This window comes from Ovis canadensis, chromosome X, assembly GCF_042477335.2.
Source record: "Ovis canadensis isolate MfBH-ARS-UI-01 breed Bighorn chromosome X, ARS-UI_OviCan_v2, whole genome shotgun sequence".
Lineage (NCBI taxonomy): Eukaryota > Metazoa > Chordata > Mammalia > Artiodactyla > Bovidae > Ovis > Ovis canadensis.
Window position 1 is genome coordinate 119,788,275 of NC_091727.1, and position 72,089 is coordinate 119,860,363.

At 40.7% G+C, this 72,089-nt stretch overlaps 1 pseudogene; it reads left to right on the forward strand.

The window, feature by feature from the left end:
- The first annotated feature begins 29,690 nt into the window (after positions 1 to 29,690).
- Positions 29,691 to 36,133, forward strand: LOC138930845 (putative RNA-binding protein 15B; annotated as a pseudogene).
- The last annotated feature ends 35,956 nt before the right edge of the window (positions 36,134 to 72,089 follow it).

Consider the following 72,089-nt stretch of genomic DNA (forward strand, 5'->3'; position numbering starts at 1 on the left):
ATAAAAGGTAGCCATGACCCAGGGCCCATCTTTATCAGAGGCTGTTTCATGCACCCAGAGAGACAGTTTTCCAGACAAATAACCCAAATCAATTTCGCCACTTTCCCTTCAAAAGACAAAAGAGAAATTTCTTTGGTGTTTCAAACCAAGCTGAAAGCTGTCACAAGTCCAATTGAGAGGCAAACCTAGTACAAATTGTGTTCACCCTAGCCATCAATTTCAAAAATCCACTCCCCCTTCTTTTGTTCCACTACTCTTAGGTGAATGCATTTGCATTAATAGCAATATTTTCAGTAATGTTGCACAGATAAATTTCTGAAAGCTTTTAGTTTGTGGCTGTGCATCCCAGTTGAAGGGTTTCCCCAGTGGCTCAGCAGTAAAGAATCTGCCTGCAATATGGGAGACCTGGGTTCGATTCCTAGGTCGGGAAGATCCCCTGGAGGAGGGCATGGCAACCCACTCCAGTAATTCTTGCCTGGAGAATCTCCATGGACAGAGGAGCCTTGCAGGATATAGTCCATAGAGTCACAAAGAGCCAGACATAACTGAAGCAGCTTACCACGTACATCCCACTTGGAAGAAAAGACCTCAGCTGAAGAGGCTAACAAAGTTTACTTTGGGGAGCAGTGGTAGTCTGGTGAGACACAGATGGCTCAAAGGGCCCAAGCAGGAAGAGCTCAGACTCAATGTTGAGATTCCTGACACCTCCCAGCTAAGAATCTGTTTTCTCAATAGGCCAATCAAGTAGGAATATGCTTATTCAAGAAACAGGGCTAGAGACTGTCGGAAATGAAGTGAAAGTTGCTCAGCTGTGTCCAACTCTTTGCAACCCCATGGACTATACTGTCCATGGAGTTCTCCAGGCCAGAATACTGGAGTGGATAGCCTCTCCCTTCTCCAGGGGAGCTTCCCAACCCAGGGATTGAACCCAGGTCTCTTGCATTACAGGCAGATTCTTTACAAGCTAACCCACAGGGAAGCTCAGAGAGTGTCAGAGAGCCAGGCAAATGTGTCAGAGTCAAGACATTCATCTGATTCATCACTGCTGCAGATAAAAGCACAGACACTCACCCTGTTTCATTCTGCCCAGGAGACTCCTGTGTACAGGAGTATACAATGTATACAATGTACAAGGAATAAGAAGTGGGGGAGGATGAAAACATCACTGAATATTACAAGGCCCTTCATACTTTTTTGGGGGGGCTATTTTTAAAATTATTTTTTATTGGAGTATAGTTAATTTATAATGTTAGTTTCTGCTGTGCACTAAAGTGAATCAGCCATGTATATACATACACATACGTACATGTATGTATGTATATACATGTATGTATATGGATATATACATAATATACATTTATATATATATATATATATATATATATATATATATATATATACACACAGACTCGTTTTCAAATTCTATTCCTATATAGGTCATTACAAAGTACTGAGTAGAGTTCCCTGTGCCATATAGTAGGTTTTTATAAATTTTCTATTTCATATATAGTAGTGTGTACGAGAAGGCAATGGCACCCCACTCCAGTACTCTTGCCTGGAAAATCCCATGGAGGGCAGAGCCTAGAAGACTGCAGTCCATGGGGTCGCTGAGGGTCGGACACGACTGAGCGACTTCACTTTCACTTTTCACTTTCATGCACTGGAGAAGGAAATGGCAACCCACTCCAGTGTTCTTGCCTGGAGAATCCCAGGGATGGGAGAGCCTCGTGAGCTGCCGTCTCTGGGGTCGCACAGAGTCAGACACGACTGAAGCGACTTAGCAGCAGCAGCAGCAGCAGTGTGTATATGTCAGTCCCAATCTCTCAATTCATCCCTCTCACCTTCTCCTTTGGTAACTGTAGGTTTGTCTTCTGCAGCTATGACTATTTCTGTTTTGTAAATAGTTTCATTTGTACCATTTTTTTAAAGATCCCACATATAAGAGATACCATATGATATTGGTCTTTCTCTTTCTGACTTACTTTGCTCAGTATGACAATCTCTAGGTTCATCCATGTCGCTGCAAATGACATTATTTTGTTCCATTCCGTACATGTACCACATTCTCTTTATCTATTCCTCTGTTGATGAATATTTAGCATGCTTCCCTTTTATACTTTTTAACTGTTCTTTCAACAATAATTTCAGTCTTACCATAGCCCCATGTAGAAAAGCCATTCCAAGCTCCATTTTGAGAGATGAGTAAAGTGAGACTTCAAAAGGTTAGTGTAAGCAGCTCTTTGCAGGAAACCACCCTCAGCAGGAAGCCCTTTTCTTTGTAACTTAAGCAAAGCTATACTGTAATTAATTTTTAACCAGACTCCCCCATGTTCTACTCATCTCAAGCCCAAGCACAGCTTTCAAATCTTTTAATCATATAATACTTTGCCTAACTTTGTCAGTTCTTCCCATAGATCAAAGAAGTAGAAATAAAGAATAAGTAATTAACAGATAACCATATCTCTTCTCTAGCTTCCACTTCAGTAATCTGGTGAACAAACTGTGTGAACAAACTGTATGAACAAGATAACATCTAGAGGAATATTGAGAGGAGTCCATAAGCCTGCACACACAGTGGTGGATGGCAATGACTCAGACTCTCTATCTCAGTCATACACTGAGATTACTTCCCTATTTCCCTTTAAAACTTTCGTGACTGAGCGGAATCTTGCAGGTATTTTGTACGGGATGCTGAGTACACCATCTCCCCAGATTGCCAGCATTCTGGTTAAAGACAACTTTCCCCTCTACCAACACTTAGGAGTTTGCTTTTGTAAGCAATGAGCAGCAGAGTCTGCTTCAATCAGTAACATTGAATGACTTGTACTCTGCATGTAATACCATCATAATCCTCCCTCCCCCAAAGACTCGGAGCACATTGAGGGCAGAGACTCATTTTTGCTTCACTGCTCTGCCCCCAAAGTGCCTTTCACAGTGTAGACATTTCCTTTGTTATGTAAATGAGTACTATTCACAATCACCCAGAAAACAGATATTCACCAGAGATGCAGTAACAATGCCTTTACATCAGAATTTTTCAGTGCACTCTTCAAATTCATGGATTTGCTCTATTCTATTCAGTTGAGAAGTTGTGTCTTGACCAGTGGGGACAGATAGAGAAGTGCCATCTCTGCCATCAAAGCTAGAGACGTGCTTAAGTCAAATACTCCTTTCTTCCATGGTAACCTCAGTCAGAGTAGAACCAATTTCATAGAGCTGAGACCTAAATAAATGAATGAATGATCAAATTTATGTTGATTTCCCAACAGTCCATACTTTGCCAGTGCTACGCTGTTTGTTCATCCTGCCCCTCAGTCTCTTTTTATTATTGAACTTTTACTCATCTTTCTAGCTCCATTTGAATACTTCCACACCACCCCACCTCCATCACCCACAAGTCTGTGCAACCTTTCTGTTTAAATAGCATAGTCCTGTGCTTCTATCTAAGACCTCCTATGTTTGGCCTTTCATCAGTTATGAGTATTTATACCTAAATGCTAGACTGAAAATTATTTGATGCCAAGAACTGGGTTCTTGCTCATCTTTGTATCCTCACAAAATCTATTGAGCACATAATAGGTGCCAAAATGATAATTGTTGAATTTTGTGACTGGTTGCAATATTAAACTAAGCCATTAACCCTTATTTAATCTAACCCTAAGTTCCTTTACTCTAGATTTGCCAGATCTTTATTGTTTTCCAGCCTTTCCCTGTCACTGTATCATCCCTTCTTGCCAGCTAAGAAGAGAGAGAAAAAAAATTATAAACATGATCCAACATTTGCAGTTTCTGTCACTGTTTTTTCCCTCATCAAGAGATTTTCTTTTCTACATAATTAATTTCTCCTCTCTGACCCTTTGAAGCCCAGAGTTTTTCTAAAAGCTGCCTTGCATCTGTTTACTTAAGAGAATACATGAACCACCTTAGCAACATTGTTTACACTATCTAAAGTCACGTGTGCATGTGTGTTTCTGTGCATAAATACATATTCCTCTTATCAATTCCTGCCTTCTATGGACAGTGATCAGATTCACTTTCACAAATACCCATGGGGAAATGAGATTTCTGGGACACTGCTGAGCTCAAGGAAGAAATATTTCTCAGGCGCACCTTGGTACTCACTGACTCTGCTTTTTCACTCCAGTGACACATAGCCTCACTATGCTGAGTTCAACTGAAGAAGCAGGAGAACTTGATGTTTATTAATATCCCCTTAAACAGAAGTGTAAAAGTTATTTAATTCTTCCTTGACAGTAATATAAGCCACACATACAGAAAGGATACAATGTAGCACAAAATCAGATTTCTTGCACCCAGAAAGACCCTGCCTTAATTAAGCAGTATTACCTGCCTCTGTGTGCCTCACATTAGAGACAGGAATTAATGTTACAGGAATAATGCTGTTTTGCTCCTGCTCTGATAGACGCCTCACCTCTGATAAATTACTTTATCCTTGGCTAAAAAAAAAATCAAGATTGTGTGTTTGTGTGTGTGTGTGTATGTGTGTGCAGAGGGGAGGGTGAGTGTTCTTCCAACCAATCCATACCACACCTGAAAAAAATGAAATATCTCATCTTTTCTATTTGACTATGTGCATGTGTACTAAGTCACTTCAGTCATTTCTGATACTTTGTGACCCTACATTTCATAGCCCACCAGGTTCCTCAGTCCATGGGATTCTCCAGGCAAGAATACTGGAGTGGGTTGCCATGCCCTTCTCCAGGAGATCTTCCTGACCTAGGAATCAAACCTGAGTCTCTTCTGTTTCCTCCATTGGCAGGTGGGTTCTTTACCACTAGTGCTATCTAGGAAGTCCCTATTAGATTGCAAGTTCCTAAAAATCAAGGTCTTTACATTTCATCTTTGTATCCCTCATATGATCTGGACAATTGTTTGTACTAGTTACTGTACCATAAGTTACTGAACAGATAAAGTGAAGTCTCACCATACAGCCCCTATATTAGTTTCTTAATGTTGCTGTAAAAAGTTACCACTAATTTAGTGGTGTAAAAACAACATAAATTTATTATCTTACAGTTTAGGAAGTCAGATGTCTGACACAGATCTCCTTGGATTAAAATTAAGGTGTTAGCAGGGCAGCATTCTTTTCTGGAGGTCCCAGGGAAGAATCCATTTCCTTGCCTGTTTCAATTTCTAGAGGCAGCATGCATTCCTTGGTACCTGGTCCCTTCCTCCATCTTCAAAGCCAAAAATTCCTGGTCAAAACTGTCACATTTAATCACTCTGATACTCTTCTTCCTTCCTCCTCCACTTATAAGTACCCTTGTGATGACACTGGGCCCACCTAGGTAATTCAGGATACTCTCATTTCAAGGTCAGCTGATTAGCAACCTTAATAACATCCACAACCTTAATTCACCTTTTCTAAAGGTTGGACTGGCCAAAAAGTTCATTTGGGTTTTCCCTATGATGTAACAAACTCAAATGAATGTTTTGGTCAACTCAATATTATAACATATTGCAGCCTTGTGGCAAGGACCTGGTTCTTCCTCAATGTATATTCATAACAGTATCTTTGAGTTCTTATGCAGAAGTAAAATGCCTAACAAGTGGAAGACGTTAACAATTTGATGAAGCAGTCTTCATTTCAGAGAGAAGGTCACAATTTGATAACCTCGAGAACCGTAAGAACTCATCAAGATACCATCTGAGGCCAGATTAGATGAATATTAGCCTTGCACACAACCTGATCCTTAGCAGCAGGTCTACCCTTGAACCATTGCTATCAAACTCCTTATCAAATCCCCCTAGGTTGGGGCACACAATTTTCGGGGACACAAGCCCACTGTGGCCCCCGCTGCCTGGCAAAGCAATAAAGCTACTCTTTTCTATGTGTGTGTGATTTGTCGCTCAGTCATGTCTGACTCTTTGTGACCCTAGGGACTATAGCTCACGTCCTTGCTCATGGAATTCTCCAGGCCAGAATACTGGAGTAGGTAGCCATTCCCTTCTCCAGAGGAACTTTCTAACCCAGGGATCAAACCTGAGTCTCCTGCATTGCAGGTGGATTCTTTACTGTGCTTCATCTAAAATTCTTGTCTCCAAGATTTAATTCGGCACTGGTGCAAAGAGGCCAAGTTTCTGGAATTACTTTCATAATGTATCACTGCTATATAGCCAAGAATTTCCAAGCAAGTCTCCAACTTGAGCAAAACCCTTAAGACAAGACAGATTACAAGAACTCCAAACTTTACTTTTCATGTATCTTTTCTCAGGTTGCATATGTGTTATCAAAGTCAGGGAGTAAACTGAGAAAAATAATAGGATCTAGGAAGTAGGTGATCCAACAAAGAATGATCAAAGCAGGTTATAAGAGAACTGTGCCCCAGGCCTAGAAAGCAGAAGCAGCCATTCTAGATTGAAATAGAAGGATACAGGATGGTGAAAAAGAGGCTTAGAAAGAAAAATGGAAATGGTAGAGTTTCTGCAATTTTTTTCTAAGCATTTGAGAGCTTATAATAATATTGATAGGTATTTAACAATTCTGGAGGGACATTTGAGGGAAAAGTTAACATTAGGTAAGCAGTAAAGAAGGCAAATGAAAACCAAAAAATTTTAAAAAACAAAGGGAAAAAATTATATGAGAAAAGAAATGGAATCTTGATAGAACACTTAGTTCAACAGTGAATATTATTTAGTGATACTTTATTTTTATTTTTTAATTTATTTTTACTGAAGTATACTTGTATTACAATGTTATATAATTTTTACTGGTATTTTAAATAATAATAGAAGTTAATGTGTGTCAGAGGAAGGCAGAGAGCTTAACTTTTTCAACTGCAATTATAAGAAGTTAATAGACAGTCAACTTTTACAAAGTCAAAAAGTCAAAAAATTGTAACATAACCATATCACTTAGAAATATGGAGGGACATACTAGAAGAAATAGTTGAAAGTTTCAAGTGGGCCTCAGGAGTGAAGAAATATGAATAAAAGGGTTGCTTTTTTCAATCTAAACTTTAAAAAAAATTATACATATATTGCCTTGGTAACATTAAAAATTAAATAAGAAGAAAAGAAAGTAATGAAGTATGTGAAAAGTCTGGGTGTGTCTGAAAGGAAGGTCTTCATGATTAATCAGCCTATTTTGCCATGAAGCCAACCTTCAAAAATGCTCCGTCATGCCTGCTTCCCACTATTCTCTGGGGCTTATTAGGGGCTTTAAACCAGGATGGATGCTAAGAATTATCTATATTCTAAAATAGATGTTTCTGCATGAAAGAAGTATTTTCATTGCTAACAATGTGTTATCCTTCATTGAGAAAGAAGGAATGCCCTTTGGATTGGTTTTCTATTGTTATGTACATTTAGGCCTTTTACCTGGCTTTTGGTTTTTCTCCCTTGGGGCCAACAGTGTTCATTAGCCAAAGATCTAGCTAAGGTTAGAGGGTACAGAGCCTTTTGACAACTAGTCTCACCCCCAGGAAATAAATTCCACTCCTTTGCTGTTGTACTAAGTGTTGTTCACTCCCAAGTTATTTGATTTTCAAGCTAGCTGCTTCAATCAACCATTTTCCTTACATTATTTATGAGTTTTTTCTGGTGGAGTTAACTAAAAATTCAAGACCTTGTCTCATGTCTATGTGTTTCTCATTTACTAATAATTCTAATAAGGCTACTCTCTCTCTAACCAGGTTAGGGAAATACTACATAGAAAACTCCCTTTCACTATAACCACATTATGTATTTCTAATTCAATTCTCACACACAAAATTCCACCCTACTCGTTGAATGGCTACTTAAGGGTCTTTCATACTCTAATTTATGGCTCTCAAGATACTTCCCGGTTTCTTCTTTTCTGATGGGAAAACAAGACTTACATTTTTTCATATGGTTATTACATTGAAATTACCACCAGAAAATTAATGTATTTAATAACTGTCAAAAGGAGTGAAAAATGTGTCTTGAAACATGAAGACAACTATATTTATGAATCCCTTCAACCTCTTAGAGTCATCGGATTAACAGGATAAATATCATTATGATTTTGATCCAAGACACTCTATCACTTAAAATTTAGGTGAAAAAAAATTTTTTATTCAGCAAGAGCTGAGAACATCCTACTGAAGAAAGGTCATTCACTTTATGTTACTTTTCATTCCTTCAGGGTTGAATATCTTTGCATTTTAAGCACTGACAAAAAAATGCACTTCTTATTGGGGGTATAAAAAATGTGGTGCTATGAAGGGATCAAATAATCAGATCTTAAAATCTAGAAAGAGTTTTTCTGTGTAGTAAGATCAACTAGTTATTGATAAAGGTCTAAGCTCTTGCCTTTGTTCTCCCATCCTATATTTTATAGGGAGCAGAGTTTCTATTCCCATCATCCATTTGTTGCTACTGGAAATAGAAAGGATCCACTCATTCTTTTCATTACCTTCAGCAAAATCATAAGGTCAGAGAAGTCTGTCTCCTGTTCCACACAATATCCACTCAAGACTTTTTGAGGGAGTACTTGACAACAGTAGGCATAGGAGAAGAGAGATTCTGCCAGCTCCTTTTGCTCTGGGTACTTGGTGTAACTTTTCTTTCTCCCTTACCCTGAAAAACCCCTTGAACATCTCCCCACTAAAGAGCTACTCTCAACAGTGTAGCATGCTGGTGAACCCTGGGTTCACCTTCTGTGGGTCAGGGCTATAGAAAATGTTTCAGTACCCAGCTCATACTAGTATTTGAACTGCCTGTAGAACTGTATCATTGGCCTAAATTGCTGTTGGCTTTGGGATATAGGCTATTTAAGAATAATAACAGTCAGGGTGTGTGTGTGTGAGCACACACATTTTATTCTACTTCCCCAGCATGCTAAATGTCTACTTCTTTTCAATAACTGCCTCATGGTTCTTCTTTGCACTTTACAAATCTGACTTTGACAACAACAGAACTGAAAAAGAGCTCTTAGAAGATCCAGTAGAGTTTCTGGCTTATCTACAAGGTCCCTCACTGTTTTCTTTATAGAGAAGCAAACTCTGCCACCCCTAATTGTATCTCTTACACATGAGAATTAATTTAGGCTGATTATTCTTAAGGCCCCCCAAATTCAGGAAGAACTTTTGACATTTCTCCTAATGTAACTGAGCAGGACCTCATGGGGCTTTCCAGAAACAGACTCCTCTCCTAAATCTTCTGCTTTCGTAACTCTCTGTTAGTAATAGGAATACTATTGGATATTACTATTAGTAACAGTAATACCATTAGATAATATTAATAGTTTCTGTTGCACATTTCCTGAGTAGTTTTCCAGATGCTAAAACTCCCACCAAATGGAAGGCATTAACTACTTGATGACCATGAGCGCTTACATAGTCCCCAGACCTAATGGAGCCTAAGGACAGATAACATTAACCCCTGTGACATGGCCCTGTTACCTCGCCATCAATCAATCAGAATTGTGCTTGAACTGATCGCACATCCTGCAACTTCCCTCCCTCACCTTGCCCTTAAAAACTTCCCTGAAACCTGGGAATTTGTGTGTTTTGAGCATTAGCTGCCTTTGGACTCCTTGTCTGATGCCTTGCAATAAATGCTGCACCTTTCTTTACAACAACCTGGTGTCAGTAGATTGGTTTACTGCACGCAGGACTGAATCTTGGTTGGTAACACTGCCTAACTAAAAGAATTTAGATAGACAACTTGTTCCAGGAAGGATTATCACCTTAGATAACTAGTATGAACTAAGAGTGTTGACAGGGAGGAAACCAGCAGTCTGCTTGTTAAAATTCTTCTGTGTCCTATTGTCTCCACATGGCCCAGCAAAACATTTGTTTATCAAACAATTGTTTTTCTATCTCCACGTGAATTGTCCTCCTCCCCTGTGAAGTCCCAAACCCTTAACCCAAACATCCTCTTTTGTCTTTAGGTGAAGATGGTATTTAAGGTGAGGGCTTCAGGCTTTTTCATAAATTATTCAGTTTTCCTGGATCTTTCTCATGTATATATGTTATTACACTTTGATTTTCTCCTGTTAATCTATTTCAGGTCAATTTAATTCTTAAACCAGCCAGAGGAACCTAAAATGGTACAGGAAAAATTCTTCCTCCCTGACAGTTCTGTATAGCCGTCTGTACTCTCTTTTCTTTTTGCCTACACCCAGGTTTGTCCTGCTCTGCACACCACCCCTGCTATTCCCCGGAACCAGATTACAAAGGCTGTACCAGTGCCTTTTGGGACATAGATCTTTGCCAAATCAGAGCCCCTGCTTCTACACAAACACCCAAGGGGAAGAAAAGGATCACTATTCCAAATTTCTGTTAAAATAATTTTTTCTGCTTCTCTGAGTTCCAATTTAAACCCAATCATTTCTTTCTTTAATTCTTATATTGACACTGACTCAACTTCTTGATACATCTTTTCTTAATTTTCAAGACTGTGGTTGGAAAAGTTCACAAGTATCCAGTATAGAATTTCTCTTTTTATGTGGTACTTAAATTCTTCTTAATTTAGATTCACAAACTTCACTTTTCATCTATAGTTACCATTGTTTCCATTTTTCCTTTCTTTTTCATCATACAGAGGCCAAGAAGCTGTATATCTTGGATGATCTTTCCAGACTATCCTGTATGACATTCCTCTTACTGTCTGGTACAAACTTTCTCTCTTTCTCTTTCTCTCTCCCCCTCCTTCTCTCCCTTCCCCTCTCCCTCTCTTCATTTCTCTCTTTCTCTCATAAGACCAAAAATGCCTAACTTTCTGCATCCCCATAGCCTATCTCTACTTTATCTTACTAGTTTAGCCATTAGAGTCATCAACAAAATAAGACAGAGCCTGTTCTTTCTATCCTTATTACACTTATGCAGCATCCCTGTAAATACTGAATGTTTATCCTAAATGATCAGATTAGACATAAAGAATTTATTTGGGGTTACATGTAACAGTTGTAGGGAGATGGAGAGAGAGGAAAAAGAGAGAGAGAGAATTGCTGAGCTTTGACTTTATTTGGAACAGAAATTCCTTCCTCATATTCTTTGCTAAATGGGGCCAAGACCTCTGGACCAGAAATAAGTAAACAAAGTCAACTATAACTGAGTTTACCATGGGAACATATTGCTCTGAGGGTAGTTTGGAAGATCCATAAGAATGAGCTCAGACAATACCAAGTCCAAAATCAAATCCCCTCTTGGAGAAATCTTATCTTAAGAAACTCAGCTTTCCATGTCAAAGAAACGAGCCTTTCCATGAGAAAAGTCAGCCTGTGCTTGAAAATGAATCCCCCTAAATTTGAGTCTCTCTGCTGAGTTTATTCTTGTCCGATACCTGTTCCCCTCAAGATTGAGGAGAATCAAAGAAAATGGGGGATTGAAACTGAGCAGGTCATTATGGGGCCTTTCAGAGTATTAAAGCCTTTCCATGTCCTGCATTTCTTGTTTGTAAAAAAAAGGCTTTCAGCCTCCTAGACCTTCCCTGAGTTCCAAAGGGCAGTATCAAAAAGTGAGGGACAGTGAGGAAATGCAGAAAGAAGTAATGGTACACTGAAAAAGCAGAGTCTTAATTCCTCCTGAAGCACTATAAATAACAATCTGATCTGTATTTCTGAGTTCTATGGGAACTAAGTGCCCCCCCTCATCAAAACACATTTCAAGTGGAGGATGGCAAACTTCAGGTTGAGCACAAACACATGGACCCCAAACTAGTCAGGAGCAGAAGACTGACGATTGAGATTCCTGAAACACCATTCTGTTCAGTTCAGTCACTCAGTCCTGCCTGACTTTTTGCCACCCAATGGTCTACAGCACACCAGGCTTCCCTGTCAATCACCAACTCCCGGAGCTTACTCAAACTCGCGTCCATCTATCTAGTCAGTGATGCCATCTGACCATCTCAACCTCTGTCATCCCCTTCTCCTCCTGCCTTCAATCTTTCTCAGCATAATGGTCTTTTCCAATGAGTCAGTTCTTCACATCAGGGGGCCAAAGTATTGGGGTTTCAGTTTCAACATCAGACCTTTCAATGAATATTCAGGACTGATTTCTTTAGCATTGACTGGTTTGATCTCCTTGCTATCCAAGGGACTCTCAAGAGTCTTCTCCAACACTACAGTTCAAAAGCATCAATTCTTTGGTGCTCAGCTTTCTTTATAGTCCAACTCTCACATCCATACATGACTACTGGGAAAACCAAAGCTTTGACTAGATGGACCTTTGTTGGCAAAGTGATGTCTCTGCTTTTTAATGTGCTGTCTAACTTGGTCATAGCTTTTCTTCCAAGGAACAAGTGCCTTTTAATTTCATGGCTGCAGTCACCATTTGCAGTGATTTTGGAGGCCCCCAAAACAAAGTCTCTCACTGTTTCCATTGTTTCCTCATCTATTTACCATTAAGTGATGAGACTGGATGCCAGGATCTTAGTTTTCTGAATGTTGAATTGTAGTTTTTTTTTTTTCCTTCTCTTTCTTTTTTTTTTAATTTTTGCACTATTATTTTCTGTTTATTTATTTCACTTTATAATATTGTATTGGTTTTGCCATACATTGACTTGAATCCACCATGGGGTGTACATGCATTCCGCATGCTGAATTCCCATCTCCCTCCTCATACCATCCCTCTGGGTCATCCCAGTGCACCAGCCCCGAGCATCCTGTATCATGCATTGAACCTGGACTGACAATCCGTTTCACACATGATAATTTACATGTTTCAATGCCCTTCTCCCATATCATCCCACCCTTGCCCACTCCCACAGAGTCCAAAAGACTGTTCAATACATCTGTGTCTCTTTTACTGTCTCACATACAGGGTTATCATTATCATATTTCTAAATTCCATCTGTATGCATTAGTATACTGTATTGGTGTTTTTCTTTCTGGCTTACTTCACTCTGTATAATAGGCTCCAGTTTTATTCGCCTCATTAGAACTGATTCAAATGTAATCTTTTTTATGGCTGAGTAATATTCCATTGTTTATATGTACCACAGCTTTCTTATCCATTCATCTGCTGATGGACATCTAGGATCCTTCCATGTCTTGGCTATTATAAACAATGCTGCGGATGAACACTGGGGCACACATGTCTTTCTATTTTGGTTTCCTCGGTGTGGATGCCCTGCAGTGGGATTGCTGGGTCGTATGGCAGTTCTATTTCCAGTTTCTTAAGGAATCTCCATATTGTTCTCCCTAGTGGCTGTGTTAGTTTGCATTCCCACCAACAGTATAAGAGGGTTCCCTTTTCTCCACACCCTCTCCAGCATTTATTGCTTGTAGACTTTGGACAGCAGCCATTCTGACTAGTGTGAAACGGTACCTCATTGTGGTTTAGATTTGCATTTCTCTGATAATGAGTGATGTTGAGCATCTTTTCATGTGTTTGTTAGCCATCTGTATGTCTTCTTTGGAGACATGTCTGTTTAGTTCTTTGGCCCATTTTTTGATTGGGTCGTTTATTTTTCTGGAGTTGAGCTGCAAGAGTTGCTTGTATATTTTTGAGATTAGTTGTTTGTCTGTTGCTTCATTTGCTATTATTTTCTCCCATTTTGAAGGCTGTCTTTTCACCTTGCTTATAGTTTCCTTTGTTGTGCAGAAGCTTTTAATTTTAATTAGGTCCCATTTGTTTATTTTTGCTTTTATTTCCAATATTCTGGGAGGTAGGTCATAGAGGATCCTGCTGTGGTTTATGTTGGAGAGAGTTTTGCCTATGTTTTCCTCTAGGAGTTTAATAGTTTCTGGTCTTCAGTTTAGATCTTTAATCCATTTTGAGTTTATTTTTGTGTATGGTGTTAGAAAGTGTTCTAGTTTCATCCTTTTACAAGTGGTTGACCAGTTTTCCCAGCACCACTTGTTAAAGAGATTGTCTTTTCTCCATTGTATATTCTTGCCTCCTTTGTCAAAGATAAGGTGTCCATAGGTGTGTGGATTTATCTCTGGGCTTTCTAATTTGTTCCATTGATCTAAATTTCTGTCTTTGTGCCAGTACCATACTGTCTTGATGACTGTGGCTTTGTAGTAGAGCCTGAAGTCAGGCAGGTTGATTCCTCCAGTTCCATTCTTCTTTCTCAAGATTGCTTTGGCTATTCGAGGTTTTTTGTATTTCCATACAAATTGTGAAATTATTTGTTCTAGTTCTCTGCAAAATACTGTTGATATCTTGAGAGGGATTGCATTGAATCTATAGATTGCTTTGGGTAGTATACTCATTTTCATTATATTGATTCTTCTGATTTATGAACATGGTATATTTCTCCATCTTTTTGTGTCCTCTTTGATTTCTTTCACCAGTGCTTTACAGTTTTCTATATATAGGTCTTTAGTTTATTTAGGTAGATATATTCCTAAGTATTTTATTCTTTTCATTGTATTGGTGAATGGAATTGTTTCCTTAATTTCTCTTTCTGTTTTCTCATTGTTAGTGTATAGGAATGCAAGGGATTTCTGTGTGTTGATTTTATATCCTGCAACTTTACTATATTCATTGATTAGCTCTAGTAATTTTCTGATGGAGTCATTAGGGTTTTCTATGTAGAAGATCATGTCATCTAGAAACAGTGAGAGTTTTACTTCTTCTTTTCAAATCTGGATTTTTTTTTAAATTTCTTTTTCTGCTCTGATTGCTGTGGGCAAAACTTCCAAAATTATGTTGAATAGTAGTGGTGAGAATGGGCAGCCTTGTCTTGTTCCTGACTGTAGGGGAAATGCTTTCAATTTTTCACCATTGAGGATAATGTTTGCTGAGGGTTTGTCACATACAGCTTTTATTATGTTGAGGTAACAGTGTCAGATTTTATCTTTTTGGGCTCCAAAATCACTGCAGATGGTGACTGCAGCCATGAAATTAAAAGATGCTTACTCCGTGGAAGGAAAGTTATGACCAACCTAGATAGCATATTCAAAAGCAGAGACATTACTTTGCTAGCAAATGTCCGTCTAGTCAAGGCTATGGTTTTTCCAGTAGTCATGTATGGATGTGAGAGTTGGACTGTGAAGAAAACTGAGTGCTGAAGAATTGATGCTTTTGAACTGTGGTGTTGGAGAAGACTCTTGAGAGTCCCTTGAACTGCAAGGAGATCCACCCAGTCCATTCTAGAGGAGATCAGCCCTGGGTGTACTTTGGAAGGAATGATGCTAAAACTGAAACTCCAGTACTTTGGCTACCTCATGTGAAGAGTTGACTCATTGGAAAAGACTCTGATGCTGGGAGGGATTGAGGGCAGGAGGAGAAGGGGACGACAGAGGATGAGATGGCTGCATGGCATCACCTACTTGGTGGACGTGAGTTTTAGTGAACTCATTCAACTTCAGCATTACTGCTTGGGGACATAGACTTGGATTACTGTGATATTGAAGGGTTTGCCTTGGAAATGAACAAAGATCATTTTGTTATTTTTGAGATTGCATCCAAGTACTACATTTTGGACTTTTTTTGTTGACTATGAGGGCTACTCCATTTCTTCTAACGGATTCTTTCCCACAGTAGTTCTATATAATGGTCATCTGAGTTAAATTCACCCATTCCAGTCCATTTTAGTTCACTGATTCCTAAAATGTCAGTATTCCCTCTTGCTTTCTCCTGTTTGACCACTTCCAATTTACCTTGATTCATGGACCTAACATTTCTAACTACTGTGGGCAAGAATCCATTAGAAGAAATGGAGTAGACCTCATAGTCAACAAAAAAAGTAGAATCTAGAAAGACAGTACTGATGATCCTAACTGCAGGGCAGCAAAGGAGACATAGACATAAAGAACACATTTTTGGACACAGTGGGGGAAGGAGACAGTGGGATGATATGAGAGAATAGCATTGAAACATATACATTACCATATATGAAGTGGATAGCCAGTGTGAGTTTGCTGCATGATGCAGGGAACCCAAAGCTAGTATTCTGTGACAACCTAGAGGGGTACGATGGGATGGGAGGGAGGTTGAAGAGGGAGGAGACATATGTATACCTATGGCCAATTCACATTGATGTATGGCAGAAACCATCACAATATTATAAAGTAATTATCTTCTAATCAAACAAACAAACAAAAAGCACAAGCAAACCCATGGCATCCCAATGAGGAGTCTTTATAAAAGAGAAACCTGGAAAAAATGGGCACCCATTTCCATGTCAACCCATCTCTTCAAGAAACTGAAGAGCATTTTCACAGAGTTCCCACTAATGTTAAGGCTCTTTAGTCTCACAACACTCTTGTTATAGGTACTGTCCATATTCACTCCTCTCTCCATTCACTCCAACAAAAATGGACTGTTCTCTTATAACTATAGCTACTTCCCTTTGAAGCAGTAAATGGCCCAGAAGAATACAAAGTACAGATATAACTTGGATTCTCAACTCTACATAAGGATGGCTAAATACCTAGGAGACGTGGAAGAATATAGATCAAATCCTATATCTGAGAATTGACCACTCATTGCTATGCTCCACCCTGTATCCTTTGATCTATGCCACTAAAATTATGCTCTTCTCAACTCACTTTGGTAGGATTCTTAGAGTTCTTCAAAGCTAAGATCAAGCAATTTTGGTACAACTAGTCAGTAATGTAACACCTCAATAGTGGCCCTTTCTTGCCAATCATCTTCCTTGGTTACTCAACTTGGTCCACTGATGTAACTGAGCAGGATATTTTGGGACCTTCCTGGGACAGATCCATCCCTCCATCTCTTCTGCCTGCCTCTGTGTGAAAAAGCTGTAGTCTCCCAGACCTCATAAGAACCTGGCTCAAGAATTAATAATTGAAAGGATGTGAACATGTAGCAACAAAAATAGCAATCGGTCCAGGATAACTGGTAAGAATTTTAACAGTAGATCAGTCACATGACAGTCACAGAATCTTCAGTTCCTCCCTGAAGTATCTAGATACCAGTATCTGATGCATATTTCCTGAGTTGCTTTGCAAATGCCAAAACTCCCACCAAATAGAAGACATTAATTACTTGATGACCATGAGCACTTATGTAGTCCCTAGACCCAGTGGAGCTAAAGACTGATAAATTTAATCCCTGTGATATCACCCTGTTACCTCACCATCAACCAATCAGAATTGTGCATAAATTGTTCATACACCCTGTGACTCCCCTCCCTCATGTGTGCTAAGTGCACCAGTCATGTCTGACTCTATATGACCCCATGGAATATAGCCTGCCAGGTTCTTCTGTCCATGGGATTTCCCAGGCAAGAATACTGGAGTGGGTTGCCATTTCCACCTCCAGGGGATCTTCCTGACCCAAGGATGGAACCCGCATCTCCTGCATTGACAGGTGGGTTCTTTACCACTAGTGCCACCTGGTGACTCCCCTCCATCACCTTGCCCTTAAAAAAATTCCCTGAAACCCACTGGGGAGTTGGGGTGTATTGAGCATTAGCTGCCCTTGCACATCTCAAAATAAACATTGCACTTACCTCCACCACCACCAGGTGTCAGAAGATTGGCATTATTGCACGAAGGTGAGTGGACCAAAGTTTGGTGCCATAATGCTGGCAGTCTATTTGGTGGAGGGGAGTCACCAGGTGGTGCTAGTGGTAAAGAATCACCTGCCAATGCCGCAGACTTAAATCCAGGTTTGATCCCTGGGTCATGAGGTCCCCTGGAAGAGGAAATGGCGACTCATTCCAGTATTCTTGCCTGGGAAATCCCATGTACAGAGGAACCTGATAGGCTATATAGTCCATGGAGTCACAAGGAAACATGACTGGAGTGACTTAGCATGCAAGACAGAGGGGAGTCACAAGGTGTGGAGAAGGGAACAGCTACCCACTCCAGTTTTTTGGACTGCATAGTTAACAGGGTCACAAAGAGTCGGGCATGACTGAGTGAGTTTCACTTTCACTTTAGGTTTTTGTATTCCTGACCCTGAGCAGATTGACTGAGCCCTCTCATTTTTTGCCTGTTTTCTGTTCTAGCTCCTGTGTTGCTTGATCCAATTACCTTTTTTCTTTCTCCTACATACTGGGAGCTCAGACAGTAAAGAATCTGCCTGCAATGCCGGGGACCTGGGTTCGACCTCTGGGTTTGGAAGGTCCCTTGGAGGAGGGCATGGCAACCCACTCCAGTATTCTTGCCTGGAGAATCCCCATGGATAGAGGAGCCTGGCGGGATACAGTCCTTGGGGTCATGAAGAGTCAGACAAGACTGAGCAACTGAACTAAACTGCTCTTCATGTTCTTGTCTCTCCTCTGTCAATGCTTAGAATTTCCCAGGGCACTTTGAACCATCTCCCTCTCCAGTGATTATGCTGCAGGAAGGGGGACCCCTTCCAGGGCCTGAAACTGGGCTTTTGTCTAATATTCAGAAATAAATTGTCCGAGGGGACACGTGTTGACAAAGCAAGAGATTTTATTGGGAAAGGGCACCCAGGTGGAGAGCAGTAGGGTAAGGGAACCCAGGAGAACAGCTCTGCCACGTGGTTCCCAGTCTCAGGTTTTATGGTGATGGGATTAGTTTCCGGGTTGTCTTTAGCCAGTCATGTGGTGCACACCTTGTTCAGCCAAGATGGATGCCAGAGAAAAGGATTCTGGGAGGTGGTCGGATACATGGTGTCTCCTTTTGACCTTTCTTGAACTCTTCCAGTTGGTGATGGTTTATTAGTTCCACGTTTCTTACGAGGACCTCCTGTCTTAAAACAACTCGTGCAAATGGTTACTATGGTGCCTGGCCAGGGTGGGCAGGTTTCAGTCAGTGTGCTTCCCCTAACAATCACACCTGCCTTAGTCCATCCCATTTTTGGCTGAAAACAAACAAAAGTTGATATCCATGTCTGCTTTGTGGTCATCTGGAGGGATGAAGACATACCACCTTTAATAAAAATTTTAAAGCAAAACATGGTGTTGCAGATAATTTTTTCAAATGGTAATTCAGATTGCCTGTTCTCTTGATCCTGTAAACATACACCAATAAAACCTTCGAAGACAGGAAGAAAAAAAAAACATAATATAGTTAACAATTCAAATAAATCCCCTCTGTGCCTAGGGCTTTTCAAACATATGTTATTTTACTGTGGGCTTGCTCAGCCAGGTGCCTCTACTCTCTGCTTCCTGTTAACTGCATTTCACTTTTTTGAAAATTTCCCAAATTCCTTTCCTGGCCTTCTTTCTAAAAGCCTGATTATCATTTAAATTACACCTAAAAGCAACCAATTGTGTTTCCTCTGAAGCATAGCTGACAAAAGGGAGTGGGCAGGTCCTGGGGCCAGTCCCACTGGGAGCTCCCTGCCTTTCTCCTCCTTAGGTACATTTATACAAATGAAATCACAATTAAGGTAAACATCAAAGACATTCCTGAGGGGCGGAGCAGACAAAAATATGCAGCCTAATGGGCTTGGGTAAAAATTGGAAAGGAAAAATGCTTCGGGTGGCAGATGGTGGTCTAGGGGAGGAGGTCTTAGGTATAGATGGTCTGTATGTAACCCTCAGCTAAGGAGTTCTCATTAGTTTCCTCATCATCTCTCAGTCCACTGCCCTGCCCACTTTGCAGAAAAGGAACTGGGGAACTTTGGTGAAATAAGAGCCCCAATAAATTATGGGCTGATATTTAAATATTTCCAGATAATATTGTAAAAATGAAAAGGGGAAAAGTTTACACCTGTATCTATATCATGATACAATTTATGCTTTAAAACCCTCAAGATTATAAACAGCATGTAAATGTGAAGACATTCAAAAGAAGTGAAGGCCAGCAGGGTATTTATAACTCTGTTGGCTTCCTTTGGGAAGGGAAATTGACAGATGTTGATGGGGACTTTTGCCTCTCATTTTTATATATTGGTTGACCAAAAAGTTTCTTCAGGGTTTTCACATCTTACAGAAAACCCGGAAATGAATCCCCCCTTCTCCATGTGTGATCAGTTCATGCACAATTGTCTGATTGATTGATGGTGAGGTAACAGGGCAGTGTCACAAGGCTTGTCATTATCAATCCCCAGGAGGCCTGGGGCTACATGCCCACGGTCATTAAGTCATCAAGGAGTTAACATCTTCCATTTGCTGGGGGTTTTAGCATCTGCAAAATAGCTCAGGAAATGTGCATCAGATACTGTTATCTAGGTACTTCAGAGAGGAGCTACAGCAGAAGACATGGGGGAGGGGCCTGTCCCAGGAAGGCCTCATAGGTTCCTGCTCAGTTATGCTATGAGAGAAGAGTTAACACTTCTAAGGTGAGTTTCTCTAAAATGCCTGGTCTCAACAAATCCACATCAATCTCCCTGAGAACCTCAACTTCTGCCATCACAGCACTTACCATTCAGCATTGTTATCATCTGCTGATCTGTATTCCTTACTAAAAAGCAAATGTTATGGGACTATAAGGGACGACTTTCTCTACTACAACTCAGAACTAGCACAATTGATGCAAAATACTTGTCTGCTATAACAAAATACCATAAACTGTGTGGTTTAAACAACATTTATTTTTCACAGTTTTGGAGACTGGAAGTTCAAGATCAGGGCACCACTGGAGCCACGTTCTAGGTGAGCACCCTCTTCGCAGAGACAGAAGACTGACTTCCATGGTGGAAAGGAAGTGAGCCAGCCCTCTAGTCTCTTCTCATAAGGACACCATGTAACTTATAAGGGCTCTACTCTCATGACCTAATTACCTCTCAAAGGCCCCATTTCCCAATGCCATCATGCTAGGTTTAATGTTTCAACATATGAATTTGGTGGGGACACATTCAGTTTGTCAGGTGAGTGTATGCTTCTCGGTTCTTGTCTCGTCACAACAATGATTTGGAGTGAAGGACATTAAAGCCCTCGGCATGTCACAGCTCTCAGGTCTTGAACAGACCGTGTCACAGCTCTAAGACAAATCAGTGTTACACCTCTATTTTATTTAGAAGATAGCAGGAGAATCTATCCTCGAAGAAGAGAAGAGAGTGGAGGAGTGCGCCAGCGCACACCTGGTGGGCTGTGGGGAGAGAGAGAGAAAGAGAGAGAGAGAGAGAGAGAGAGAGAGACAGAGAGAGAGAGAGAGACAGAGTATACACGTGGGAGAGAGAGAGCGAGAGAGCACTTGGTTCCTCCTTTTATATGTTTTCTTTCCCCTGGGCCTGCCCTATGCAAATTGAGCTCAGCCAGGAGTGGTGTTCTACCTGAAGTCCTCACTCAGGTCTTCAGACCTTCCTTTATTCTCTTTAAGTGGGCTTTTCCCTTCCTTGTCTTTTAGCCACTACCATTTTGGACTCCTTTTCCCTATTCTAACTACCCAACCTTCCCTCCTCAAGAGATGGGAAGCCCAATTCTTTGGAAATAGGGACGTTGAGGTCTTTCTGGCTACTTCCTGTTGAACTGGGACTGTAAGGGGTATTGGGCCTCCTCCTCTTGTTAGTCTCCAGCCTCAGAGTCCTCATAGCGGTGTCCATCTAAGGGTGGGTGACATTTTCCATGGTTGGCTGTAGTTTTATATCTTTGTTGAACTGGCACTGCATATTATAGCTTGTTGACCTGGTCAGAGACAAAACAGGTTAGACAATTGATAATACATGTAGCAATCATAAGTAGCATCAATATGGCATAACAAGGACTAGTAGGGGCATTAGCCAATTCTAAATTCACATCACCAGGATGACTGAAGTCCCCTCTTGTTCAGAGATCAGAAAATCTATCTCCTGTCTGTCTGGGAGTACAATCTCTGTCAAGCTGTGTTGGCTCTTTAGAGCTATCCTGAGAAATCTTATCTCCAGAAACCAGATTTTGGGAGTGTTCATTAGAAAGGCATTCATTTGTAGTCCTGAATAGGTATCTGAGATCTCCCAGGGGCTCGCAGGTGTATTGAGTGTCTTCTTATGTTTTCTTCCATGGCTTGACTCGCTGGTAGTGAATCCAGGAGTCATGTCCTGGTACCTTGACTGCTGTGGTGGTAGAAAGTATTACAGGGTAGGGGCCCTTCCATGTGGGCTGGAGTTGAGCCTTTGGGGACCCATCTTTCCAGACTTTAATTAGGATTTGAGTCCCTGGAGCATATAGTGGTGACTCCTTAGAATCTTTTGGGTCCTGGTTCATACCCCACAAGCGTATACCCTTTTGGAATTGCCCAATGGCCATGGTATAAGACTGGAGGGTCTGAACCTCTGAATCTAGGAAGAGGTCATTGACATAAACAAAAGGTCTCCCATAGAGCATCTCATAAGGACTAAGACCAACCTGTTCCTTAGGGGCAATACGGGTGCAGAGGAGAGCTATTGGTAAAGCCTCCTTCCATCTCAGGGAAGTCTCCTGGGTTATCTTTTTTTATCACTGATTTTTAAGAATTGATTGGCTCTTTCTATTTTTCCTGAGGATTGAGGCCTCCAGGCACAATGGAGATAATAAGTAATGCCCAATGCTTTAGAGACCCCTTGGGTGATCTTAGAAGTAAATGATGTCCCATTGTCACTTTGTAATGATCTGGGCAGACCAAATCTTAGAATGATTTCATGGAGCAGTATTTTTTATCACCTCCTCAGCCTTCTCCAGGTGGGAAAGCCTTCAATCCATCCTGTGAATGTATCTATCATGACTAATAGGTATTTACACCCTTGAGAAACTGGCATCTGGGTGAAGTCCATCTGCCAGTCCTCTCCTGGATAGGTCCCACATCATTGGATGGGTTGGGCCAGCTGGGGTCTTCAAGCTCTTTGGGGGTTGTTTAATTGGCAAGTGGGACAAGAGGAGATCGCTTGCCTTATAGTTGTTTGGTGGCTTGTTTTCTGAAGGATCTTTTTAGTAATTTTTGGAGGGCCTTTTTCCCTAAATGAGTGGTGGCATGTAAAGAGTTAACCAACTTCCATTGGAGGTTCCCAGGCAGAAAAATGAGTCCCTCCTTTTGGAACTACCCCATATGATCTTCTTGAAAGCTCTCACTCTTAGCTTTAAGAGTCTCACCTTCAGTATATGAAGGAGTTTCTGGCAAATTAGTCTGTGGAACTAAGGTGGCAATCCCTATTAGGTCATGGTTCTGTAATGTTGCTCTCTTAGCTGCCTGATCAGCTGTTTGGTTCCCTCTTGCCACTTCTGTGCTCCTTTTTTTGTGTGCTTTACAGTGGGAGACTGAAACCTCAGTGGGCAGATGGACTGTCTCCAGGAACCTAAGAATTTGATCACCATATTTGATTGGGGACCTTCGGGTTGGTCAAGTGGCCTCTTTCTTTCCAGATAGCCACATGGGCATGTAGCACCAGAAAGGCATACGTGGAGTCAGTGTAAATGGCTATTCTTTTTATTTTTCCCAGCTCTACTCAAATCAAGGCTATGAGCTCAGCTAATTGGACTGAAGTACCTGGTGGCAGAGGCTTAGCCTCTATGGTCTCAAAATTGGAGACTACTGCATACCTGGCTCTTCTTTTTTCATCTAAGACAAAGCTGCTTCCATCAGTGTACCAGATTTCCTCAGGATTGGTCAGAGGATCTTCTGACAATCTCTCTCTGGGTTTTGTCCAGTAGTCCAAGGTGTCTAGACAAGAGTGAAAGGGGAGAGAACCCTTGGGGGTAGGCAGGAGAGTGGCTGGGTTAAGAACCTCACAAGGGGATATAGTGAGGCCTGGATTTTCCATCAGCATTACTTGATATCTGAGGATTCTTTGATCAGATATCCATAAATGGCCTCTCCCATTTAGGAGTTGTTTTACTTGGTGGCTGGTAAAAATAGTTAGTTTGCCTCCAAAGGAGAGTTTTAAAGCATCTTCTATCATGATTGCAATAGCTGCAAGATTTCGAAGGCGGGGGGCCAGCCTCAGGCGGTTGGATCGACTCTTGGATAAGTAAGAGGCAGACTGAGGCTCAGATCCCAACCTTTGAGTTAACACTCCCAAGGCTATTCCCTCTCTTTCATGGACATAAAGTTGGAATGGTTTCTCTGGGTCTGGCAACCTCAAGGCAGGTGCCTGAGTTAAGCCTTGTTTTAATGTAGCCTCTGCCTTCTTTTGAGGAGTTCCCCACATCAGTGGGATTGAATCATCTTGTCCCTTTAAGCTTTCATATAAGGGCTGGGCAATTAGACCATAGTTGGGTATCCAGATTTTACAATATCCAGTTAGCCCCAAGAAAGCTTGCAATTGTTTTCGAGTCGTGGGGGAGGGCAACAGGAGGATTCCTTGTACTCGATCAGAGGACAGCCTCCTAGACACATGTGTAATCTGATCTCCCAGGTAAGTGACCTTTGTCTTGACCATCTGTGTCTTAGCATGGGAGACTTTATATCCCCTCTCTGCCAAAAAGTTTAAAACCTGAATTGCATGTTGTTGGGCATTTTCCTCATCTGGAGAGCAGATTAGTAAATCATCTACATATTGTAAAATTTCCCCATTAGGTCCCAGGTCCAGATCTAGGAGATCCTAGCTAAGGGCCTGTCCAAACAAGTGGGGGCTGTCTCTGAACCCCTGAGGTAATACTGTCCAAGTCATCTGTTGGTATGTTTTTCCTGGAGCCTCCCACTCAAAGGCAAAAAGATACTGGGATTCTTTAGCCAATGGTATGCAAAAAATGCATCTTTGAGATCCAAGACTATAAACCACTTGGCACTGGGTGGGATTTCTCCCAAGATTGCATAGGGATTGGGTACTGTGGGATGGAGGGAGACTAAAGCTTCATTTATGATCCAGAGATCTTGAACCATTCACCAGGTTCCATCCTTTTTCTTTACTGAGAGGATTGGGGTGTTACATGGCGAATTGGTGGGGACCAATAGCCCACAAGCAAGGCATTTATTTATTAAAGGCTGTAGTCCTTCTGAAGCCTCTCTTTTGAGGGGATATTGTTTCCAGTTAGGAAACCGAGTGGGATCTTAGAGGACAATGATGACTGGTTCAGTCTGGTGGGCTCGTCAAGGAATTCCCTGGTCCCACACCTGGGGGTTAATTTTGTCTTCCCATAGTTTTTGGTTCCTCTCTATTGGAGAAGGTGTAATGGGTTCTTAAATAGTAGCCAGGAGCTGTAGAGCTCTAGGGGCTGAAAAACTTCCCATCAGAAGGGTGGTCTCCAATTTAGTGAGTATATCTCTTCCCAATAAGGGAGTAGTACACTCAGGGACCACCAGAAACTGGTGGGAAAATATTTGTCCATCTCAGCAACAAAGAAGTGCTTGGATGAATCTTTTAGTAGTTTCTTTTCTTGTAGCACCCAAAATGGTACAGGTTTGGGAGGTGAAGGCTCCAGAGTAAGAGATTAAGACAGAGTAGGTAGCCCCTGTGTCAACCAAGAAATTTTCGGACCTACCTGCCACATCCAGTTGCACCCTTGGCTCCAGCCCTGTGATGGTTATCTGTGACAGGCAGGCTGGCTGGAGCGGGCCACTTCAGTCCTCTTGAACCATCATGAGGGAAGGCTTGGTGCTTGACCTTGAGGCTCTTGGGTCCCAAGGGCAGAGTGCCGCCCAATGGCCCAGTTGATGGCATTTGTGGCAAGCTGTTTTAGGAGACTTGTCATGGTTTGGACACTCTTTGGCCCAATGCCCTGCCTGTCTACAGATTAGGCATTTTCCTCATGCCTTGTCCTTCAAGGACTCAGGGTTTGCCATAGGGCTTCTCTGGAGGGTGGCCAGCATCTGGGCATGCCTTGTCTCTTTCCTTCTATCCCTCTCCTGGGCCTTGGCCTCGTTCTCCTGTCCTCTATTATAAAAGGTATTGGTGGCTGTCTGGGTCATCTCTTCTAAAGAGGCAGCGGGGTCCTGCTTCTGTAGCTGTTGTAACTTAATTCTGATATCTGATGCACGTTGGGACAGGAATCTGTCCTTTAAAATCACCTGTCCCTCATAAGAGTCTAAGTCCATATTGGTAAACTTTTGGAGGGCCTCTTTTAGCCTTTCTAGAAAGGCAATGGGGTTCTCCTTGGGGTCCTGAGTTATTGCTGAGACCTGGGCATAGCTGATTACTTTTGCTGGGCTGCTTTTAGTCCTGCCTTCACACAGATTAGAAAATGATCTCTTTCCCATATGTGCTCAGGGTCATTATAATTCCAATTAGCATCAGACGAGGGGACTGCAGTTTTTCCTACTGGGTATCTATCACTCAATATGTGAAGTCCCATTGCATACGTTTGGGCTTCCTTTAAGACCCTAGTATGTTCAGGGTCAGATACAGTTTGACTAAATATGACCATGATGTCTTTCCATGTCAAGTCAAAGGCCAAGGTAATATGTTGGAATGTATCTATATATTTGCCTGGGTCATCTGTATAGCTTCCAAGGTCTTGTTTGATCTGTCTTAGTTCTAAGAGGGAGAAGGGCTTATGGACATGGGTTGGTCTGAATTCTCTTCCAGTTTCAACTAAGGGACATACTCGAGCTGGATTTTGTGGAGGGGGTGCTCCCAGATCTGGGGGCACATTTGGTTACAAGGAAAAAGCACCAGACAATTCAAGAGCTATGGGAGGCTCCAGTCTCTTTAGGAGCATGGGAGGTGAACCTTTATGGGGGGTTCCTTCTCTTGGTTGCCTGTGCCTAGCACCATTTGCCTAGTAAGCTCACTTTTAGGGTGTACAACAATCCCATACTTAAGACAGAGTTTCTTCATATCTCTTAGTTGGAAGAAAATTTGGACATAGGGGATCTCTGTCCATTTCTCTTGGCTTTTGCTGAATAATTCTAGATGCAGGATGGTATTGTAATTCAAACTCCCATTCTCAGGCCAGTGTTCTTCATCCCCCAGTGGATATTGTGGCCACACAGTGGCACAAAAGAATTTTAAGTGACTCCTCCTCAGAGTTAGAGGATCGAACAGTTTCCAGTTATCAAGGATGTATCTCAAGGGCGTCTGCCAGGAAGTGGATTGGTTATTTCCCATCTGAAAGACAGTCATGACAGGGAGGAAAAGAAAAGAAGAAAACTAATAGGCCTCCTTCAATTTTCATGGGTGGACTTCCCTAGGGGTGAGTCTTTTTGAAGCTTATCTTACCCAGAACTGTTGCAACCTAAGAGCCAGGCTTCCCTGGATCAGGGTGCAGATCCCCAGGCAAGCTGAGGCATGACAGCCTCCCAGAGATTGAATCCCCAAGCAGGGTGAGGCGTGACAACCTGTTGAGGACCAGATCCTTAGGCAGGTCAAGGCATGATGACGTCCTGGGACCCCTAGACTGGAGTTGGGCACCCCCAAGGTCTTCAGCCTGACCAGTGCTTGGTAGAATTAACGGGTTGGATATTTTATACCGTATTTCCCTCCCAAGGCCAGCTATTTTCTGGTTGTCCCTCCAGAAGATTGTAGAGGCAACATTGTGGGCCCAGATGGGGCTGAGGAAAGGAGCATGAAAGAGGAGGGAAGGAGGCAGATCACAACCTTTGAAAGAATGACATAGCACAAGGGCATAACATAAACCAGTTAAAATCAATTGAGTCCAAGATGACAAGTCAAATTGAAGTAAACCTTAATTCCCAATCTATAAGCCAACAGATACACCCAGAGGTGGCAGGACAGCTCCAAGCCACTATCAAAAGATGGAGGAGTGGGTGGTTCCCCAATGGCTGGGATGATCCTCCCACTCATTAGCATATGAATTAACCCCGCTTACAAAACCTAACCAGACCACATTCCATGACCTTGTCCTCAGCAATGTCCTCGGCAATGGCCCACACAGCAAAGCACGGCTTCTCTCTGAATCCTAACAAATCCCCCTTTTACTTTTTGTCCAGGCTTGAGTCCCAGGATAGAACTGAAGAACAGGAGGAAAAAGCAGTGGGAAAAACGTGCCAAGGAATCCCCTTCATAGCCTGCCGGAAAATCTGCTAAATTCCTTACCTGTGCTCACAGTTTTCATTGGCCTGACTCTTGGTACAGAGAAGAGTAGGGACAGAAGAACGCCCACCGGCTTGGATAACAGCTACTGGGGCCCAGCAGATAGTGCCTTTGGGACATACCAAAGAGTAGCCTCTCCAGAATCCCTCAGTTGCACCCACAGCCACCTGCCTGTGTGCAGGGGGTTTGAGGAAACAAGAAATGAGAGATTGTAAAGTAATTCAGATTTCGATAGGCATATGTCCCTCCAGCCATCGGAGCGAGGACCTCCTACCTTAACCGGAGGTCTTCTGGAATCTGAGACTGAGCCGTGTGAGCTTTCTTCTGAGTTCGTTTTTTGCTGTCCTGGTTTCCAGCATGATGGGCCTTCCCCTGTGCTGGGTTTTCTTCCTGTTCAGCTTCCACTGCAGGAGGTTCACTGAGTTGGGCTCCTGCTGTGCTTGTCCTCTTCCACACAGAGGTTATTTCAGCCAGGTTAAATCCGAGTCACAGCATCATAGATGTCAGGTGAGTGTATGCTTCTCGGTTCTTGTCTCATCACAACAGTGATTTGGAACAACGGACATTAAAGCCCTCAGCGCATCACAGCTCTCAGGTCTTGAACAAACCATGCCATAGCTCTAAGACAAATCAGTGTTATACCTCTATTTTATTTAGAAGATAGCAGGAGAATCCATCCTCAAAGAAGAGAAGAGAGTCGGGGAGCACAAGAGTGCACGTGGGGGGGGGTGGAGTTGAGAGAGAGCATTTGCATGTGGGAGAGAGAGAGCAAGAGAGCACTTGGCTCCTCCTTTTATATGTTTTCTTCCCCCTGGGCCTGCCCTATGCAAACTGGGCTCAGCCAGGAGTGCTGTTCTACCTGAAGTCCTCACTCAGGTCCTCAGACCTTCCTTTGTTCTATTTTCACAGGCTTTTCCCTCCCTTGTCTTTTAGCCACTGCCATTTTGGACTCCTTTTCCCTATTCTAACTACCTAACAAGTTCATAGCAATTTTTATACATGGGGCAAATGTTACTAAAAAGAAGTATTTGTAAATAGAAAAAAATCTGTATCCTTTACTGTAGGAACTGTAGATTCTCGTAATCATAGGACTGACAGAACCAAAAAAGAACAAAGTGGGAACCAAACACAGTTTTTAGTGGGAAAAAGTGTAAGCGGCCTTTCCCTGATTAGATGATTCCCTTGACCTAAGACAAGGTTTCTTAGCCTTAACATTACAGACATCTTGAGCTGAGTAATTCTATGTTGCAGGGGACTGTCATATGTATTGTGGGATGTTTAGCCACATCCCTGCCTTCTGCTCACTTGATGCCAGTAACAAGACTCATGAAGTTGTACCGACCGTAAGTGAAAGTGTTAGTCACTAAGTTGTGTCCAACTCTTTGCAACCCCATGGACTGTAGCCCACCAGGCTCCTTTGTCCATGATATTCTCCAGGCAAGAATACTGGAGTGGGAAGGGAGATAGGAGGGAGGTTCTAAAGGGAGGGGATATACGTATACCTATGGCTGATTCACATTGAGGTGTGACAGAAAACAACAAAATTCTGTAAAACAATTATCCTTCAAAAAAAGAAATAACAATACTGGAGTGGATTGCCATTCCCTTCTCCAGGGGATCTTCTAGACCCAGGGATCAAACTCCAGTCTCCTGCATTGCAGGCAGACTCTTTACCTTCTGAGCCACCCAGGAAGCCCTGAACCAGCCAAAGTCTTACCATATTTTGCCTGGGAGGCAAAACTCACTGGCATAGAGTTTTCACAGATGTAATAGAGTAGTGCCATGTTAAAATAAATTTTAAAAAAGGCAACACTTTCATGCTCATATAAGTGATCTGGTTCCATGCTTGGCCCCTTTTTGACATGATTTGAGTGTTACAAGCAGAAGGGCCCCTAATAAGTAATTATGATTAGTGGGTAGGTAAGGGCATGGGCCAATAGTCTTACCTTAAGTGACAAAAGGGTTAATGTATACTCAACCTTGACCAAGTATTCATAGCCTTGAAACTCAGTTCTAATTATTCTCAAGTGATTCTGAAGGTTCATGACACACAGTCATTTGTCAGTGTTCTGGGGCGTGAAATTGGGCCATGTCCTCTCTGTAGCTGGTTATGTGGAGGTGAGTTACTTAGCTAGTAAGTGAAACTATCTGACTGGCCACCACAGACTTCATTTTCTTTTTCTTTAAGTGCCTGCTTTTTAACATAGCTTTGTTCTCTATTGGAAATGGATGACATAGCAACGTTTAGGAATAGGGTGGGACTAAGTAACTTTCTTGTATGAAGACTGTACAGAGAATGCCAATTTCCAAGTAATGGTGCTGAAAGTGAAATGATCTAAGAGCACAGTGACTTAATAATATTGGTAGAATTTAAGAGCTTTATGAATTATTTTAGACTGTATTTATAAGACTGTTAAAGACCCAAAGGGTTCCCTTAAAATTTTCAGTCATACTTCACTACATTTTATGGGGACATTATATGCTAGAGTGGTATTCATGGATTTGAAAATCTGCAAAGATCTTAAGAAATAACTCTCAAGAATTCCAAGGAGCTCCTAAAATTTAGAGGTCTCGGATGTGTCTTTTCCTCTCTAGACCCCAAATCAAATCATGATCAGCTGAATGAATGCTTGTCTCCTTAATGCCATTGTTGGGGGAGGAGAGATTTCACTGCTTTCCCCTCTTAGATCTTTTGGCTGGCAATTAAAATGACATGAGGGAGACTAATAGGAGAAAATCAAATTTATTACATGTGAACAGGGAATTCACATAAGTATGAAGAATTTCAAAGACATCAAGACAAGGTGACATATACTTATTCTGGATTAAGGAGGAGGAGGTAGGGGTCTGAGGCATCAAGGAGAAGTAAGGTAATGCACAAGAAGATAAAGAGTTAACGTTTGGGAAACAAATACTTCTTTGGCGTTCCAAATGCAATGGCACACAGAAACAACTGATCAAATGGGCTTTGCCAAGTTCCTCTCTTTCTACCATACTTACTATTTCACTATAATTATCTATGGTCATAACTTCTTCCTGGAACAGGCCCTCTAAAATTCTTTTAGGCAGTTGGGGGAAGCTCAAAGGCTTTTCTTTAGTCTTTTGGGGCTTGGTTGTTTGTTTTCAGCTCAAAATAATCTTCATACCAGAGTGGCACATCTTGGGGCAAGCCTGCCCTTGGCCCTAACACCACCACGAAAGCAAGTCTATTCCCTATTTGATATTCAGATTATGTGACTCCCCTATTCTCAAGCCTGTAGTGTAATCAACTCTATAGCAAGTCAACTTGGAGGCTATGCACTCAAAGTCTCCACTCCATGATTTCCTATTCCTTATTTTCTGCACATTCTCATTTGGTTCTTCACTGTGATTTCCATTTCCTAAACCGAGGTTCTTTTCCGCTACCTTCACATGGTTCATTGGACCAGGAGAGGCCAAAAGAGCCCTCTTTAATTCATCTCTGCCATACCATATTGCCTTACACAATACTAAAGGCTCACTACTATGAAAACGCCATCTAGTATAAACAAAAAGAGCATAGCTTGTAGAGTCAGACAGACCTAGGTTTCAATCCATTTCTGCTATTTAGCATGTGTGTGAGACCAAGCAATTACTTCATTTGCTTCCACAATCCTCACAACATTGTAAGAATTATGAGGATTATCTGATCCATGACCCCCAACATACATTTTTGTCACCTCAACTGGCTTAGCTTTTCAATTTCCCCGCTATTCTTATTTCAGCCAATGGCATCCAATATCTCATTTCAGTATCCTATCACAAAATCTGATCAAGTCTACCACCTATTATTTCTTATATATACTTCCATCTCTCCATCCACACTATCACTATTCTTCCTTTATATTTTGCCTAGACCACTACATGTGTTTCATAAGTGATCTTGTTTCTTTCATCCTCCATTTCCCCCTTCTCACAGCTTCCAAGGTGACCTTTTTTTTTTTTTTTTTTTGGCTGCACCATGCAGCATGTGGGATCTTAGTTCCCCAACCAGGGATCAAACCCACGTCCCCTGCAGTGGAAGCACGGAGTCCTAACTACTAGACTGCCAGGGAAGTCCCATACAATTAACCTTTATATATATGTGTGTGTGTGTGTGTGTGTGTGTGTGTGTGTGTGTGTGTGTGTGTGTATAATATTTATTTAATTTGGTTGTGCTGGTCTTAGTTGTGGCACATGGGCAGGATCTTTCTTCTTCCTTCCCACATGTGGGATCTTTGAGCTTCCCAGATGGCATAGTGGTAAAAAATCTGCCTGCCAATGCAGGACAGGCAAGAGACGTGGATTTGATCACTAAGTTGGGAAGATCCTGGGGATGGTGGTGTAGTGGGGGAGGGAGGGCAGGAGGAAATGGCCACCTGTGGCATGTGGGATTACTTTCCCTAATCAGAGACTGAACCCAGGCCCCTACATTGCAAACTCAGAGTCTTGACCACTGGGCTACCAGGGAAGTTTCACACTTTATTTAGGTCACAATCCTCTGAAGGGCTTGTTAAGACACAGATAGCTGGACTTTATCCCCAAATTTTCTCATTAGGTAGGTCTAAGATGGGACATCATTATTTGCATATCTATAAGTTCTCAGATGATGCTGCTGGTTTAGGGACCACTACAATAGCATTCTTTCTTGTTTCAGAGCCCCTCAGTTCAGTTCAGTCGCTCAGTCGTGTCCGACTCTTTGCGACCCCATGAATCGCAGCACGCCAGGCCTCCCTGTCCATTACCAACTCCCGGAGTTCACTCAGATTCATGTCTATCGAGTCAGTGATGCCATCCAGCCATCTCATCCTCTGTCGTCCCCTTCTCCTCCTGCTCCCAATCCCTCCCAGCATCAAAGTCTTTTCCAATGAGTCAACTCTTCGCATGAGGTGGCCAAAGTACTGGAGCTTCAGCTTTAGCATCATTCCTTCCAAAGAAATCCCCGGGCTGATCTCCTTGCAGTCCAAGGGACTCTCAAGAGTCTTCTCCAACACCATAGTTCAAAAGCATCAGAGCCCCTAGACACATAGAAACCTTTACCTGGGTCATACATCAAGTGTAAACTTTAAACAACCCTTATGAAAGGCTTCCCTTGAGCTTCCAGACTAAACAGTCTTGAGATATTTTTCATAGCATGCACAATATTTGTGATTAGTTATTTGTGTAATTATTTTTTTTTTACTTAAAGAAACATACATCAAACTGTCTCATGAAGGCAAGGACCCTGTCTTCAAGTCTTTAGAGCTTGGCACACTGATTGGCTCATAACATGCACTCAACAAATTTTGTTGAATAAGATTTTAATAAACAATTGTATTCTATATTTTAAAACTGTTAAAGTTCGTTCACTGACACTGTTTCCCATCACAAATTTTCAACATTCTTTCCTTCTGAGACTAACACAACTTGCTCATAGTTTTTCCATTCACTAACTTTTGCCCCTACCTGTACTCTAAACAAATACAGGGCTTTCAATTCAAATTATATATTGAATTCACCTGAAGAGTTTTCCAAGGTACAAGGTCCCACCTCTGGCCAACTGAACCAGAATTTCTACACTTAAAAAATAGAATTTCCAAATATTTTTTTAAAAAAATTCCACAGGCAATTTTGATGCACAATAAGAGTTGATGAGCACTTCATGACTGGGTCTATCACTAGAGGTAAAACTACTTGTGTATACACTGATGGTTATGCAACAATATAAGACATGTGGTTGGCAATCATCTTATACACTGTGGAAAAGACATTTCTTTCGCTGCTTTCAGTATATTTTAAGTTCCTAGATCACTACAGTTCAGTTGTTCAGTCGGGTCAACTTTGCGACCCCTTGGACTACAGCATGCCAGGCCGCCTTGTCCATCACCAACTCCTGGAGTTTACTCAAACTCATGTCAATTGAGTCAGTAATACCATCCAACCATCTCATACTCTGACATCCCCTTCTCCTCCCACCTTCAATCTTTCCCCACTACATCAGGGTCTTTTCCAATGAGTCAGTTCTTTGCATCAGGTAGCCAAAGTATTGGGAGCTTCAGCTTCAGCATCAGTCTTTCCAATGAGTATTCAGGACTGATTTCCTTTAGGATGGACTGGTTGGATCTCCTTCCAGTCCAAGGGACTCTCAAGAGTCTTCTCCAACACCACAGTTCAAAAGCATCATTTCTTCGGCACTCAGCTTTCTTTATAGTCCAACTCTCACATCCGTACATGACTACTGCAAACACCAAAGCCTTGACTAGATGGACCTTTGTTGGCAAAGTAATGTCTCTGCTTTTTAATATGCTGTCTAGGTTGGTTGTAGCTTTTCTTCCAATGAACAAGCCTCTATTAATTTCATGGCAGCAGCCACCATCTGCAGTGATTTTGGAGCCCCCCAAAATAAAGTCTGTCACTGTTTCCCCATCTATTTGCCATGACGTGATGGGACCAGATGCCATGATCTTAAGTTTTCTGAATGTTGAGTTTTAAGCCAACTTTTTCACTCTCCTCTTTCACTTTCATCAAGAGGCTCTTTAGTAGTTCTTTGCTTTCTGCTATAAGGGTGGTGTCATCTGCATATCTGAGCTTCTTGATCTTTCTCCCAGCTATCTTGATTCCAGCTTGTGCTTCATCCAGCCCAGGATTTCTCATGATGTACTCTGCATATAAGTTAAATAAGCAGGGTGACAATATACAGCCTTGATGTACTCCTTTTCCTATTTGGAAACAGTCTGTTGTTCCATGTCCAATTCTAACTGTTGCTTCCTGACTTGCATACCGATTTATAAAAAGGCTGGTCAGGTGGTCCAGTATTCCCATCTCTAAGAATTTTCCACAGTTTGTTGTGTTCCACACAGTCAAAGGCTTTGGCATAGTCAATAAAGCAGAAGTAGATGTTTTTCTGGAACTCTCTTGCTTTTTCCAGCAGTTGTTTGCAATTTGATCTCTGGTTTCTCTGCCTTTTCTAAATCCATCTTGAAAATCTGAAGTTCACGAATCATGTACTGTTGAAGCCTGGCTTGGAGAATTTTGAGCATTACTTTACTAGCGTGTGTAGGTAAGTGAGTAAGTGTTAGTCACTCAGTAGTTCCCCAATCTTTGCGACCCCATGGACTGCAGCTCACCAGGTTCCTCTGTCCATGAGATTTTCCAGGCAAAGATACTGGAGTGGGCTGCCATTTCCCTCTCCAGGGGATCTTCCTAACCCAGGGATTGAACCTGGGCCTCCTGCACTGCAGGCAGATTCTTTAATGACTGAGCTACAAGGGAAGGCTGCTAGCGTGTGAGATGAGTGCAATTGTGTGATACTTTGCCCATTCTTTGGCATTGCCTTTCTTTGGGACTGGAATGAAAACTGACCTATCCCACCTCCCTATGCCCTGTGAGCTACTCCAAGACAGGGGTATACCTGGCACTGGAACCTGGATACCAACTTGCAGGTGCAGGACCGGACCAAGAGGACCTTTTTGGAAGGGGACTGGGCCAGCCCCAGTAAACGCTCTGACTGCCCAGTCTCTAGGGCTGTAGCTGCTCAATGCGCAGCTGGAGTGGTAAGTGCTGGGGAGGAGATGGGGTACAGGAGATTTGTCCTGCCCAAGGCCTCGGAGGACAGGTGGAAGTGCCGGAGCCTCTCTGGTGATCACAGAAGGACAACCCACTCCTTTTAGGAGGAACGGAGCAGGACCAAGGTTGGTGGGCACCCTGCGGACCGAGGCTCCGACCGCAACCCCCAAGCACAGCCACAAGGAAGATCATTCCAGTGAAGGGGCAAAGGAGTCCGGCAGCAACTCCTTCAGCAACAGCAGACATGGGACAGAAGAGCAGAGCCACCACACCTACCACGAGGTTCCCAACTCTTCCCACAGGAAAGAAGATCCGAGAGAGTAAGCATAGTCTTCAGACCACTGAGTCTGAGCCCAAGCCTCTGGAAGAGCCAAAACATGAGACCAAAAAGCTCAAGAATCTTTCAGAGGATGCCCAGTCGCTACAGCTGGGTTGGAATGGGCTTCTGCTGTTGAAAAACAGCTGCTTCCCGACATCTATGCACATCCTAGATGGGGATCAGGGGTGATCAGCAGTCCTCAAAAGATCACACTTCCAGGAGTAAGCTGATCCAGTTGAAGATTGCCCAGCGCCTTCTCCTGGACCAGCTCAAGCTTGAAGAAGTCACACGATGCATCACGCAGGGGGAGCACCAATGGCTACTCAGTGCTCCTGGCCATGCAGGTGAACCCCAGTGGGCCTGGCACTGAGCGGATGCCCACGATGGATCCCAGCCTACAGAGGCGGCTTCTCAGGAACCTGGTCTCCTACTTGAAACAGAAGCAGGCTGCAGGGGTGATCAACCTGCTAGTGGGTGGGTCCAAGGGCAGAGACAGCATGGGCATGCTCTACTACACCTTCCCAACTGTGACTTTTCACAGCAGTACCTCCCATTAGCGCTGAGGACACTGGGCGACCTAGAGGAAGAACACATAGTGAGTGGTATAGTAAGAGAGGCAGCCTAGCCCAAACCTGTCCTTTCCAGCCCATTTGTCACTAAAGCAGTTATTTTAAAATCTGACCACTGCTGCCCTGCACCCCCAGCCCCACCCCATCTTACACCCGAGATTTGTATTCTCCGCTGGGTTATACTGGTTCATCTGGTAGGGGACCAAAGTCATGTTCCCCCACCAAAACTAAGTTCTTCAGTTCAGTTCAGTTGCTCAGTCGTGTCTGACTCTTTGCAATCCCATGGACTGCATCACGCCAGGCCTCCCTGTCCATCACCAACTCCCATAGCTTACTCAAACTCATGTCCAAGGAGTCAGTGATGCCATCCAACCATCTCATAAACTGTCATCTCCTTCTCTTCCCACCTTCAATCTTTCCCCACATCAGGGTCTTTTACAATGAGTCACTTCACATCAGGTAGCCAAAGTATTGGGAGTTTCCAGCTTCAGCATCAGTCCTTCCAATGAGTATTCAGGACTGATTTCCTTTAGGATGGACTGGTTGGATCTCCTTGCAGTCCAAGGGACTCTCGAGAGTCTTCTCCAACACCACAGTTCAAAAGTATCAGTTCTTCGGCACTCAGCTTTCTTTATAGTCCAACTTTCACATCCATACATGGCTACTGGAAAAACAATACCCTTGACTAGATGGACCTTTACTGGCAAAGTAATGTCTCTGCTTTTTAATATGCTGTCTAGGTTGGTCATAACTTTTGTTCCAAAGAGTGCCTTTTAATTTCATGGCTGCAGTTATAATCTGCACTGATTTTTAGCCCCCCAAAATAAAGTCAGTCATTATTTTCACTGTTTCCCCATCTGTTTGCCATGAAGTGATGGGACCAGATACCATGATCTTAGTTTTCTGAATGTTGAGCTTTAAGCCAACTTTTTCACTCTTCTCTTTCACTTTCATCAAGACGCTCTTTAGTAGTGCTTCATTTCTGCCATAAGGGTGGTGTGATCTGCAAATCTGAGCTTCTTGATCTTTCTCCCAACTATCTTGATTCCAGCTTGTGCTTCATCCAGTGCAGCATTTCTCATGATGTACTCTGCATATACGTTAAATAAGCAGGGTGACAATATACAGCCTTGACGTACTCCTTTCCCAATTTCGAACCAGTGCATTGTTCCATGTCCGGTTCTAACTATCGCTTCTTGGCCTGCATACAGATTTCACAGGAGACAGGTAAAGTGGTCTGGAATTCCCACCTGTTTTAGAATTATCTAGTTTATTGTGATTCCCACAGTCAAAGGCTTTTCCATAATCAACAAAGTGGAAACATGTTTTTTCTGGAACTCTCTTGCAGTTTTGATGATCCAGCAGTTGTTCACAATTTTATCTCTGGTTCCTCTGCCTTTTCTAAAACCAGCTTGAACATCTGGAAGTTCGTCGTTCATGTACTGTTGAAGCCTGACTTGGAGAATATTGAGCATTACTTTACTAGCCTGTGAGATGAGTGAACTGTGCGATAGTTTGAGCATTCTTTGGCATTGCCTTTCTTTGGAATTGGAGTGAAAGCTGACCTTTTCCAGTCCTGTGGCCACTGCTGAGTTGTCAAAATTTGCTGTCATATTGAGTGCAGCACTTTAACAACATCATCTTTTAGGACTTCACATATCTCAGCTGGAATTCCATCACCTCCACTAGCTTTGTTCATAGTGATTGTTCCTAAGGCCCTCTTGACTTCACATTCCAGGATATCTGGCTTAGGTGAGTGATCACACCATCGTCACTCTCTGGGAAGTGACCATTATTTTGTACTGTTCTCCTGTATATTCTTGCCACCTCCTCTTAATATCTTCTGCTTCTGTTAGGTTCATACCATTTCTGTCCTTTATCGAGCCCAGCTTTGCATGAGATATTCCCCTGGTATCTCTAATTTTCTTGAAGAGATCTCTAGTCTTTCCCATTCTATTGTTTCCTTCTATTTCTTTGTATTGATCACTGAGGAAGGCTTTCTTATCTCTTCTTGTTTTTCTTTGGAATTCTTCATTCAAATAGGCATATCTTTCCTTTTCTCCTTCGCTTCTTTTCTTTTCACAGCTATTTGTAAGGCCTCTTCAGACAGCCATTCTGTTTTTTTGCATTTCTTTTTCTTGGGGATGGTCTTGATCCCTGTCTCCTGGCAATGTCATGAACCTCTGTCCATAGTACATCAGGCACTCATATCTATCAGATATAGTCCCTTAAATCTATTCCTCACTTCCACTGTATAATCAATCATAAAGGATTTGATTTAGGTTATACATGAATGGTCTAGTGGTTTTCCCTACTTTCTACAATTAAAGTCTGAATGTGGCAATAAGGAGTTCATGTTTTGAGCCACAGTCAGCTCCTGGTCTTGTTTTTGCTGACTCTATAGAGCTTCTCCATCTTTGGCTACAAAGAATATAACCAATCTGATTTCAGTGTTGACCATCTCGTGATGTCCATGTTAGAGTCTTTTCTTGTGTTGTTGCTAGTGGGTGTTTGCTATGACCAGTGCATTCTCTTGGCAGAAATCTATTAACCTTTGTCCTACTTCATTCTGTACTCCAAGGCCAAATTTGCTGGTTACTCCAGGTGTTTCTTGACTTCTATTTTTGTATTTCAGTCCCCTATAATGAAAAGGACATTTTTTGGGGGTGCTAATTCTAGAAGGTCTTGTAGGTTTTCATAGAACTCTTCAACTTCAGCTTCTTCAGCATTACTTGTCAGGGCATTACTGTGATATTGAATGGTTTGCCTTTGGAAACAAACAGACTTCATTCTGTCGTTTTTGAGATTGCATCCAAGTACTACATTTTGGACTCTTGTTGACTATGATGGCTAAGCCATTTCTTCTAAGGGATTCTTGCCCACAGTAGTAGATATAATGTTCATCTGAGTTAAATTCTGTACCAATGACTATATAACAACAATGTATCCTGGTTGAGAACATGTTTCTCCTTCTTGAGAACCTTCTGACTAATCCTGTCATCTTCTTAAAATTTTTTATTATTATTTTATTTTTAATATAAGTTTATTTATTTTAATTGGAGGCTAATTACAATATTGTACTGGTTTTGCCATGCATTGACATGAATCTGCCACAGGTGTATATGTGTTCCCCATCCTGAACCCCCCTCGCACTTCCCTCCACATCCCATCCCACTGGATCATCACAGTGCACCAGCCCCAAGCATCCAGTATCATGCATTGAACCTGGACTGGTGATTCGTTTCACATATTATAATATACACGTTTCAATGCCATTCTCCCAAATCATCACACCCTCGCCCTCTCCCACAGAGTCCAAAAGACTGTTCTATACATATGTGTCACTTTTGCTGTCTGGCATACAGGGTTATCATTACCATTTTTCTAAATTCCATATATATGCAGTAGTATACTGTATTGGTATTTTTCTTTCTGGCTTACTTCATTCTGTATAATAGGCTCCAGTTTCATTCACCTCAGAAGAACTGATTCAAATGCATTATTTTTAATGGCTGAGTAATACTCCATTGTGTATATGTACCACAGCTTTCTTATTCATTGTCTGCTGGTGGACATCTAGGTTGCTTCCATGTCCTGGCTATTAGAAACAGTGCTGCGATGAACACTGGGGTACACGTGTCTCTTTCAGTTCTGGTTTCCTCAGTGTGTATGCCAAGCAGTGGGATTGTTGGGTCATAAGGCAGTTCTATTTCCAGTTTCTTAAGGAATCTCTGCAGTATTCTCCATAGTGGCTGTACTAGTTTGCATTCCCACCAACAGTGTAAGAGGGTTCCCTTTTCTCCACACCCTCTCCAGCAATTATTGCTTGTAGACTTTTGGATCACACCCATTCTGACTGGTGTGAAATGGTACCACATTGTGGTTTTAATTTGCATTTCTCTGGTAATGAATGATGCTGAGCATCTATTCATGTGTTTGTTAGCCATCTGTATGTCTTTTTGGAGAAATGTCTGTTTATTTTGGCCCATTTTTAGATTGGGTTGTTTATTTTATTGGAATTGAGCTGCAGGAGTTGCTTATATATTTTTGAGATTAATTCTTTGTCCATTGTTTCATTTGCTATTATTTCCTCCCATTCTGAAGGCTGTCTTTTCACCTTGCTTATAGTTTCCTTTGTTGTGCAAAAGATTTTAATTTTAATTAGATCCCATTTGTTTATTTTTGCTTTTATTTCCAATATTCTGGCACATTGGTCATAGAGGATCCTGCTGTGATCAATGTTGGAGAGGTTTTCCCTATGTTTTCGTCTAGGAGTTTTATAGTTTTTGGTCTTATGTTTAGATCTTTAATCCATTTTGACTTTATTTTTGTGTATGGTGTTAGAAAGTGATCTAGTTTCATTCTTTTACAAGTGGTTGACCAGTTTTCCCAGCACCACTTGTTAAAGAGATTGTCTTTTCTCCATTGTATATTCTTGCCTCCTTTGTCAAAGATAAGGTGTCCATAGGTGTGTGGATTTATCTCTGGGCTTTCTAATTTGTTCCATTGATCTAAATTTCTGTCTTTGTGCCAGTACCATACTGTCTTGATGACTGTGGCTTTGTAGTAGAGCCTGAAGTCAGGCAGGTTGATTCCTCCAGTTCCATTCTTCTTTCTCAAGATTGCTTTGGCTATTCGAGGTTTTTTGTATTTCCAAACAAATTGTGAAATTATTCTAGTTCTCTGAAAAATATCGTTTGTAGCTTGATAGGGATTGCTTTGAATCTATAGATTGCTTTGGGTAGTATACTCATTTTCACTATTCTGATTTTTCTGACCCATGAACACGGTATATTTCTCTATCTATTTGTGTCCTCTTTGATTACTTTCACCAGTGTTTTATAATTTTCTATTTATAGGTCTTTAGTTTCTTTAGGTAGATATATTCCTAAGTATTTTATTTTTTTCATTGCAATGGTAAATGGAATTGTTTCCTTAATTTCTCTTTCTGTTTTCTCATTGTTAGTGTATAGGAATGCAAGGGATTTCTGTGTGTTGATTTTATATCCTGCCACTTTACTATATTCATTGATTAGCTCTAGTAATTTTCTGGAGTCCTTAGGGTTTTCTATGTAGAGGATAATGTCATTGGCAAACAGTGAGAGTTTACTTCTTTTCCAACTTGGATTCCTTTTATTTCTTTTTCTGCTCTGATTGCTGTGGCCAAAACTTCCAAAACTATGTTGAATAGTAGTGGTGAAAGTGGGCACCTTTGTCTTGTTCCCGTCTTTAGGGGAAATGCTTTTAATTTTTCACCATTGAGGATAATGTTTGCTGTGGGTTTACCATATATAGCTTTTATTATGTTGAGGTGTGTTCCTTCTATGCCTGCTTTCTGGAGGGTTTTTTTTTTTTATCATCAATGGATGTTGAATTTTGTCAAAGGCTTTCTCTGCATCTATTGAGATAATCATATGGTTTTTATTTTTCAATTTGTTAATGTGGTATATTACACTGATTGATTTGAGGGTATTGAAGAATCCTTGCATCCCTGGGATAAAGCCCCCTTGGTCATGATGTATGATCTTTTTAATATGTTGTTGGATTCTGTTTGCTAGAAATTTGTTAAGGATTTTTGCATCTATGTTCATCAGTGATATAGGCCTATAGTTTTCATTTTTTGTGGCATCTTTGTCAGGTTTTGGTATTAGGGTGATGGTGGCTTCATAGAATGAGTTTGGAAGTTTACCTTCCTCTGCAATTTTCTGGAAGAGTTTGAGTAGGATAGGTGTTAGCTCTTCTCTAAATTTTTCATAGAATTCAGCTGTGAAGCCGTCTGGTCTTGGGCTTTTGTTTGCTGGAAGATTTCTGATTACAGTTTCGATTTCCATGCTTGTGATGGGTCTGTTAAGATTTTCGATTTCTTCCTGGTTCAGTTTTGGAAAATTGTACTTTTCTAAGAATTTGTCCATTTCTTCCACGTTGTCCATTTTATTGGCATACAACTGCTGATAGTAGTCTCTTATGATCCTTTGTATTTCTGTGTTGTCTGTTGTGATCTTTCTAGTTTCATTACTAATTTTGTTGATTTGATTTTTCTCCCTTTGTTTCTTGATGAGTCTGGCTAATGGTTTGTCAATTTTATTTATCTTCTCAAAGAACCAGCTTTTGGCTTTGTTGATTTTTGCTATCGTCTCTTTTGTTTCTTTTGCATTATTTTTTCTGCCCTAATTTTTAAGATTGCTTTCTTTCTACTAACCCTGGGGTTCATCATTTCTTCCTTTTCTCATTGCTTTAGGTGTAGAGTTAGGCTCTTTGTTTGTCTTTTTTCTTGTTTCCTTGAGGTAAGCCTGTATTGCTATGAACCTTCCCCTTAGTACTGTTTTTACAGTGTCCCATAGGTTTTGGGTTGTTATGTTTGCATTTTCATTCGTTTCTATGCATATTTTGATTTCTTTTGTGATTTGTTGCTTATTCAGCAGCGTGTTGTTCAGCCTCCATATGATGGAATTTTTAACTGTTTTTCTCCAGTAATTGACATCTAATCTTACCGCATTGTGGTCAGAAAAGATGTTTGGAATGATTTCAATTCTTTTGAATTTACCAAGGCTACATTTATGGCCCAGGATGTGATCTATCCTGGAGAAGGTTCCATGTGTGCTTGAGAAAAAGGTGAAATTCATTGTTCTAGGGTGAAATGTCTTCTAGATATCAATTAGGTCTAACTGGTCTATTGTATCATTTAAAGTTGTGTTTCCTTGTTAATTTTCTGTTTAGTTGATCTATCCATAGGTGCGAGTGGGGTATTAAAGTCTCCCACTATATTGTGTTATTGTTAATTCCCCTTTCATACTTGTTAGTATTTTTCTTACATACTGTGGTGGTCCTATGTTGGGTGCATATATATTTATAATTATTATATCTTCTTCTTGGATTGATCCTTTGATCATTATGTAGTGTCCTTCTTTGTCTCTTTTCACAGCCTTTGTTTTAAAGTCTACTTTATCTGATGAGTATTGCTACTCCTGCTTTCTTTTGGTCTCTGTTTGCATGGAATATCTTTTTCCAGCCCTTCACTTTCAGTCTGTATGTGTCCCTTGTTTCAAGGTGGGTCTCTTGTAGACAACATATATAGGGGTCTTGTTTTTGTATCCATTCAGCCAGTCTTTGTCTTTTGATTGGGGCATTCAACCCATTTACATTTAAAGTAATTATTGATAAGTATGATCCCATTGCCATTTACTTTGTTGTTTTCGGTTTGAGTTTATATACCCTTCCTGTGTTTCCAGTCTAGAGAAGATCCTTTACCATTTGTTGGAGAGCTGGGATGATGGTGCTGTTTTCTCAGCTTTTGCTTGTCTGTAAAGCTTTTGATTTCTCCTTCATATTTGAATGAGATCCTTGCTGGGTCCAGTAATCTGGATTGTAGGTTATTTTCTTTCATCACTTTAAGTATGTCCTGCCATTCCCTCCTGGCCTGAAGAGTTTCTATGGAAAGATAAGCTGTTATCCTTATGGGAATCCCCTTGTGTGTTATTTGTTGTTTTTCCCTTGCTGCTTTTAATATTTGTTTGTTGTGTTTGATCTTTGTTGATTAATATGTGTCTTGGGGTGTTTTGTCTTGGGTTTATCCTGTTTGGGACTCTGGTTTCTTGGACGTGGGTGACTATTTCCTTCCCCATTTTAGGGAAGTTTTCAACTATTATCTTCTCAAGTATTTTCTCATGGCCTTTCTTTTTGTCTTCTTGGACTCCTATGATTCGAATGTTGGGGCATTTAACATTGTCCCAGAGGTCTCTGAGCTTGTCCTCGTTCAGTTCTTTTTTCCTCTCTGATTCATTTATTTCTACCATTCTATCTTCTACCTCAGTTATACTATCTTCTGCCTCCGTTATTATACTCTTGGTTCCCTCCATAGTGTTTTTGAAATCATTTATTACATTATTCATTATACATTGACTCTTTTATTTCTTCTAGGTCCTTGTTAAACCTTTCTTGCATCTTCTCGATCCTTATCTCCAGGCTATTTATCTGCAACTCCATTTTGTTTTCAAGATTTTGAATCATTTTTATTATCATTATTCTGAATTCTTTTTCAGGTAGACTCCCTATCTTCTCCTCTTCTGTTTGGTTTGGTGGGCTTTTATCATGTTCCTTTACATGCTGAACATTTCTCTGCATTTTCATCTTGTTTAGGTTGCTGTGTTTGGGGTGGCCTTTCTGTATGCTGGAAATTTGTGGTTCCTCTTTATTGTGGAGGTTCCTCCCTGTGGGTGGGGTTGGATGGGTGGCTTGTCAAGGTTTCCTGGTTAGGGAAGCTTGTGTCAGTGTTCTGGTGGATGGAGCTGGATTTCTTTTCTCTGAAGTGCAATGAGGTATCCAGTAATGAGTTTTGAGATGTCAGTGGGTTTGGTGTGACTTTGGGCAGCCTGTATATTGAAGTTCAGGGCTATGTTCCTGTGTGGCTGGAGAATTTGTGTGGTATGTCTTGCTCTGGATCTTGTTAGCCCTTGGGTGGTGCTTGATTTCAGTGTAGGTATGGAGGCATTTGATCAGCACCTATCGATTTATGTTCCTTGCAGTCAGGAGTTCTCTGGTATTCTCAGGATTTGGACTTAAGTCTCCTGCCTCTGGTTTTCAGTGTTATTCTTACAGTAGCTTCAAGACTTCTCCATGTATACAGCACTGATGGTAAGACATCTAGGTAAATGATGAAAAGTTTCTCCACAGTGAGGGACACCTGGAGAGGTATATAGAGTTACATGGAGAAGAGACGAGAGAGGAAGGAGATAGAGGTGACCCAGAGGAGAAGAGGGGGAATCAAAAGGGGAGAGAGCAAGCTAGCCAGTAATCACTTCCCTATGTGCTCTCCATTGTCTGGATCCTTCAGAGATGTTCACAGAGATACACAGAGAAAAGAGGAAGGAGACAAAGGTGGCCAGGAGGATAAAAGGGGGAATCAAAAGGAGAGAGACAGATCTAGCCAGTAATCAGTTCCCTAAGTGTTCTTCACAGCCCAGAACACACAAAGAGATTCACAGAGTTGGGTAGAGAAGAGAAGAGGGAGGGAGGAGATAGAGGCAACCTGGCAGAGAAAAAGAAGAGTCCAAAGTGGGAGAGAGCAATCAAGCTAGTAATCTCACTCCCAAGTAAATATGGGTCCTGAAGATTGGGTTCTTAAAGGTACAAAATTTATAACAAATACCAAAAAGCAGAGATTAAAAATCTAGAGTAGAGGTTAGATTCTCAAAAATACAATATTAAAGAAAAAAAAGTCACAAAAATGATTATATATATATATATATATATGTGAAGTTTGCTTTAAAAATAGGGTCTTTTTTTGCTAAGTAATAGTATGTTATAATAATGAAAATTAAAGGAGTAATAGAGGACTTAAAAATTTTAAAAAATTAAAAAAATGATAATAGTAAAAATATATCTAGGACTTTCACTGGTGGTGTTGTGGACAGTGTGGGGTCAGTTCATTTTCAGATAGTTCCTTGGTCCGGCTTATACTTCTCAAGATCTATAGGCCCCTTCCTATGTAGTTGGTGCTAACTGCAGGGTTTTAATCTATTGCACCTGTCACTTCCAAAGTGGTTCCCTCTGTTTATTTTAGCTTCTTCTGTTTGCTGGTCTCTTCAGTGTCTAATTTCTGCCCTGATACAAGGGGGCAGTGGTGGTCACCTTTTTAGGCTTACTTGTTCAGTCCTGCTGTGGGGAGGGAGGAACACTGCAAACAAATATCACTGGTGTGTGGGGGTAGTGCTCACAGTGTCTTGGCAACACTGGGTTTGCCCCTGCTCACGGCGTGTGTGCTTTCCCAGTCTATACTATTCAGGCTCTAGGTTGCTCTGCCGGGAACTGTCTGAGGTGGGCCCTGGTTTGCATGCCCTTCTCAGGTCTAAGCTGCTTCAGTTCAGGTTCTCGGGTTCTCTACAAAGGCTCAGACTTTGTTGGGCCTGTGATTTGTGCCCTTCCCAGGTCCGAGCAGTGCAGGTGACCAGGTGCTTGGCAAGCGTTGTAGCACCCAGTTGGCTGTGGCTTATCACCTCCTCTGTCCCAGCAGCTTGGTTTTCTGGGTGTGTGACTAGCACACCTTCTCAGGTGTGCTGTGTGTCTCTTCTGGGGAGTTGATCTCTGGCTGCTACCCTCCCGGCGAATGTCGACCATCCAAAATCCCAAGAAGTCTTGGTTAGCAATGAAGCCTTCTTGAAGTTTGGTAGATGATGCCTCTCTGGGGCTGTGATTGCCCCCTCCTTGCTCCGTCTGCCCTCTCCTGCCTGTCTCCAGCGGAGGATGGGCCAGTCCACAGCCGGCTAGCTCTGCTCAGTCCTTTGTTCTGTGAGCGGGCCTGGGGGTGTCTTAGGTTAGGGCTTTTTGCAGGATAGCTATCCCACAGTCTGGGTTACTATTTCAAGTTAGTTCCCTCAGATTGCCCTCAGGGCATTCAGGCTTGGTCCTTACCCTAAGCAATGCAGCCCCTGTCTCCCTGTCCATTCGCTGCTTGCTAGTGATGGATGTGAGCTTCTGCACTGCTTCTACGCTGGGAGTTGCCTTTAGGCACATAATCTGTGGGTTTTAATTATTTATTTATTTTTCCTCCTGGTTATCTTGCCCTCCGAGTTTCCAAGGCTCACCACAGACCCGCAAGGTGAGAGTGTTTCCTGGTGTTTGGAAATATCTCTTTTTAAAGACTCCCTTCCCCGGACAGATCTCTGTCCTTACTTCTTTTGTCTCTCTTTTTATCTTTTATATTTTGTCCTACCTCCTTTCGAAGAAAATGGGCTGCTTTTCTGGGTGCCTGATGTCCTCTGTCAGCATTCAGAAGTTGTTTTGTGGAATTTACTCAGCGTTCAATTGTTCTTTCGATGAATTTGTGGGGCAGAAAGTGGTCTCCCCATCCTATTCCTCTGCCATCTTCTAACCCTGTCATCTTAAAATGTATATTATTGGAGGGGGTCTGGTAAAATCTTTCTATTGTTAGTTCTAATCCTGTCATCTTCAAATGTAAATTGTGGAAATGGGTCTAGTAAGATCTTCACAACCTTGAGACATTCTTCTAATTTATTCTAAAAGCCAATTAAAAAAGTATATGGCTTCCTTGCTAACACTATGGATTTGGGCATTCTCTGTCCCCCTTCTGATGTCTATGTCAGAAGTTTTCTTTGTTCCTTTTCCACTTTAATAAAACTCTGCTACACAAAAGCTATTGAGTGATTGAGACTGGTCCCTGGTTTCGAAGCTATATATTCTTCAGTTCAGTTCAGATCAGTTGCTCAGTCGTATCCGACTCTTTGTGACCGCATGAATTCCAGCATGCCAGGCCTCCCTGGCTATCACCAACTCCCAGAGTTTACTCAAACTCATGTCCATCGAGTCAGTGATGCCATCCAGCCATCTCATCCTCTGTCATCCCCTTCTCCTCCTGCCCCCAATCCCTCCCAGCATCATAGTCTATTCCAATGAGTCAACTCTTTGCATGAGGTGGCCAAAGTATTGGAGTTTCAGCCTCACTGTCAGTCCTTCCAAAGAACACTCAGGGCTGATCTCCTTTAGAATGGACTGGTTGGATCTCCTTGCAGTCCAAGGGACTTTCAAGAGTCTTCTCCAACACCACGTTCAAAAGCATCAGTTCTTCGGTGCTCAGCTTTCTTCACAGTCCAACTCTCACATCCATACATGACCACAGGAAAAACCATAGCCTTGACTAGACGGACCTTTGTTGGCAAAGTAATGTCTCTGCTTTTGAATATACTATCTAGGTTGGTCATAATTTTCCTTTCAAGGAGTATGCGTCTTTAAATTTCATGGTTGCAATCACCATCTGCAGTGATTTTGGAGCCAAAAAAAAAAAATAAATAAATAAAGTCTGACACTGTGTCCACATCTATTTCCCATGAAGTGATGGGACCAGATGCCATGATCTTAGTTTTCTGAATGTTGAGCTTTAGGCCAACTTTTTCACTCTCCTCTTTCACTTCCATCAAGAGGCTTTTTAGTTCTTCTTCACTTTCTGCCATAAGGGTGGTGTCATCTGCCTATCTGAGGTTATTGCTATTTCTCCTGGCAATCTTGATTCCAGCTTGTGTTTCTTCCAGTCCAGCATTTCTCATGATATACTCTGCATAGAAGTTAAATAAGCAGGGTGACAATATACAGCCTTGACATACTCCGTTTCCTATTTGGAACCAGTCTGTTGTTCCATGTCCAGTTCTAACTGCTGCTTCCTGACTTGCATACAGGTTTCTCAAGACGCAGGTTAGGTGGTCTGGTATTCCCATCTCTCTCACAGTTTATTGTGATCCACACAGTCAAATGCTTTGGCATAGTCAATAAAGCAGAAATAGATGTTTTTCTGGAATTCTCTTACTTTTTCCATGATCCAGAGGATGTTGGCAATTTGATCTCTGGTTCCTCTGCCTTTTCTAAAACCAGCGTGAACATCTGGAAATTCATGGTTCATGTATTGGTGAAGCCTGGCTTAGAGAATTTTGAGCATTTCTTCACTAGTATGTGAGATGAGTGCAATTGTGTGGTAGTTTGAGCATTCTTTGGTATTGCTTTTATTTGGGATTGGAATGGAAACTGACCTTTTCCAGTCCTGTGGCTACTGCTGAGTTTTCCAAATTTGCTGCCATATCTTCTTCAGAGATCATAAATCTGACATCCTTCACCGTAAGCTATCAGTTGTCAGTAAATCCTTTGTCAGAGAGGAAAAAATAAATATGACGTGAATGAACTTATTTATGAAACAGAGTCACAAACAGAGAAAACAAACTATGGTTACCCAAAGGAGAAAGCGGGTTGCAAGTAGGGATAAATTAGGAGGCTGGGATTAACATATATACACTAGCATATCTAAAATTGATATATGCAGCAAGGAGTTACTGTACAGCGCAGGTAATTATACTCAATATTTTTAATAACTTATAAGAGGGGAGAGTCTGAAGAAGAATATATATATATACATACATACATATATAATAATGAAATTTCTGTGCTGTGTTTCTAAAACTAACATGATATTATAAATCAACTATACTTCAAATAAAAATAAATTTTAAAAATAAAAATGTTAAGAAACAAAAAATTTTAACAAATTCATCCTAGAATAATGAAAGAAATAAAATATAAGCAGCCAGTTTTTCTTTGAAATAATTCAAATATTTTTGTTAAAGGATAGGATTAATTTTGGGGGATGTGGATATATTTAGTTTTCCTAATTCTTGACTCATCTAGATGAAAATAGTTTCTAGAAATAAGTTTGTGTGAAGGATGTTGGGACAAAGCACATTGTGACATTTAAACCATAAAACAAATGCCAAATTTAGCAGAATATCTGGGTGTTGCTAAACATATGTGTATTCTACATCTTGATTTTTTTTCTTCACACAGATGTTTTATCAACATATTAACCTACTCATCATAATGTACTAAGATGCAAGATTGCCATAATGACCTAGTTATTTAACTAAAGTGCTTTTTAAAAATACTTATTTTTTTTCCCACAGAATACTATAAATACTCCAAAATCCTATCTAAAGCAAAAGATTATCTAAAGACTTTGGGAATATCATCATAATTATTTTCTGTTACTGTTTATAGTATCTCAAATAGTTTCTAATATGTTTCTATGGATATTCAGCACCATTTAGGATACAAATGAGCTTTCTCAAGAAAATGCTTACTCATGAAATCATAACTTCAGATTTATATATTCAAAGATACATCCAACAATCCTACTGCCAATTTCTCTCTTGCTCTGGCATAAACTTTAAAAAGACCGAATGTTCAGTGGCACTGTGAAACCTGGGATCAATGACATTTTCAGGCCCTTAGCCTATCTGCCTCTTTCTGATGCCACAGGGCAGAAAGAGAGCTCCAGAGAATTTCCTCTGCCTCAAACCTGCCTTATCAATAAAACATTCGTACCTCAGTTCTGACTTCCTTAAATGTATCCAGTGCCTAATGAGTCACATATCTGTCCCTGTGTGTCTCTATGTGTGATCATGTTAAGTGTTGAGTAGAAGGTCTGGGAGGAAGGAAGTACCACTATCACCATCAGCAGTGGCAGTTATGTATTGAATATAATACTAAGTACTTTACATATATTTCCTATAATCCTCAAAACTGCATTATAAGCATCAGTTCAGTTCAGTTCAATTGCTCGGTCGTGTCTGACTCTTTGTGATCCCATGGACTGCAGCATGCCAGCCTTCCATCCATCACCAACTCCCAGAGCTTACTCAAACTCATGTCCATTGAGTCGGTGATACCATCCAACCATCTCATCCTCTGTTGTCCCCTTCTCCTCCCTTCAATCTTTCCCAGCATCAGGGTCTTTTCAAATGAGTCAGTTCTTCACATCAGATGGCCAAAGTATTGGAGTTTCTGCTTCAGTTCTTTCAATGAATTTCAGGACTGACTTCCTTTAGGATTGATTGGTTTGATCTTCTTGTAGTCCAAGGATTTCTTAAGCATCTTCTCCAACAACACAGTTCAAAAGCATCAATTCTTTGGTGCTCAGCTTTCTTTACAGTCCAACTCTCACATCCATACATGACTACTGGAAAAACCATAGCCTTGACTAGACAGACCTTTGTTGGCAAAGTAATGTCTCTGCTTTTTAATATGCTGTTTAGGTTGGTCATAACGTTTCTTCTAAGGAGCAAGCGTCTTATAATTTCATGGCTGCAGTTACCATCTGCAGTGATTTTGGAGCCCCCCCCCAAAATAAAGTCTGCCACTGTTTCCCCATCTATTTGACATGGTGTGATGGGACTTGATTCCATGATCTTAGTTTTCTGAATGTTGAGTTTTAAGCCAACTTTTTCATTCTCTTTTTCACTGTAATCAAGAGGCTCTTTAGTTCTTCTTCACTTTCTGCCATAAGGGTGGTGTCATCTGTATATCTGAGGTTATTGATTGTTCCCCCAACAATCTTGATTCCAGCTTGGCAAATTAGTCTCAGCTTTTTAGTATGCTGTCTAGGTTGGTTGTAGCTTTTCTTATGCTTATAATAAGAACTGTATTATTACCTCATCACAGAGTTGCAGGGACAGAGGGTCAGAACAATTAAGTAATTTATCCAAGGTCAGAGTCAGTAATCTTAAAAAGCCAGGATTTTAACTCAGTATTATCTTTGGTTAGTACTATATTGAAGCAAATGTTCAAAGCAGGTAATCTAGCATGTTATTGAACAGTACTGGCTCTAGAACCACATTGACAGAATTTGAATCCAAACTATCAGTTACTGACTGTATAATCATGGGCAAACTTTTGGGGCCTCAGTTGCTTAATCTGTAAAATGGGGATGATAACAGTAGTACCTATCCCAGAATTTTGAGGATTAAGAGTTAATACATAAAGTAGGTGCTAGGTAAGGGATAAATACTGTTCATGGGGTTCTCAAGGCAAGAATACTGAAGTGGTTTGCCATTCCCTTCTCCAGTGGACCACATTCTGTCAGACTGCATGAACAGTATGAAAAGGCAAAATGGTAGGATACTGAAAGAGGAACTCCCCAGGTCAGTAGGTGCCCAATATGCTACTGGAGATCAGTGGAGAAATAACCCCAGAAAGAATGAAGGGATGGAGCCAAAGCAAAAACAATACCCAGCTGTGGATGTGACTGGTGATAGAAGCAAGATCCGATGTTGTAAAGAGCAATATTGCATAGGAACCTGGAATGTCAGGTCCATGAATCAAGGCAAATTGGAAGTGGTCAAACAACAGATGGTAAGAGTGAACATTGACATTCTAGGAATCAGCAAACTAAAATGAACTGGAATGGGTGAATTTAACTCAGATGACAATTATATCTATTACTGTGGGCAGGAATCCCTCAGAAGAAATGGAGTAGCCATCATGGTCAACAAAAGAATCTGAAATGCAGTACTTGGATACAACCTCAAAAATGACAGAATGATCTCTGTTCGTCTCCAAGGCAAACCATTCAATATCACAGTTATCCAAGTCTATGTCCCAACCAGTAAAGCTGAAGAAGCTGAAGTTGAATGGTTTTATGAAGACCTACAAGACCTTTTAGAACTAACACCCAAAAAAGATGTCCTTTTCATTATAGGGGACTGGAATGCAAAAGTAGGCAGTCAAGAAACACCTGGAGTAACAGGCAAATTTGGCCTTGGAATGCAGACTGAAGCAGGGCAAAGACTAATAGAGTTTTGCCATGAAAATGCACTGGTCATAGCAAACACCCTCTTCCAACAACACAAGAGAAGACTCTACACATGGACATCACCAGATGGTCAACACCAAAATCAGATTGATTATATTCTCTACAGCAAAAAATGGAGAAGCTCTATACAGTCAACAAAAACAAGACCAGGGGCAGACTGTGGCTCAGATCATGAACTCCTTATTATCAAATTCAGACTCAAATTGAAGAAAGTAGGGAAAACCGCTAGACCATTCAGGTATGACCTCAATCAAATCCCTTATGATTATACAGTGGAAGTGAGAAATAGATTTAAGGGCCTAGATCTGATAGATAGAGTGCCTGATGAACTATGTATGGAATGAGGTTCGTGACATTGTACAGGAGACAGGGATCAAGACCATCCCCATGGAAAAGAAGTGCAAAGAAGCAAAATGGCTGTCTGAGGAGGCCTTACAAATAGCTGTGAAAAGAAGAGAGGTGAAAAGCCAAGGAGAAAAGGAAAGATATAAGCATCTGAATGCAGAGTTCCAGAGAATAGCAAGAAGAGATAAGAAAGCCTTCTTCAGCGATCAATGCAAAGAAATAGAGGAAAACAACAGAATGGGAAAGACTAGAGATATTTTCAAGAAAATTAGAGATACCAAGGGAACATTTCATGCAAAGATGGGCTCGATAAAGGACAGAAATGGTCTGGACCTAACAGAAGCAGAAGATATTAAGAAGAGGTGGCAAGAATACACAGAAGAACTGTACAAAAAAGCTCTTCACGACCCAGATAATCATGATGGTGTGATCACTAATCTAGAGCTAGATATCCTGGAATGTGAAGTCAAGTGGGCCTTGGAAAGCATCACTACAAACAAAGCTAGTGGAGGTGATGGAATTCCAGTTGAGTTATTTCAAATCCTGAAAGATGATGCTGTGAAAGTGCTGCACTCAATATGCCAGCAAAATTGGAAAGCTCAGCAGTGGCCACAGGACTGGAAAAGGTCAGTTTTCATTCCAATCCCAAAGAAAGGCAATGCCAAAGAATGCTCAAACTACCACACAATTGCACTCATCTCACATGCTAGTTAAGTAATGCTCAAAATTCTCCAAGCCAGGCTTCAGCAATACGTGAAACGTGAACTTCCTGATATTCAAGCTGGTTTTAGAAAAGGCAGAGGAACCAGAGATCAAATTGCTAACATCTGCTGGATCATGGAAAAAGCAAGAGAGTTCCAGAAAAACATCTATTTCTGTTTTATTGACTATGCCAAAGCCTTTGACTGTGTGGATCACAATAAACTGTGGAAAATTCTGAGAGAGATGGGAATACCAGACCACCTGACCTGCCTCTTGAGAAATCTGTATGCAGGTCAGGAAGCAGCAGTTAGAACTGGACATGGAATAACAGACTGGTTCCAAATAGGAAAAGGAGTACGTCAAGGCTGTATATTGTCAGCCTACTTATTGAACTTATATGCAGAGTACATCATGAGAAACACTGGACTGGAAGAACCACAAGCTGGAATCAAGATTGCTGGGAGAAATATCAATAACCTCAGATATGCAGATGACACCACCCTTATGGCAGAAAGTGAAGAGGAACTAAAAGGCCTCTTGATGAAAGTGAAAGTGGAGAGTGAAAAATTTGGCTTAAAGCTCAACATTCAGAAAACGAAGATCATGGCATCCGGTCCCATCACTTCATGGGAAATAGATGGGGAAACAGTGGAAACAGTGTCAGACTTTTTTTTTTTTTTTGAGCTCCAAAATCACTGCAGATGGTGATTGCAACCATGAAATTAAAATACGCTTACTCCTTGGAAGAAAAGTTACGACCAACCTAGATAGTATATTCAAAAGCAGAGACATTACTTTGCCGATTAAGGTCCGTTTAGTCAAGGCTATGGTTTTTCCAGTGGTCATGCATGGATGTGAGAGTTAGACTGTGAAGAAGGCTGAGCACCGAATAATTGATGCTTTTGAACTGTGGTGTTGGAGAAGACTCTTGAGAGTCCCTTGGACTGCAAGGAGATCCAACCAGTCCATTCTAAAGGAGATCAGCCCTGGGTGTTCTTTGGAAGGAATGATGCTAAAGCTGAACCTCCAGTACTTTGGCCACCTCATGAGAAGATTGACTCATTGGAAAAGACTCTGATGCTAGGAGGGATTGGTGGCAGGAGGAGAAGGGGACGACAGAGGATGAGATGGCTGGATGGCATCACTGATTCGATGGACGTGAGTCTGAGTGAACTCCAGGAGATGGTGATGGACAGGGAGGCCTGGTGTGCTGCGATTCATGTGGTCTCAAAGAGTCTGACATGATTGAGCGACTGAATTAAACTGAAGGGATAAATAAATGCTAGGTAGTATTAAGTGAGTTTAAATGAAGATGATAAACTCTAATTATTCCCTGGTTAGATGATAAAGAAGAAATCAACCTCCATATGACAACATTACATGTCAGTATTTAGAGAAAGTTCAAGTCTTGACTAGAAATAGAGAATATTTCATACTCCTAGACAAATAATAGACTTTATTTCAGAGTTTAAAATATTTCCCCAGACCTATATTTCTTCCTACTTCAAATGCAATTATCATCAGCATTCCTTTCAAATGGTCTTTTTAAATTTGCTAATTTATGACTATGAAGTGTTCCCTCCCCTTCTCAGGAAGAACATTGGCAACTAAACCAATTAAGTGACTATAACGAATGAAGCATATTGGGCTCCTATCTTCAGGAAATCTTCCTGCAGTGTCTTCTCAGTTTTACCTCATGTTAGGGAAGATCATCTTGTAACAAGTTTTTCAATCATTGTCCTCACATTGACCTCTGATTACTTTTAAGTATTCATGGTGAGAAGGAGTTTTCCAAGTCTAGATAAATTTTCTAAGAACACTCAACTGCTGTTTAATCACTAAGTCACAGTAAGGTGTTTGTGGGCAGTGAATAGTAAAGAAACAGGTGTCAAGATTTCTAATATTATTTAAATAATTCTAGAACAGTTAAATTATACATTCCTAGTGACTAAGTAACCCTAAGGTTTGCTTATGGAAATACTTTCGACAGTGAGCACATAGCATGTCTACCACAGAACCTAAGATTTGGAACCTGTGAAATATTTTGTCTGTTATTCCTTTTTTAAATTCAAAAGATTATCCTCATTTTACAATGGCAAAGGCTCAAGGTAAAAGAGGCTATGAGCGGTGTATCTGGTTAATATTACTACTAAAGATTATATTGAATATGGTACCCAATGTTCAAGTTACTACTGATACATTAAAAATCACCCTAAAACTTAATGGTTTAAAATAACAAAAATCGTTTCACTCTCTCTCATGGGTTTCTGTGAACCAGGAATTTCAGGAAGGGCTCAGCTGTGTGGTTCAGGATGAGAGTCTACATGTGACTGCTGTCAGATGGTGATTGGAGCAGAAACTGCAGAGGTGCTGAAGCAGCAGATGGCTGACCTGGCATTCTTATTCCTTCATGTAACCTCAGGGCCTCTCTACTTGTCCTCTCCATTTGGCCTTCCTCATGATGCTACATGAGGCCCTCAAAATACTTGGAGTGCTTACATGGTGACTCCAATCAAGTATTCAAAAGAACCAGGCAGACACTGTGTTACTTTTCATGACCTAGCCTCAGAAGTCACATCGCATCACTGGAGTTATAAGTGATGTAGTTATAAGCTCACCCAGATTGAAGGAGAAGCAACATAGATCTCACTTCTCCAATGGAGAATTTTCGACATGACTTTGTAAGAACATGTGGGATGGAAGATATTGTTGCAGTTATCTTTGGGAAAATACAATCTCTCACACTTGGCACTGATAGTTCTTTATAAGTTGTTGATTTGTGCATCATATTTAAACAGTGTTTTTTTGATGTATTGATAATGTTTTCATAAGAAAAGGTATCATTAAATGGGTAAATATGCTTTCCTGCATTCATCCAGGACAATAGAAAAATCTGTTTAGATTAGGAAGACATAGTTAAAGAGTTACCATTAACGACTCTCCAAAATTTTTTGGTCATGGGATCCTTTTCATGTAACACTTCTGTCAACATTTCCTGAAACAGTATTCCATGGAATGCAGTTTGAAAATTCTGCCATGAACCAACAGTAACAATTTTTTCTAAATATTTATCATTTTCATATTTATAAGTGACCCATTTTAATAGTATCAACATGTCTGCTAACACATCTTTAGTCAAAAATTACAAGAAATGCTATTTCTTCTGTCAGCATTATATGTAGATACGTTGCTTCATTTTTGTTGAGATTCATTGTTGGATGCTATATTTGACATTGCTAAAAGGACTTCCTAATTGAATCTCATATCTTTAATATTAAACATGGTTTAGCACACGGTATCAATTGACATTTCCAGTGAAGAAAAAAAGAGATGAAGATTCATTGCTAAAAAACTACCAAGAAATTCATGTGTACATAATTCATTCTATTTCATTCCATTTCATAAATGATGGGCATATCCCCCATCATCCAAAACCTTGGAAATTGCTTTATAATAACTTAACCATAGGGTATAGATTGCAACACTTAAAAGAAAGCATGAGAGTACATCATTTGCTATTCTAGACCAAGTTTAGCTAAAGAATAATTTTAAATGTTTTAATTGATATCAGCAATGTATTTTTGTTCGATTAGAGTTTTAAATGAGAGCCAAGAGCAATGGTGACCTTTAAATATTCTATTAATTTTAAGACTGCCGTAGATGATTTTTAACCAATTAATTGTAAGCATTATAACTAAATGAGTTATTAGCATTCATGAATTATATAACAGCCAATTTGTTCCTGTTCCTAAACCTTTGAAGTACCTATTTCATAATTTCTTGGAAATGTAACTATAGGAACTAAGTGGTTGCCAACATAAACCTTTATGATTAATGAAGGTAAGTTTTCACCTTTTTGAATCATTTTTAAATGTATACAGAACCCAGGTAATATACCTGTAGGACTATAGTTTTGTTCAAAGATAAGTTGTCTTACAGCTCTCCAATCTCTAGGGTTCATTTCTTTTTTTTTTTTTCTTTTTTTTTATTTAGTTTTTTATTTTTTAAATTTTAAAATCTTTAATTCTTACATGCATTCCCAAACATGAACCCCCCTCCCACCTCCCTCCCCATAACATCTTTCTGGGTCATCCCCATGCACCAGCCCCAAGCATGCTGCATCCTGCGTCAGACATAGACTGGCGATTCAATTCACATGATAGTATACATGTTAGAATGTCATTCTCCCAAATCATCCCACCCTCTCCCTCTCCCTCTGAGTCCAAAAGTCCGTTATACACATCTGTGTCTCTTTCCCTGTCTTGCATACAGGGTCGTCATTGCCATCTTCCTAAATTCCATATATATGTGTTAGTATACTGTATTGGTGTTTTTCTTTCTGGCTTACTTCACTCTGTATAATCGGCTCCAGTTTCATCCATCTCATCAGAACTGATTCAAATGAATTCTTTTTAACGGCTGAGTAATACTCCATTGTGTATATGTACCACAGCTTTCTTATCCATTCATCTGCTGATGGACATCTAGGTTGTTTCCATGTCCTGGCTATTATAAACAGTGCTGCGATGAACATTGGGGTACATGTGTCTCTTTCAATTCTGGTTTCCTCGGTGTGTATGCCCAGAAGTGGGATTGCTGGGTCATAAGGGAGTTCTATTTGCAATTTTTTAAGGAATCTCCACACTGTTCTCCATAGTGGCTGTACTAGTTTGCATTCCCACCAACAGTGTAGGAGGGTTCCCTTTTCTCCACACCCTCTCCAGCATTTATTGCTTGCAGATTTTTGGATTGCAGCCATTCTGACTGGTGTGAAGTGGTACCTCATTGTGGTTTTGATTTGCATTTCTCTAATAATGAGTGATGTTGAGCATCTTTTCATGTGTTTGTTAGCCATCCGTATGTCTTCTTTGGAGAAATGTCTATTTAGTTCTTTGGCCCATTTTTTGATTGGGTCGTTTATTTTTCTGGAGTTGAGCTGCAGAAGTTGCTTGTATATTTTTGAGATTAGTTGTTTGTCAGTTGCTTCATTTGCTATTATTTTCTCCCATTCAGAAGGCTGTCTTTTCACCTTGCTTATATTTACCTTTGTTGTGCAAAAGATTTTAATTTTAATTAGATCCCATTTGTTTATTTTTGCTTTTATTTCCAGCATTCTGGGAGGTGGATCATAGAGGATCCTGCTGTGATTTATGTTTGAGAGTGTTTTGCCTATGTTCTCCTCTAGGAGTTTTATAGTTTCTGATCTTACATTTAGATCTTTAATCCATTTTGAGTTTATTTTTGTGTGCGGTGTTAGAAAGTGATCTAGTTTCATTCTTTTACAAGTGGTTGACCAGTTTTCCCAGCACCACTTGTTAAAGAGATTGTCTTTACTCCATTGTATATTCTTGCCTCCTTTGTCAAAGATAAGGTGTCCATATGTGTGTGGATTTATCTCTGGGCTTTCTATTTTGTTCCATTGATCTATATGTCTGTCTTTGTGCCAGTACCATACTGTCTTGATGACTGTGGCTTTGTAATAGAGCCTGAAGTCAGGCAAGTTGATTCCTCCAGTTCCATTCTTCTTTCTCAAGATTGCTTTGGCTATTCGAGGTTTTTTGTATTTCCATACAAATCTTGAAATTATTTGTTCTAGTTCTGTGAAAAATGTGCCTGGTAGCTTGATAGGGATTGCATTGAATTTGTAAATTGCTTTGGGTAGTATACTCATTTTCACTATATTGATTCTTCCAATCCATGAACATGGTATATTTCTCCATCTATTAGTGTCCTCTTTGATTTCTTTCATCAGTGTTTTATAGTTTTCTATATATAGGTCTTTAGTTTCTTTAGGTAGATATATTCCTAAGTATTTTATTCTTTTCGTTGCAATGGTGAATGGAATTGTTTCCTTAATTTCTTTTTCTACTTTCTCATTATTCGTGTATAGGAATACAAGGGATTTCTGTGTGTTGATTTTATATCCTGCCACTTTACTATATTCATTGATTAGCTCTAGTAATTTTCTGGTGGAGTCTTTAGGGTTTTCCATGTAGAGGATCATGTCATCTGCAAACAGTGAGAGTTTTACTTCTTCTTTTCCAATTTGGATTCCTTTTATTTCTTTTTCTGCTCTGATTGCTGTGGCCAAAACTTCCAGAACTATGTTGAATAGTAGCGGTGAAAGTGGACACCCTTGTCTTGTTCCTGACTTTAGGGGAAATGCTTTCAATTTTTCACCATTGAGGATAATGTTTGCTGTGGGTTTGTCATAGATAGCTTTTATTATGTTGAGATATGTTCCTTCTATTCCTGCTTTCTGGAGAGTTTTTATCATAAATGGATGTTGAATTTTGTCAAAGGCCTTCTCTACATCTATTGAGATAATCATATGGTTTTTATTTTTCAATTTGTTAATGTGGTGAATTATATTGATTGATTTGCGGATATTGAAGAATCCTTGCATCCCTGGGATAAAGCCCACTTGGTCATGATGTATGATCTTTTTAATGTGTTGTTGGATTCTGATTGCTAGAATTTTGTTGAGGATTTTTGCATCTATGTTCATCAGAGATATTGGCCTGTAGTGTTCTTTTTTTGTGGCATCTTTGTCAGGTTTTGGTATTAGGGTGATGGTGGCCTCATAGAATGAGTTTGGAAGTTTACCTTCCTCTGCAATTTTCTGGAAGAGTTTGAGTAGGATAGGTGTTAGCTCTTCTCTAAATTTTTGGTAGAATTCAGCTGTGAAGCCATCTGGACCTGGGCTTTTGTTTGCTGGAAGATTTCTGATTACAGTATCAATTTCCGTGCTTGTGATGGGTCTGTTAAGATTTTCGATTTCTTCCTGGTTCAGTTTTGGAAAATTGTACTTTTCTAAGAATTTGTCCATTTCTTCCACGTTGTCCATTTTATTGGCATACAACTGCTGATAGTAGTCTCTTATGATCCTTTGTATTTCTGTGTTGTCTGTTGTGATCTCTCCATTTTCATTTCTAATTTTATTGATTTGATTTTTCTCTCTTTGCTTCTTGATGAGTCTGGCTAATGGTTTGTCAATTTTATTTATCCTTTCAAAGAACCAGCTTTTGGCTTTGTTGATTTTTGCTATGGTCTCTTTTGTTTCTTTTGCATTTATTTCTGCCCTAATTTTTAAGATTTCTTTCCTTCTACTCACTCTGGGGTTCTCCAACTCTTCCTTTTCTAGTTGCTTTAGTTGTAGAGTTAGGTTATTTATTTGACTTTTTTCTTGTTTCTTGAGGTATGCCTGTATTGCTATGAACTTTCCTCTTAGCACTGCTTTTATAGTGTCCCACAGGTTTTGGGTTGTTGTGTTTTCATTTTCATTAGTTTCTATGCATATTTTGATTTCTTTTTTGATTTCTTCTGTGATTTGTTGGTTATTCAGAAGTGTGTTGTTCAACCTCCATATGTTGGAATTTTTAATAGTTTTTCTCCTGTAATTGAGATCTAATCTTAATGCATTATGGTCAGAAAAGATGCTTGGAATGATTTCGATTTTTTTGAATTTATCAAGTTTAGATTTATGGCCCAGGATGTGATCTATCCTGGAGAAGGTTCCATGAGCACTTGAAAAAAAGGTGAAATTCGTTGTTTTGGGGTGAAATGTCCTATAGATATCAATTAGGTCTAACTGATCTAATGTATCATTTAAAGTTTGCGTTTCTTTGTTAATTTTCTGTTTAGTTGATCTGTCCATAGGTGTGAGTGGGGTATTAAAGTCTCCCACTATTATTGTGTTATTGTTGATTTCCCCTTTCATACTTGTTAGCATTTGTCTTACATATTGTGGTGCTCCTATATTGGGTGCATATATATTTATAATTGTTATATCTTCTTCTTGGATTGTTCCTTTGATCATTATGTAGTGGCCTTCTTTGTCTCTTTTCACAGCCTTTGTTTTAAAGTCTATTTTATCGGATATGAGTATTGCCACTCCTGCTTTCTTTTGGTCTCTATTCGCGTGGTATATCTTTTTCCAGCCCTTCACTTTCAGTCTGTATGTGTCCCTTGTTTTGAGGTGGGTCTCTTGTAAGCAGCATATAGAGGGGTCTTGTTTTTGTATCCATTCGGCCAGTCTTTGCCTTTTGGTTGGGGCGTTCAACCCATTTACGTTTAAGGTAATTATTGATAAGTATGATCCCGTTGCCATTTACTTTATTGTTTTGGGTTCGGGTTTATACACCCTTTTCATGTTTCCTGTCTAGAGGATATCCTTTAGAATTTGTTGGAGAGCTGGTTTGGTGGTGCTGAATTCTCTCAGCTTTTGCTTGTCTGTAAAGCTTTTGATTTCTCCTTTGTATTTGAATGAGATCCTTGCTGGGTACAGTAATCTGGGCTGTAGGTTATTGTCTTTCATCACTTTAAGTATGTCTTGCCATTCCCTCCTGGCCTGAAGAGTTTCTATTGACAGATCAGCTGTTATCCTTATGGGAATCCCCTTGTGTGTTATTTGTTGTTTTTCCCTTGCTGCTTTTAATATTTGTTCTTTGTGTTTGATCTTTGTTAATTTGATTAATATGTGTCTTGGGGTGTTTCGCCTTGGGTTTATCCTATTTGGGACTCTCTGTGTTTCTTGGACTTGGGTGATTATTTCCTTCCCCATTTTAGGGAAGTTTTCAACTATTATCTCCTCAAGGATTTTCTCATGATCTTTCTTTCTGTCTTCTTCTTCTGGGACTCCTATAATTCGAATGTTGGAGCGTTTCATATTGTCCTGGAGGTCTCTGAGATTGTCCTCGTTTCTTTTAATTCGTTTTTCTTGTTTCCTCTCTGATTCATTTATTTCTACCATTCTATCTTCTATTTCACTAATCCTATCTTCTGCCTCCGTTATTCTACTATTTGTTGCCTCCAGAGTGTTTCTGATCTCATTTATTGTGTTATTCATTATATTTTGACTCTTTTTTATTTCTTCTAGGTCCTTGTTAAACCTTTCTTGCATCTTCTCAATCCTTGTCTCTAGGCTATTTATCTGTGTTTCCATTTTGATTTCAAGATTTTGGATCATTTTCACTATCAATATTCGGAATTCCTTCTCCGGTAGATTCCCTACTTCTTCCTCTTTTGTTTGATTTGGTGGGCAACTCTCCTGTTCCTTTACCTGCTGAGTATTCCTCTGTCTCTTCATCTTGGTTATACTGCTGCGTTTGGGGTGGCCTTTTTATATTCTGATAATTTGTGGAGTTCTCTTTATTATGGAGCTTCCTCACTTTGGGTGGGGTTCTATCAGTGGCTTGTCAAGGTTTCCTGGTTAGGGAGGCTTGTGTTGGAGTTTTGGTGGGTGGAGCTGGGTTTCTTCTCTCTGGAGTGCAGTGGAGTGACCAGTAATGGGTTATGAGACATCAAAGGTTTTGGGATAATTTTGAGCTGCCTGTATATTGAGGCTCAGGGGAGTGTTCCTGTGTTGCTGGAGAATTTGCGTGGTATGTCTTGTTTTGGAACTTGTTGGCCCTTGGGTGGAGCTTGGTTTCAGTGTAGGTATGAAGGCTTTTGATGAGCTCCTATTGCTTAATGTTCCCTGAATTCAAGAGTTCTTAATGTTTTCAGGCTTTGGGTTTAAGCTTCCTGCTTCTGGTTTTCAGTTTTATTTTCACAGTAGCCTCTAGACTTCTCCATCTATACAGCACCGATGATAAAACATCTAGGTTAAAGATGAAAAGTTTCTCCACCTTGAGGGACACTCAGAGAGGTTCACTGAGTTACAAGGAGAAGAGAAGATGGAGGGGGTAGTTAGAGGTAACTGGAATGAGATGTGGTGAGATCAAGAGAGGAGAGAGCAAGCTAGCCAGTAGTCACTTCCTTATGTGCGCTCTATAGTCTGGACCGCTCAGAGGTATTTACAGAGTTATACGGGGAAGAGGAGAGGGAGGAAGTAGACAGAGGTGACCAGGAGGATAAGAGAGAGGAATGAGTAGGAGAGAGACAAATCCTGCCAGTAACCAGTTCCTTAGGTGTTCTCTACTGTCTGGAACACACAGAGATTCACAGAGTTGGATAGAGAAGAGATGGGGGAGAAAAGAGACAGAGGCCACCTGGTGGAGAAAAAGGAGAGGCCAGAGGAGGAGAGAGTGGACAAGCCAGTAATCTCACTCTCAGGTAAACTTGGGTAGTGAAGTTTGGGTTTTTAAATGTACAAAATTGACACCAAAGATTAAAAATCTGGAGTAGAGGTTGGATTTTCAAAGATACAATATTAAAGAAAAGCAGAAGGAAAAAGGAAGAAAGAAAAAAAAAAAGAATTATTAAAAAACAAACAAAAAAAACCCAGAACAAAACACCAACAACCATCCAAAGAGTATATATGGTGTTTGCCTTAAAAAAAAAAAAGTCTTTTTTTTAAAAAAATAGTAATACTAGGTTATAGAAATAAAAATTAGAGGAGAAATAGAAGATTTAACAATTAAAAAAAAGCTCGGAAAAAAAAGAAAAAAAAGCAAAAGGCAAAAAAAAAAGAATGATTTTAAAAATATTAAAAAATTAAAAATATATCTGGCTCTTCTCTGATGTTATGGGCCGTGTGGGCTCACTTCCAAGGTGGTTCCCTATGTTTAACTTCTTCTGTTTGCTGGTTTTTTAGGCTCACTAGTTCAGTCGCGCTGTGGGGAGGGGGGATGCTGCAAACAAATAGCACTGTCGTGTGTACACAGTATCTCTGCCCCGCTTGACCTGTCCTTCCTCGTGGCGCACAAACCGCTCCGGCTCTACAATGCTCAGCCGGGAACCGTCTGGGGCCGGCCCTAGGCTGCGTGCACTTCCCTGGTCCAAGCCGCTCAGGTTCGGCCCTCAGGCAGCCCTCAGAGGCACAAATGCGGCTGGGACTGCGCTTTGTGCCCTTCCCAGGTCCGAGTAGCTCAGGAGTTTGGCGAGCGCAATCGCCGCGGCTTGTCACCTTTTCCGCCGCTGCCGCTCAGCTCTCTGGGTGGACTGCTGGCGCACCCCGTGAGGCAGATTGTGACTGTCCAGCACCCCCAGAAGTCTTAGCAAAGGAGCCTGCTTGCAGTTAGGTAAGTAAAGTCTCTCCGGGTCTGCAATTGCCCCTTTCCAGTCCTTACGGCTCTGGCTGCCTGTCCCTGGTGGGGAATGGTCTGCAGCCGGCTTTTTCTGTTCCGTCCTTTGTTCTGTGCTGGGTCCTGGCGGTGTCTTATGTTCGAGCTTTTCGTGTGGTAGCTATCCCACAGTCTGGTTTGCTAGCCCAAGTTAGATCGTTCTGGTGGAGCGTGGGGCGTTCCTGCCCGATTCTTACAAAGCACTGCAGCCCGCGCCTCCCGCGCGTCCCTGCCCTGCCCCCACTTCCCAATGGCGGATGCAGGCGTCTGTGCTGCTTTTCCGCTGGGGGAGTTACTGGTGGGCTTGTAATCTCTTGGTTTTAATTATTTATCTATTTTTCTTTCCTGTTATGTTGCCCTCTGTGTTTCCAAGGCTCGCCACAGACTCGGCAGGGAGAGTGTTTCCTGGTGTTTGGAAACCTCTCTTCTTAAAATTCCCTTCCCGGGACGGGCTTCCCTTCCCGGGACGGAGCTCCCTCCCCACCTCCTTTGTCTCCTTTTTCGTCTTTTATATTTTTTCCTACCTGTTTTTGAAGACAATGGTCTGCTTTTCTGGTTGCCTGATGTCCTCTGCCAGCCTACAGAAGTTGTTTTGTGGAGTTTGCTCGGCGTTGAAATGTTCTTTTGAGGAATTTGTGAGGGAGAACGTGATCTTCCCGTCCTATTCCTCCGCCATCTTTCCCTCCCTCTAGGGTTCATTTCTTCAAAAGCATACACAAGTACTTGCTTTGTGCCAGGTACTATGTTACATACCATGAGGAATAAAACAAGAACACTGTCATTACCATGTAGGAGCTTAAAATGTAGGAAGAGAGGTACAATGTTTACCCAGGTTTGTGTGCAATCAACCAGAATGTATAAAGTATCATAAGATAAATAAACCAAGTTATTTCCTTAGTTTTTGCAAAACCAGTATTGCTTAATATCTCTCACCCTATAAGAGGCTATGAAAAATGAAAACAACAAAACTGCACCTTTGATCTATAGTCCTGGCAATATATGTAAATCTATAAAATGGACTAAGGCTTTTATCAAGAAAAGCTCATTATTTCTCCCCTCAATTTTCAAATGCCTGAGAACTCCATTCCCTTCTACCTCCTTTCCTCCCTTCCCCCAACCCTTCCCATGGGAAATCTGTATCTACATCTATATTGTCTACATCTATCTCCATATCCGAATGGAGGAGTATGGCATATTTACATATAATATTTGTGTAAATACATATATTTAGTATACTAAAAAGAAACAGGTATTTATCCTGAGGGAGGAGAATGGTATATATTTATATATGGAAAAGAAGCAAAGAAGGCAAGTAGAAGAGGCAAAAAAAGAAGAAAGGGAAAGAGTCTAGTATCTTTTCAGAATCAGGGAACAGAAGATCCTGAAGATTCTTTCTTATTAACCACTAGTACTACCTAGGACATGACTCCATAATCTCCATTATTTAACCAAGTCAATCAAAGCAACAGATTGGTCATTAATGTTAATGTAATGGTTTTAATTATGTTAACAACACTTGTCCATATAAAGGACTAGTTATCAAAAACAAAAAGACAACCTACATACTGGGAGAAAATATTTGCAAACAATGTGACCAAATAAGGGTTTCATTTCTAAAATATACAAACAGCTCATACAACTCAACAACAGAAAACAACCCAATCAAAAAATGGGCAGAAAACCTAAATAGACATTTGTCTAAAGAAGAAATACAAATAGATAAAGAAAATAGGGCACAAAAGACAACCCTCAGAATCTGGGAAAATATTTACTAATGAAGCAATCAACAAGGGATCAATTTCCAAAATATACAAACAGCTCATGTATCTCAAAATCAATAAAACAAATGACCCAATCAAAAAGTGGGTGCAAGATCTAATTAGATATATCTCCAAAGAAGATGGACACATAGATGGCCAACAAACACATGAAAAGATGCTAAAAATCACTAATCATTAGAGAAATGCAAATCAAAACTGCAATGAAGTATCACCTCACACCAAACAGAATGGCCATAATCAAAAAAATCTAAAAACAATAAATGCTCAAGAGGGTTTGGAGAAAAAGGAACCCTCGTATACTGTTGATAGGAGTGTAAACAAGTACAGCCACTATGAAGAACATTATGCAGGTTCCTTATAAAACTAAAAATAGAATGACCATATGTCCCAGTAATCCCACTCCTGGGTGTATACCTCGAGAAAATCATAACTCAAAAAGATACATACACCCTAATGTTCACTGCAGCACTATTTACAATAGCCAGGACATGGAAGCAACTTAAATTTCCATCAACAGAGGAGTGTATAAAGAAAATACGATACATATACACAAAGGAATATTACTCAGCAATACAAAAGGACAAAATAATGCCATTGCAGCAACATGGATGTACCCAGAGACTGCCATATTGAGTGAAGTAAGTCAGACACAGAAGGACAAATATGATATTGCTTATATGTGGAATCTTAAAAAAAAAAAAGGTGAAAATGAACTTATTTACAAAACAGAAGAAGAATCAGAGATATAGAAAACAAACTTATGGTTACCAGGGGATGAGGGGAGCAATAAACTGGGAGATTGTGATGGACATATACACACAATTATATATAAATTAGATAACTAATAAGAACCTGTATAGCATAGGGAACTCTACTCAATACTCTGTAATGGATCTAAAAAAAGAGTGGATATATGCATATGTATACTGATTTACTTTGCTGTACATCTGAAACTAACACAACACTTAATCAATTATTTACTCTGATAATTTTTTTTTAAATAGGGACTTCCCTGGTGGTCCAGTGGTTAAGACTCCAAGCTCCCAATGCAGGTAGGGGGGTATGTTTGATCCCTGGTCCAAGAACTAAGACCCCACATGCTGCACACAGTGCGGCCAATAAATAAAAGAAAGAAGGAAAGACATCATTAAAAAAAAAAAAAAAAGCTGTGTTACATATTTAGGCTTCCCAGGTGGTGTGGTAAAGAATTGTCTGCAATGCAGGAGATGAGAGTTCGATTTCTAGGTTGGGAAGATCTCTTGGAGAAAGAAATAACAACCCACTCCAGTATTCTTGCCTGGGGAATCCTATGGACAGAGGGGAGCTTGGCGGGGTTGCAAAAGAAATCAGACATGACTTAGCAATACAACAATAACAAAACAGAAACACACTCATGGACAGAGAGAACAGACTGGTGGTTGCCAAGGGGAGGAGGTTAGGGGAGGGATGGAGTAGGAGGTTGAGGTTAGCAGATGTAAGCTATTATATATGGAATGGATAAACAACAAGGTCCTTTTTATAGCACAGAGAACTAGATTCAGTATCTTATGATAAAGCATAATGGAACATAATATTTTACAAAGAATGTATATATATATAATATATATACACATATGTATGTATAACTGAATCACTTTGCTGTACAGCAGAAATTAACACAACACTGTAAATCAACTACTAATTTTAAAAAAAGGTCTAGTTATCCAAAATGCTGACTCAATCATGTTGTTCTACTTCTGCCAGATAAACACAGCCTTGGTATATCTCTAAACCTCTAGGTCTTGGAGTTGAACTGCAGCATTCTTAGAGGAGAAGTATTAGTCACTCAGTTGTGTCCGACAATACACTGGCATAACAGACTTTGCTAATTCTTCCATGGTGTTGGCAGGACAGAATATAATGTGAAATATAATTCACATTATATTTCCTGCAGTTGAATGTATGTGTTTTGAATCACTTTTTGCCTTAACTTTCATGATAACATAACAGAGATGCTCCTTGGAAAAGATAAAATGAAAATAAAACACAAGGATCACAGAGGAGAATAAAGAGCAGCATTTTGTATGATTTGAAACTGTATTTAAGGAAATATGCTAATTTTCTGACAAAATAGTAATACTATTAAAATATGGTGCTTAAATTTATTCATAGTCAACAGAAAACTTTAGAATTTCTAGAGATATAAAACAAAAACCTGACAGCTTCATTAAATCCACTAGGAAAAAAATGTACCCAATTCATATCAACCAACTCTTCTCAAGTTCACTTGCCCCCCCACCCCCACCCCCCCGCCACCATGTCCTCTGCCTGCCTTTTGCCTGTGGAAAACCTTTAGTCAAAGAGTAAGTTTAATCAGAGAAGTGAGAAATGTGGAAACAAAGGAAAATAGTCAAAGGAGACTAAATAATAATTATGTAGTCATTAAGCACAGTCAAAGACCTTTAGTTCTTTCTCAAGAGCTGTAAATAATATTCTGAGCCATATCCTATGAGCTGCCTTATAGATACTGAAACACCAGGTGGAGAAATTAACCACATGACCAGACTGTACCCAGGATTTGAGTGAGTGAGTGAAGTCGCTCAGTCATGTCCAACTTTTTGCAACCCCATGGACTGTAGCCTACCAGGCTCCCCCATCCATGGGATTTTCCAAGCAAGAATACTGGAGTGGATTGCCGTTTCCTTCTCCAGAAGATCTTCCTGACCTAGGGATTGAACTCGAGTCTCCCACATTGTAGGCAGATGCTTTACCGGTTGAGCCACCAGGGAAGTACCCAGGACTTGAGCTGCCATAATTCCAAGAACTGACTGGAAAGGAATGGAACAAGTGCACCCCGGAACTGAAGACTAACTATACCTAAAACAACCAAGATGATGCTAGTCAGACCACTGATGACCAATTGAAGATGACTGTTAGAGATGACTCTGCTGTTTCTGCATGTAACCCCCACCTAACTCTGTCTATAAATGCTCTCACACACTGCTTCTCAGCAGGGAGCCCAGCCTTTGGACAGATGTCTGCCACCCTCCCCTCCCCCAGCTGCCAGCATCCGAACTAAAGCAAACTTTCCTTTCCACCAACCTGGGCTATTTACTGGCTTTTGACTGGCCAGAGCTGGACTCGCCACATATACCTTTCAGTAACAAAAGCATGTGGATTTTGGAGTCATGTTACTTTGTAGATGATACTAGCTTATTTCTAAATATAAACATTGGACCAAACAGAGACAAGGGAAACACGAAAAAGGTAAGGAACCAGCAGAATCAACAATCCATAAAGAAAAAGGAAAGGACAATTCTTGTGAAACAGAAGTATTAAATGGGTAATGGCAGGAGGTTAAGAAGTGGTGCTAGGGATTGAAAGAGCCTATGATAAAGGGAAGAATACATCCTATAAATTACCAGAATATACAATGTATTTTATCAAGCTCTAAATTTGAGATACTGTAAAATTCTGATATTTCTTTATCAAGGTTCCATTTAGCAGGATTTATTTCCCCCTCACAAAGCCTAATTAGCTCATGCTAACTTCATGGGAAATAGATGGGGAAACAGTGGAAATAGTGTCACACTTTATTCTTTTGGGCTCCAAAATCACTGCAAAGTGTGACTGCAGCCATGAAATTAAAAGACGCTTACTCCTTGGAAGAAAAGTTATGACCCACCTAGATAGCATATTGAAAAGCAGAGACATTACTTTGCCAACAAAGGTCTGTCTAGTCAAGGCTATGGTTTTTCCAGTGGTCATGTATGGATGTGAGAGTTGGACTGTGAAGAAGGCTGAGCACTGAAGAATTGATCCTTTTGAACTGTGGTGTTGGAGAAGACTCCTGGGAGTCCCTTGGACTGCAAGGAGATCCAACCAGTCCATTCTAAAGGAGATCAGCCCTGGGATTTCTTTGGAAGGAATGATGCTAAAGCTGAAACTCCAGTACTTTGGCCACCTCATGCAAAGTGTTGACCCATTGGAAAAGACTCTGATGCTGGGAGGGATTGGGGGCAGGAGGAAAAGGGGACGACAGAGGATGGCATCACCGACTTAATGGACGTGAGTTTGAGTGAACTCCTGGAGATGGTGATGGACAGGGAGGCCTGGCGTGCTGCAATTCATGGGGTTGCAAAGAGTCGGACATGACTGAGTGACTGAACTGAACTGATAGTCCTTTAGACTTCCACACAGACACTTTTGTCAGGAATCCAGGGAGGGAGAGGCCTAAATATTCTTTAATGGGTTTTGCTTCTCCCAACACTGCATCTCTCACTGCCATTGATTTTGATATTGGTTCAAATAGTCCTATAGTGTTGCCCCTTCTACTGATTTAATCAATGCATAGACTTAGTGAGGTTTTCCTTAAAGGGGTTTGAGCTATTCCTCACCTGAGGCATGAAGTGTTCTCTCTCTCTGTGCTCTCTGACCTGGAGTGAGATTAGTGTCAGTACGGAAGCTGGGACTTCATGGGTTTCCTTTTTAGATGAGATTTCAGAGAGCAGGTGAAACCAATATACACTGAACGCTTTCACATCATCCTCTAAAATGAGCCAGAAAACCTGTTCCCAAGGTTTGAGAATTCATCGAAATTTACCATGTTGCCACTCTAGGGAGCACCCTGAAATGTCAGAATACAGTCAATGCTCATCAACTAGCTAAGGTCTGACACTGGCTTCAGAAGGACTAATGCTCAAAGAAAACCCAAACTATCAGGCTTTCTTTGCCTCCTCCTTTCTCCATCTGGAGTTTGCAGTGATTTCCCAGATCAGGCTAAGCATAAGCAACATATAGAAGCCACAATAAGCCCAAAGGCTACTTTCTTGCAGCAAAAGCCTTATATTCACAACTGAGCACTTTTCATTCCTAGTTTGAGCACACCTTCCCTAAATAGCCTTAAAGGGGACTAAGAAAATGACTCAGATGAAAGGTATCTAGAAACAAGTAGGACATCAGAAATTTTGAGCCTTGGTTGAACACCTTATTTATGATTAAGAATAGATTGATTTTGAACTTCTTGATGGTCCACTGGTAAAGAATCCGCCTGCCAATATGGGGGACAGAGTTTCGATCCCTAGTCCGGGAAGACTCCACAGGCCAAGGAGCAACTAAGCCAGTGCACCCCAGCTACTGAGCCCACAGTCTAGAACTTGTGCTCCACAACTGTTGGGCCCATATGCTGCAACTACTGAACCCTTGCTCTAGAGCCTGTGCTCCATAACAAGAAGCCACTGCAATGAGTGAAGACCCAGCAGAGCCAAAAAATACAAATAAAATTTTAAAAAAGGAATAAATTGGTTTTAGCAATCCCAATTGTAGCAATGTCTCTTTTTATTTTTATTTAAATAATAAATTAAATTAATAAAATTTTAAATAAAAATTTAAATAAAAACACTTTTTATATTAGGACAGTTCTAGATCTACAGAATTATTAGTGCTTGTACAAAGTTCTTGAGTACCACCTCCCACAGTTTTACCTGTTTTAACATCTTACATTACTAAGGTATATATGCCACAATTAGCAAACCAATACTGATACATTATTATTAACTAAAGTTCATATTTTAAAGAGATTTTCTTAGTGTTTACCTACTGTTCTTTTTCTGTTTTGACATGCCTCCTTAGGCTCTCTTGGCTATGACAGTTTCTCAGACTTTGTTTTTGAAGATCTTTGTTCCCAAACTTAAGTTCGTTGCCCTATGCACAAGCACCGTGAGGTCAAACAAGCTAAAACATCGGAGGGGTGTGGAGAAGAGAGAGGTTTATTGCACGGACAAGTAAGGTGAGCGAGTGGCTCATGTCTCCCAAAACTTCAAACTCTGCGAAGGGTTTCAGCAAAGCATTTTTAAAAACCAAGTGAGGGAGAGCCATCACATGGTAAGTGATCAGCTCGTGCACAATTCTCTGATTGGCTGATGGTGAGGTGTCACAGAGGTTAATATTATCAATCCTCAGGTGCCTTGTAGATCTGGGCGCTGCATGCCTCTGATCATCAAGTAGTAAATTTCTTCCATCTGGTGGGAGTTTTTAGCATCTGAAAAGTTCTGGAAAT